General features: G+C 41.5%; 1 protein-coding gene across 5 annotated transcripts; it reads left to right on the top strand.

The window, feature by feature from the left end:
- The first annotated feature begins 4,963 nt into the window (after positions 1-4,963).
- LOC148032359 (uncharacterized) lies at positions 4,964-37,590 on the top strand. Of its 5 annotated transcripts, none has more exons than XM_087682999.1 (5): positions 4,964-5,150; positions 5,285-5,392; positions 5,692-5,859; positions 36,602-36,659; positions 37,256-37,590. In XM_087682999.1, the coding sequence occupies exons 1-5, from the start codon at positions 5,049-5,051 to the stop codon at positions 37,282-37,284; spliced, it is 465 nt and encodes a 154-aa protein (XP_087539125.1). In that variant the 5' UTR covers positions 4,964-5,048; the 3' UTR covers positions 37,285-37,590. The 5 variants fall into 5 exon arrangements, with proteins under 5 accessions (XP_087539125.1, XP_087539126.1, XP_087539127.1 ...); XM_087683000.1 differs by lacking the exon at positions 36,602-36,659 and adding an exon at positions 34,663-34,741 and having other exon boundaries at positions 37,256-37,374; XM_087683001.1 differs by lacking the exons at positions 36,602-36,659; positions 37,256-37,590 and adding an exon at positions 34,542-34,672 and having other exon boundaries at positions 4,965-5,150.
- Positions 37,591-60,948: the final 23,358 nt, after the last annotated feature.

The raw sequence follows: 60,948 nt of genomic DNA, 5'->3' as shown, positions 1-60,948 counted from the left end.
CCTCGAGACAAAAGGTCACGAGTTTCACTTATAATACCTGAGATGTGCATGTCACGTTCATCAGACACAGGACATGAAAGCAGGATGTGTGCATAAGAGGTTCCTGCTTCGTGAGAGTTGCAAAGAGGGCAGGTTTGTCGCCAAGAATGTCGATAGCTATCTACCATCTTTACCCTGTCGACTCATGCTAAGCACAGAAATCTTTCCTCTAAAGCCTTGACATTCTCCGATAGGTTGGTGCGAAAGAGGTAATTCCTTGAGCATTCGAACTTGTTCTCATTATAAGAGGCGAGTCTCACACACACATGTTGCTATTTCCATTTCTTCCAAACATGATACCTTACAGCGAGTAGAGGTGCTTCAGGGACGTACTTCTCCAGTCAATGCACGGTCCTGGAAGCCCAGATCCACTTGTGGACTTTTTTAATATATGACGGGGGTTTCGAGAGCTCTCGAATCCATGTCCTAACCCCTGGGTACTTTTGGAAGGCACGTGCACGTTGCCCGTTGCAAAATGCTGGAATGGGGGGATATTGAATTCCTTATGTAGGGTGGTTGTGTCGACTGCTGTCCACAATGGAATCCATGCTGATTACATCCCATGGGCGGCATAGGTTGAAGCAAGCTTGTTGCCTTAGAGTGTGGTGTCTTTACAAGTTGGCAAGTAGGACATGTTTTGATGTAGTCGATGACTTCTTCTTTCATGTTGGGCCAAAAGAACTGCTTCCTAAGGGCCTCCAGTGTTTTGCTATGTCCTTTGTGTCCTCCTAGTTTTTCATCATGTATTTCATGTAAGATGAGTTTCTTCAGCTCCATGTTGTTGGGGATATACAATCTCTTTCCTACAAATAGGATTCCCTCCTCGAGGGTATACATTCCATGCGGTGTCTTATTAGCTTCCACGTCTTGTATAATATTGTTCATGTCTTGGTCTTGTTTCAAGGCTTCCTTCACTAATTCCATGAAGTTGCTATTGATCACACTGACAGCTTTCAAATCAGCTTTACGGCTCAAGGCATTTGCTATCTTGTTGGTGGATCCTGGCTTGTATTTTATCTCCAAGTCAAATTCGGCTAGGAAGTCTAGCCAACAAGCTTGTTTAGCCGATAGCTTAGGTTGGGATTGGAAGTATTTGAGGGAGATGTTGTCGGTGAAGACTATTATGTGTTTGTCTTGAACATAATGCTTCCATTTTTTGAGGCAGTGGATGACTGCGAGCATTTCCTTCTCATGTGTACTCCACCTAGTTTCAGTATCTATGAACTTCTTGGATTCATAAGCTATGGGGTGGCCTTCTTGCACCAGTATGCCTCCAATGCCATAGTTGGATGTATTTGTGGAGATCTTAAAGAGTTTGGTAAAGTTAGGTACTTTCAAGATAGGGTTTTGACTCATGCATTTCTTCATCTATTCAAAAGCATCTTGTTGCTCACTACCCCATGTAAAGGGGTAATCTTCTTTGGTGAGGTGGGATAGTGGTGCGGTGATTTCTACAAAATATTGTGAAGTTGAGGAACTCCCACACTTCCCTTATGGTCTAAACATGACATTTTTGGATAGCTTCTACTTTCTTGGGGTCCACTTTGATACCAGCTGCTCCTACAATGAAGCCTAGGAATTCTAACTCTCTTACTACAAACTCATATTTTTATGGTTTGGCATATAGCTTATGTTGCCGTAGCTTCTCAAATACTAAGCGCAAGTGCTACTTGTGTTCTTCTAGGGTTTTGCTGTAGACTAGTAGATCATCGATGTAGATAATGACAAAGACATCTATCTCATGTCTAAAGACTCCATCCATGAGGCCACAAAATGTGCTTGGCCCATTGCTTAGTTCGAATCCTAAGACTGACCATTCAAAACTATCATATCGGGTACGGAAAGGTGTTTTGGGGATATCTTCTGCTGCTATGCAGAATTTGGTGGTAGCTTGACCTAAGGTCTATGTGGCTAAAGTACTTGGCTCTGTGTAACCTATCTAAGAGGTCCTCCACTAGGGGCATGGGATATTTGTTTTTGATGGTGATTTTATTAAGGGCCCTATAATCTACACATAGTCTAAGCTCCCTATCCTTCTTCTTAACAAACAAGATTGGGGCACCAAAGGGGGATTTGTTGGGGCAGATGAAACCTTGTTCTTACAATTCATGCAGCTGCTTCTTCAAATCCATGAGTTCTGTGTGGTTCATGCGATAAGGAGCTTTGGCCAATGGGGAAGATCTTGGAATGAGTTCGATTTTGTGTTCCACGTCCCTTTTGGGTGGTAGGCACTTGGGTAGCTCTACTGTCATTACAGTTTTAAACTCCTCAAGTATTTCTGCCACTTTTGTGCTATTGGATTGGGGTTTGGGCTTCTTGGTGACCTCTTGCTCAATGGGTTGAATCATACATAGGTAGGCCATGTCTCCTTGCTTAATTGATTTCTCCACTTGCTTGGCATTACATGTCATGATGTGTGGCCTAATAGGGTTCACTTGACACGGTGTTGCTTGGATTGGCACTCTTGGTTGGTTTGGACTTGACTTCACTGTTTGGCAAGAAACTCCAGGCTTGTTCTCCTTCATTTGCACTTTGATTGGTGTCATGTTTGCTAACTACATTCTTTCACAGGGTACTCTCATGCCTTCTCCTTGCATATCTAGCATCATCTCATTAACTCCCTTTCCAAACATTGCAATGATATATTTATCATAGAATTCCAAGCCTAGGATAACTTCAAAATCATCCATGGGGATTTCTAAGAAGTTGAGCTTTGCTTTCCATTTTCCAACTTCTACTTGTACTGCAAAGACCTGTTTCACTTCTTTGGCCTCTCCTTGTGCAAATGTTATTGTTAATCCTTTTGGGGCCTTAGACAATTTCAATCTATATTTGGCTGCGCACTCCGGTGTGATAAAGTTGCGAGTGGCCCAGATGTCCACCAAATAGCTTGATTCCCTTCGCTCACTTTGCCTTTAATATATAGGTGGTGGATTGTTGCTACCCAGGCCACCATGCATTGGGATCGTGCACTGACCGTCCCCACTCTTGGGTGGTCCATGCTTTCATCACTTCCGCTCGGGATTTCTTGGATATGCGAGGGTTGTGGTTTCTCTGCTCCATATGCACTAATGGTGTTCACTCTCAACCCACTTGATGAGGCTGCGTCTTCCATGGGGCATCTGTTTTGATAGTGTGGTCCTCCACATTTGAAACATCTGATCCTTGTGGTTGGGCCTGGGGGTCTCCATCATGATGTGTTTAATCCCGTGGGACCATATGACGCACTTGGAGTCAGCCTATAGTGGTTGTTCTCCCATTTGCCAACTACTTCTCTTGGTACTAATGTGGATTGTGATGCGGTTGGTATTATGTTGGGGGTTTGGCTCTGTGTCTTCGTGAATGGGGTCCATGAATTGTTGTTGAGGTTGGTATTGAATCTGTTTTGGTTCCCCTAGGCTATCCTCTTGTCTTCCAAGTCCACTAGTCTTTTAGCCATTCTCATGGCCTCGGCTAAGTTGGTTGGCTTGTGCCTCTCTACGTCTCTTCTGGTGAATTCTTGCATCCCAAATAAGGATCCATGTAATTTGGTGTTAGTGTCCATGTTAGGTAGTCGCAGCATGAGCTGCCTATATTTGTTGACGTACTCCTTCATCTTCCCTTGCATTTGCTTGAGGTTTCTCCATTCATCTCTAACTTTGAATTTTTCCATCTTTAAGTTCCTCTTGGAGTTCTTCCCATGAAAAGATGGTGTGCCCGTGGTCATGTTCCAGTAGGTACCAACTAGCAACGTCCTCCTCCAAGTAGATGGCTGCCACCTTTGCCTTCCTATCTTTGATGATCCTGGCATATTTCAAGTATATGTCCACCTTTGCAATCCACTTTTTCAGAACCAACCCGTGTCTCTCTCCTTTGTACTTGGCAGGTTGGGCCATCTTGAATTTGCCATAGTCATCTTTTGAGCTGTCACTATCTTCCTCTTCTCTATGGTTGTGTTTCTTGTTCTTCCTCCTACTTCTATCTTTTACTACATTCTCCTTGTCTTTTCTTATTTCTTGTGCCCTCCTAGAAGTCTCCTCTCTCCCTAATCTATCCATCTCCTCTTGTATTTTTTACATTTTCTTCTCTTCTTGTTGCTGTAACATCCATTCTCTATAGCCTTGCTTCACTTCTAATTTTCTTCTTCTTTCCTATTCCTCTTCCTTAATTTGCATGTTTCTCCAAATTGACTCTAGCATGCCTCACATGCCCTCCAACTGCCTCTCCAATCCACTACCTTCTCCTCTTGGGCTACTTTCCATTCTTGCCCTCTACTATTCTTCCTCTCTTCCATTGTTGGGATGGGTACATTCTCTCTATTGTCCTCCATGTGGTCAGTGGGGGTTGTCGATGCGGGGAAGCCACGTTTCGCCTTTGGGTGGTGGTTGTGCCGTGGGGAAGTCGTGTCACGTTTTTAGATGGTGGATGGTGACGTGGTCGTTGTGTCGGGTATCACGTCGGGGTCAATGTGACGGGGGTCAACATGACGTGGGGTGACATGACGTGGGTCATTTCGGCTCGTTCTCTTTGGGGCATTGGATCCTCTCTCCTGCTTCCATGAGCACTCCTTCACTTCCAGCAAGAGTTGCTTTGATACCAAGTGTGATGCACCTGCACTCATTACTCACTCAACACGGCACAGAAAGGTAGCACGATATGTGAGAGCAAGGTATACTCTTATATTATTCAATCAAAGAAACGGTACAACATAGGCACATCCTAGAACTATATCCTTGTGACACAGTACATAAGAGGGTTCACACTGGGCATAGAGAATCACAGGTAGAGTGGAAACCAAGTAGGACTTAAAGTTATTACTACTCCCGATCTAGGTGTTTCCGGTGATAGCACCATGGTATAGCTAAAAGCCCTTATAGGGCTAGCTTTACTTAACTAGAGGAAACAAATCAGGGCTAGCTCTACTTAACCAGAGGAGGCTTTGTTTGAAGGTGTTAAAAACCTTGAACTATCAAAAGTCGACTCTTCACTGCCAAATGCTTTGCTGCTGACACTCGGCTACGTAGAGCAAAATGGTTCTGCTTTCGTTGGAGATAAAAGCAGAGTTGGAAAACCTGACCAATCTGCGCCCGCACGGCACTTCCGAAGAGGCAGATTTCACTTACTTCTTCAAGGTATTTCATTCCTTCATGTCACGATTTTGCTGTTTGCACTGGAGGCGTGCACAAGAAGATTGCAACAATTTCACGCCATGATTGCTTCTTGCAACACTTTCATGCCATGATTGCCGCTCTTTGTGGCTCTCCAGATCAAATGTGGCAGCTGTGGCGAAATATCCGATAAGTTCTCTGCTGTGAGCATGTCGGAACAGGTTGACATGCCAAACAGCAGAGGAAAAGCTCACCTGGTGCAAAAGGTAAAGGCTTCCCATACTTGCTGCTTGTTTGTCGTAGACAATCATGCATGATTATGCATGCTTATTCCGTGAATTAGGTCTAAACATTGATCGCTTAAACAGCGTACCATGATATGTGCATCAGTCGCTTACTTGTTAATCTATGCACATGATACCATTCATGCATCCTTGTACTTCTTTTTCATGTGCTTAGATGTGATCTTCTACTGCTAAAGGATTCCTGTCTCTTCTTTGTGATCCATTTCTCAATGAGCATATTGGTCTCCCTGAGGCACATGCCTTAATTTCATGCATTTCAGTGCAAGTTTTGTGGCAGGGAAGGATCGATCACAATGGTTGAGGGTAAGGGGAAGCCCTACACTCTTGAAGACAGTGAGGCGGGAAAGTTTGTTCCAGTCATGTGTTTTGACTGTCGAGGAATTGAACCTGCAGAGTTCTCCTTCAGAAATGGCTGGGCTGCTGAAGGAGTAAGTTTGATTCTAACTCTTCAATCCCTCAACAATGATCGTTCTTTCTTGGAGTGCTTTAAAAACTAATTAAATAAAGGGATTATCTTCAATTTTTATGTTGAGGAATGATCTCCAAGTTCTATCCATAAAAGGGTGGAACAAAGAGGCTGTAGGTTTATGTAAAATCCAAAATTGAGAGGATTGCTTGGATTTGTATGTGTGGTGCTTGAAAGAAAAAGAACCTGCACCAAATCTTGGGTCGACTAATTGACAGAAACTGTTGACTGAACTGCATATGGGCGTGGTGGCTGCCTTGTCTGTTGATATTCTTTCAAATTCAGACTGTTTTACTGTCTGAGCTGATTGCTTTGGTACTCAATCAACTGCTTAGGGAGTGTCACAACTTCCCAAGCACTGCTCCTATGGTTGACTGATGACTTCTATAACTTGGGTGGGGGGTGTGATGTGCTTTACTTGATAAGGAAAGTGGAGCTAGGCACAACCTGATGTGAGAACAGCTGCACCCCTGTGAGCATAAATAATTTGTATTCCTGCCTTAACAGGCAGCACATGTGCTCAAATCTCCCTTATTGAGCCAAAGTCATTAGGATTGAGAATGATAGAAGTGATGATTGACGAGTTTGGTTGGATTAGATTCTAGAGGAAAACATTAAGATTTTTGAAACCATTGGTTTTGGGGTCATCTGGGGGAAGTATTTGCCTTCTAAAAGGGCTAAATAGTTCGCCCAGATGACTATTTACTATTTTACTGGTAAATAGTCATCTGGGGGGAGTATTTACTAGTTTCCAATTAATGATATTCACTAGTTTGTCTCCTTTTACTTAAAACTCACCTATTATTTTTTTCCTCCCACAATTTGGAAGGATGATAGTACTTGATCATAGGATGTTCTTGAGTCTTTATTTCCCTTTTTGTATATTTGGTCACATTTTCCCAAAGATCATGCACAACAATAGACGAGGGCTGCAGCCAATTTTTGGCTTTTGCTTTCCAAGCCCTCAATGATGTATTGGCAAGCCTTTGCTAGAGTTTTTTAAAGAAAAGAACAAATCGATGTTTTGTTATACAAGAATTCTACATGGAAGCATTAGTTACAAGCTTCATCATCAATAACTTTTTACTATGTGCTTCCAATAGCTTTTCTTACAAGCCTTTGTTAATAATAAACTTTTAATAGTGTTAATCTTAGTTACTGTATATAGTAAGGCACTACTAGACAATATGTGGGTTGTAGTAATCTTGTAGATGCTGGCTCTATGTTGTGGTTGATAATTGGAGATAGTTGTCTCTTGTTGATGAGGGGCTTCCCATCTTAGTGCCTTGTTTCTCTGATTCTATTGTCAAGATTGTTCCTTTTAGGTGTGTGTGTTACTCGTTACATTTAACTAAGAGTCTTTAATATGTATCATGGAACCCAACTTGGGTTTCATAGAGCTTAAGTTGTTTTGCTTCTTTAAGGTGTTGATAAACTAAATTTAAAAGTCTTGATCAAGAGAAATTATAATGCATTTCAGCCTAATTTAACTCCAAAAAAATAGCTCCAAGAAGAACTATTCATGGTAAAAGCATTTTGATTGTGACAGTAGGACGAATGCTTGAAAGTTGCCTATATAAGAATGTGCTGTGGGCATCCTGCTGTGATCCCCTACATTCATGCCAAGCTCTCCATCATCATCATCATCATTATCATTCTTCCTCTCCAATGGTTGCTCCCCTCATTTAGTAGGCTACTGCCCATCCCCTTGAGCTGCCACCTTGCTCTGGGAGCTGCTGCCTCAACCTCCTCTGTTGCTGCCAACATCTTGGTGGTGCCACTCAACTGTCTAGTACTCTTTAGACAGGTGCGCTTTTGGTGCATGCTGCCACTAGGTCACTCCTCTCGATGCTGCCATTGCTTGCTTCTTCTCTCTTCAATTGGTTGCCTTTTATCTTGCAGCACACTCTAGAGTTGCTGCCATCATGTGTTTTTTGAACTCTGAGTATCTCGATAGTAATCTTCATCCTCTTCATCCTCACCTTGCAAAGTTTGTCACCATGCAGTACATTGCTACACCACGTGATGGAGACTGAATAGAATAGGATGCAAGTCTATCAGCCGCGCCAATGATGGTGGCAGTAGGTGGTCATGGTAGTAGTTGGAGATTAGGAGGGTGCAGCTGTCAAAAGATGACATACCAGTGAGACAATAGGGTTTGCGGGGAGGAATATGGAGTGAACTCGGCAAACATGGAGAAGAGAAGAGAAGAGAGAGGAAACTCTAATGAATGGAATGATGAAGTTTTGAATCATGGAGTGAATGTGATACAAGGGAATAAGGGTGGTGTAGCACAAGGAAGATGATGATAGCAGCCATGAATAATGAATCGCAATGTCCTCTTGGAGGGGTGTGAGGGTAGTGGAGAGGTTGGAGAGAAGAGGTGATGGACTGAATGAATCAGCTGTTAGAAATGAATGAGAGAGTGGCCTATAAATATGCACAGTCAGTCTAGGATGGTGCCTCTTTTTGGGGTTGCAAATCCTAAAAGAAAAACGTAGAAACACAAAAACGCAAACTGCGGATGAAGGGTTTCTCAACACCTCCTTGCAGGCCCAAAAAGGGAAACAAGAGAAGAGTGAGATGGAGATGGAATGCTACATGTTGAAGAATGCTCATGCAACTGGTGCCACTTGGACAGTGTCCCTCATGGGGAAATTGTTCACTTGCCTAAGCGCCCTAGTACGAAGATGATGAAAACATGCAATGCATAGGAGGAATATCGGACTTTGTGTGGTGCCGAGAACCATAAGGATATGCTCGCACTTTATCTCGAGAGTTGGCTCCATGTTGACCAAGTGACCAAGGCAATAAGAAGAGGAGGAAGAAGATGTAGAGGATCCCTAAGATGCAAGATTTCCACCGGAAAGGGAACTTGCAGTAAATAACAGGATTGATTCTTGGGAGAGAAGCCATTAGCTCCGTGCATCCATGCTGGAAGGAATACGAAGGCCTCGCCACCAAGTCGTAGCTGAAACTTCGAGGTTTTGATCTAGGTGGTACTTGAAGATCTTGGGTATCAGTAGAAGAGATGTGTGGTCGAAGACAGCCACCCCAAGAAAATAGAGGATGGGTGAAGAACTTCATGTGGAGTAGGTTCCCTCTCTGAGGTGGGAGGTGGAGGGGTCCCCGCTGAAGTTGAAGAAGTAGATGCCTCCTCTGAGGGCAAAGAAATAAACATCCCCCTCTGAAGTAGATAGGGAATCCAAAAACTCATGGATCACGGACTTCGAAATGTTTGATGACGAAGGAAGTGCCGCCGATTGTACCGAAGAAGGTATTTGGGGTGCCGAAGAGCTCCCAAAGGTAGCCTTTGAACTTGAGTAGTTGAGGGTGGGGAAGGGTGGGGTTCAGAATGAGCAAGAGGTGGGCAACAGTCATTGTCTCTCAGTGGAGTAGATTGGGTAGCCGAAGAAGAGGACGGAGTCGAGCAGCCACTCTCTTTCAAAGGAGTGGATTGACAAGGAGACCGTATCAAACAATCACTGTCTCTCGATGGAGCGGATTGCAGATCCGTGCGTCGTGAAAGCCACTGTACTTGAAAATAACTGGGAGAAGATTGCCGCTGGCATTGCAACGATCTCCAGGAGGTTGTAGCGCTAATCAATCCTCCATGTGCTCGAAAGGACTTAGTGCGTATTAGGTGCATCTTATTGCCTTGAGCATAGTACTCTGATAGCCGATGTAGAATGTTCTGTGTGGCCTAGGAAGGAGAGGTGGCACAAGAAGTCCCAGGTGGGAGACATATACTCCGGGGGTGGGGAGTAAAGGTCGATGTCAGCAATCTTCGGTGGTGTGTCCGGTGATGCCACAGTAGGAGCACCCAATAGTCTGGTCATTTGTAGGTAAAGAAGCCATGGGTACCAGTGTGCTTGTTGAGGAAGGGAGAGGTGGAAGAGGTCAGCTACCACGAACCACGAACCGCAATGTTCGTCTCAAGGGGTGTGAGGGGAGCCATGGGTACCAGTGTGCTTGTTGAGGAAGGGAGAGGTGGAAGAGGTCAGCTACCACGAACCACGAACCGCAATGTCTGCCTCAAGGGGTGTGAGGGTAGTTTGAAGCACGAACCTCAATGTCTACCTCAAGGGGTGGGAGGGCAGTGGGAGGGTTGGAAGTGAGCTGCCAGTGGGAGGAGGATGCGACCAGCAACCAGTAGAAAAATGCAGGTGAGGAGAGAGAGACTAAAAACGCAGAAAAAAACAGCAGCAGCGGTCAACATGCTGAAATCAGCTCCGAACAGTGTGTGATAGGTTGGAAACAGGTGTCAGACTGTTGTAGACAGCAATGGCCAGCTTGGACCGTGATGTCCTCCGCGTTTGGGGTGTGGGTAGCCAGCTGAAATACCTGAAATCTGCAAAAACGAGATTGTTTTCTGAACGGAGAGTGATTAGCAACAATCACTTTGCTGTAAACAGCTGCAAACTGCGGGTGGAAGGCTAGAAACAGATGCCAAATTGTAGATGACAGCAAGGGATAGCTGAGACTGCGATGTCCTTTGCGAAAGGGGTGTGGGCAGCAAGCTGAAAACACCCGAAACCTGCAAAAATGAGATATCGATGTAGTGGAAGAAGAAGAGAAGTGGATGCCGAACCCGTCACGGGTCTTTGCCTTCATTGGAGTGGAGGATCTTTGCTGCTGTTAGAGCAGATCCAGCTCTGATATCATGTCAAAAGATGACGTACCAGCAAGACAGTAGGGTTTGCAGGTAGGAACACAGAGTGAACTTGGCAAACATGGAGAAGAGAAGAGAAGAGAGAAGAAACTCTGATGAATGGAATGATGAAGTTCTGAATCATGGAGTGAAGGTGATACAAGGGAACAAGGGTGCCGTAGCACAAGGATGATGATGATGATGATAGCCACGAACCACAAATCGCAATGTTCTCTTAAAGGGGTGTGAGGGTAGTGGAGAGGCTGGAGAGAAGAGGTGACGGATTGAATGAATCAGCCGTTACGAATGAATGAGAGAGTGGCCTATAAATTGGCACAGTTAGTCTAGGATGGCGTCCCTTTTTGGGGCTGCAAACCCTAAACGCAAAATGCAGAAACACAAAAATGCAAACTACGGGTGATGGGTTTCTCAATGGCAGCCACGTGATGGAGACTAAATAGGACAGGATGCAAGTGACTATGCGTACCATCTATTTACAAATGAGGAACCAACCAAAAGTGTGGGGGTTTGCTTGTGGAACATTGAAGCACTTTGTACATTAAAATTCAAGTTTCAAGTGTTGTTGAAAATGAGCTAATGAAGGTTTAATGAGTAAGGTGTCTCTTTAAACTTAACATTCCCTCTTAGTGCTAGTAGATTAGTCAGTCCATGAGTGAGTCTGGTGTGTTTTCGGTGGGCTGCACATTTCTTTTTCTGTATGGATCAATGGGTGCCAGTTATTTTTTCCTGTTTTATGGTTGACTGGTCATTATGGCTAGCAGAGTGTTATCTTGAGCTAGATGCTGGCTGACGTGATCGTGATTGTTGGCTATTTATAGCCGGGCTCCCTCCTCGCTGATCATCCGTGTATGTTGTGACCACTTTTCAGCTTAGGTAACACTAGTTTGCTGCAAATCAGCCCGCTGCTGGCCCAACTGTGTTTTGATCTGCTGCTCCTGTGTTTTGCTGAGGCAACCTTCTTGCTGGCTGTTCTGCTGCATTTAATGCTCCCATAGTCTGTGTCTTGGCTGGCAGCCTCTGCATTTTCAGTTTCCGCATCCTCTTGCAGGCTGGGCGACATCATTTTTAGGCTAAATACTTGCCCTTGATCTTCTGCTGGCTGATTTTGATTGCTCTGACCTGATTCTCTTTATGTACAGTAGTTGTTTTGTTTTCAGCTGTATTTTGGCTGTCCTCTTTCGCAGTTTCTTTTCTTTGCTTTATCTTCTCATCCTATCCTATCCTCTCCAAATGGCACCTCCCTACTGCTGATCTAATGATAAGCTTCATGGTCATGGTTACCTAATCTAGAGTGCTATTATGAATGCGTGGTTTATGCACAAGTGTTATGGTATGTGGTTTTAGGAGCTGTTGTGTGGCCCCAAACTCTAGCTCCTCTTCGAGATGATTGGGACTATGACAACTATGAGGAATCTATGCTTACATGGGATATAGATGATACTTGTGCGTATTCTGCTATTCTTTGATGCATTTCTAAAGAGGTCCTTTTGGCGGTTACCTCTTGGAGGAAAATTTTAGACTTGTTGCGGAAGTTATAGACGATGTGTGAGGCTCCATCCACCTATTAGCAGTTATGTGTGTCTTGCACAGTCATCTCCTGTTTGTGAGCCTCAGTTTGAATCAGACAGGGACATTAGGAGCTTAGACATTTAGTTTGTCATGTGTTTTGATGGAGGAGCAGCTTTGTTTAAAGCATGCATTTCTTTCCTAAGTGAGTTTCGGGTGTGTTCACATTGCCAGAGATTAGTTTCCACCTTCTTTGCATTTCTTTTTTTTGTGGGGTTGGAGGGCATGTATACACTTAGCAGAGGTGATCAACATTATTATTTTGCAATCTACATTTTCAGTGGCCGTGAACATTATCTTATTGTTGTAAATGATGCAATCGACCAATATTTTTGGGGCGAGTTTGACTCGGTTGGCTAGTTTTGAGCATATCTTGCTATTTATAAGAGGGCAATTTGGTGGCAGCCATTATTCATAGATTATATTTTGCAGGTTTCAACACACTCTAATATTCTCCTCTACCTTTTGGTGTTGCCTTCTATCATTTCCTTGATCTGGTGCCCTCATTGATATCTTGGGCTGCATGTAGAGATTGATCAGTCTATCTTTTAGCCAACATTCTTTTGGAGTTTAGTGCGGATTTTGTTATTTCATTCTCTTCTATTATTGCAATCTTTCTCTTCCATTCTCTCTGTGTGTTTATGTTTCACTTTTGTTGCACACTCTCACACCACTATGCATGTCGTGACCCTTTATGGTCAGCTCCAATAGTTGTGACCCTTTATGGTTAGCTCGAACAAATGAAGCTCACACCTATAGGCGGTTGAAGTTGACCCTTTATGGTCAGCTCCAATAGATGTGACCCTTTATGGTTAGCTCGAATAGATGAACCTCACACCTATAGGCTGTTGAAGATTTCATTTGGGGCTGGGTGACATCCATCTACAACCTCCAAGCTGCTAGACACTTCATAGTAGATAGTAGCTGGTTCTAATACTTTCTTGTGATAGAAAATAGAAATTTCTCTCTACTCTATAAGAAAATTGTCAGCAGTTTTTAGCCATTTACAGCGAATCTCACCCATAGAAGGTGGAGAAGAGAGCATTTGCTGCTATAAACCCTAAGTTACAACAAAAATTAGGGTTTACCGGCCACCTTGAGTCCAATGGTAGAAAATTGAAGGCTTAATACTTGAAATCATCACTAAAGGTGAGGTGGGGCAAGGCAATGGGCTAGTGACAAGAGGTGGTTGGGCTCGGGATAATGTCCCATGTCAACGAGAAGCAGGTAGATATGGTGGTATGTCGCGCATGTGGAGGTGGAAGTCATTGCAAAGCACAAGGGGACAGGACATGGTGACTAGGTCGGTGGGTAGGGTGCCATGTAGGATGGATGATGTGGGTAGGTCTGTTCACCAGATGTGCAACATGTGGTGCACATTAGACAGGTAGTAAGTGCTAAGAAACTAACTTGGTAGACATTAGTTGGGACAAATAAGTGGTTCGAAGTAGATTGTTGGGGCATATGGGGATTGTTGAGCATTAGTGAACTGTTGTGTTGTGGAGTTATGCACAAGGTAGAGCTGTAGACGAGCACGGGTAGGGTGAAGACGTTGGTAGGTGAATTGGGTGGTTGGCCTTTATTGACTCCCAAGACAACACCACAACACAAAAGCCAAGAATCTCTTAACAAAGTATTCGAATCAATACCATAGAAAACAAAACAAGGTCTCTTGTATCACTTTCTTTGCATTGAGAGCTCAATCTAGCCTTTAAGTAGTTCAAATTTTCAGATTTACAAATTTTCTTATTTTTTCTAGCTATAAACCTTTTGAAGGTATTGTTGCTATGGAGCAGTTGAAATTTTCAGATTTATAGATTTCCTTATTTTTAGGAGATGTAAACCTGTGGGAATTGCCATTGTAATATTCCACAATATGTGAGTTTTAAACATGGCCACGTGAGAAAGTCTTTTCATTCCCAAATAAACTTGGAATTTTATTACTTGTGTGCTGTAAATTCTTCGAATTCTCCATTGAATCGAGTTGTATATTGAACCTTTGATAACAGTACATAACCTTCGTAACATACGAATCCCTCAAACACTAAAATTTTTGTTTTTCCTTCTCCCATTAATGAGAAACCTCTGACATGTATCATATACTATCAACAACACAAAGCGAAACAACTTTCCTGTTATCTTCTTGCTAACAATACGTCTAACAAAAGATTGTACTCATTGTGTTTCCTATAGTAGGAGAAAAGAAAAGAGAAGCTGAAAGTAAACTCTCATTGTCATAGTTAGAGAACAAAGAAATTGTAGCAATGGATCTAATTCCTAGGCTTCATTATTATCACATTGCCATCAAGCTTTAAATCCACAAAGGCCTCTTATCCTCTCTTTAGGTTTTTTTTCCCCGCCACACTGTGCTATTAGCTTCTCCAAAGCAGATCCCATGTTTTTCCTTATTACTAAGATCATTCTTCCATGCCAAGTGGCAGACATGCCACTAAACACTTCAAAAATTCCGTTGGTGGTTGCAAATACCATAGCGGGACTGCAAATCTTGTAGCAAGGCCACTCTTCCTACAGTAGAAATGTACTTCAAAAAGTAAGTGGTAAAATCACGTGGCAAATATGCGAGTTACCACTTAAGATTCCCATCTGTTAACATGATTCGCATTGTGGGTAAGCATTGAAAAGTTAACAAATGACATTTACATTACTTGTCCATGTTGTTTGCATGTGGTGTAATGTCCATGGTTAAGCATTTCCACACACCATGATTAGCCTATCCCTTGGTTTGGAATAAAAAGTGTGAACAAACCTTTATTTGAAAATCCAAACCACATTTGACAAAGACATGCTTTGACTTTCCAAATCTTGTCAAACAAGATACCTAGACATAAAACTACCCATAGCTTCTGATTTGTAACTCGGATCATTGAGCTTTTTGAAGGAAAATTATAGCTCCAGTTCCAAACTACAACTTCTGTCAGAAGATATTAGAGTTAAATTCCAAAGATTTCAACCCCAAAAAACCTTTGCACGGTTTGTAGTCCCGCATTTCTGTATGTAATCTACTACATACATTAAACTTCCAGAGTGCATATCTCCCATATGCTCAGTTGGCTACCAAACTTGGTAGGGATCCTCATTAGGTGTGAAAGTACACTTTGAGCATGCTGTCCATCATTCCTAACCTTCTGATTAACACCAAATTTCAAAATACTAAGATTGTCCAAAATGGCTAACTACAACAATCTACTCTGTGGCTTGTATATACACTACTTACATCATTTGTATTTACATGATTCTACAAATATATTTCTTGAGATGAGACCCATTGATCTTGCTTTTATGAAGTGTTCCATCTAGATCTTGTAACAAACAAGTACCATTTTTAAACTTCTTCTTGATCGTAAAGGGTCCTTCCCATCTGGCTTGAAATTTAGATTGAGAAGTAGAATCTAGACTATTGTGTTTCTCATAACAATCTATTCCTTTCATCCTATCCAACTATAGCGTATGCAATTTTAGTCCTCAGTTAACTTCCGACCTTAATTGATCCAACAAACATCTTTTTATAAACTCCATTGTGGGAAACACAACATTTATAGGCATTATAGCTTCCTAACCATAAACTAAATGAACAAGAGTAAAATCTGTACTCGTCTTTTGAATTGTCCTACAAGCATATAAAGCTTGATTTAGATACTTGTTCCAATCCTTGGGATGGTCTTTCACCAGTTTAAAGAGAATCTTTTGCAAAGTCCCATCAAATGATTCTATTAGACCACTGCATTGAGGGTAGTAAGAGGTAGTAAACTTATGTTTCGGATATGACTTCTTTGTCAATTCTTGAACTAGCTTATTCTTGAAACCGGGATCCCTATCTATCACTATTTCCAATGGTATCCTAAACCTGTAGTATACATCCTCCATAAAAAATTAGACTACATTTTTTTTCTTACATTTGTGAGTAGCTTTTGCTTCAAGCCATTTGGTCATGTAATCAATTGCAATAAGGATATAGGACTTTTTTGTTTGAGTACTAGGCAAAAGTCCAATGAAATCCAAACCCCATTTCTCAAATGGCCCATAGGCAACAATAGCCTTAGTAGGTTTCGGAATCAACACCCTTTTAGTGAATGACTAACAAGCACGGCAACTTTTACACCAATGAGCATGAAGCTAGGCCAAGTAAGTCCTGCTAACAAGATTTTTCTTTTGGTTAGCTCAAATCCAAAGTGATTTCCACATCCTTTTTCATGAGAAGAAGATAGACAAGGAGGAATTTTAGAATTGTCCAATAGTCTTCTCAGTACATTATGAGTTGCCCTCATATACAGTTGGTTGTCTATAAGCGTGCACGGCTTGGCCTTTCTAACAATTGCATATCTTTTACACTTATCAGCCAAAGATTTCAGCATTTGAAAGAGCATTTTCAGCCAACTCATGAGCTCTAGTGTTAATTTCCTTGCCAATATGCTAGATTTTGTTGGGATGAGCGTGCAATGGTATGCGAGTTAGAAATGGAGCAGGAGTAGTGTTGAGAGTAAGAGTGAGAGAATCCCAAGATGAGTGTACTAGCAAGTCACGGTACACAAAGAATAAAATATATTTATATGTTAGGGTACAAATAAGGGTGTGTTCACACTTGTATAAGTTTATGCACGGAGATTAAGGAACTTCACACCCAACAACCTTCTACTTAAAGGCCCAAAGTGGTACCTTTAAGCCAGCCAACTCCTAACCGGATGCAATGCTCATGCTGAGTCTTTACAAGACTCTTAGTGAGAACATCTATAGGGTTATCTTGGGTTTTGACCTTAGTCAGTGTGACAAGACCATCATCCAAGACTTGGCAAATGAAGTGGTACCGGACATCTTTGTGTTTGGTATGTGCATGAAACATAGCATTCTTAGCCAGACATACTTCATTTTGGCTATCACAACAAGCACTAAAATACGTAAAGAAAGACCAAAGTCCTTGACCAAACGGCCAAGCCAAATAGCTTCCTTAGAAGCTTTTGTGGCTGAGAATATTCAGCCTCTTTATTACTTAGTGCCATAATTTTTTGCAACCTTGAATACTAAGAAATAGCCCCACCAGCCAAAGTAAAGACATACCCATTGGTAGATTTTCTAGTGTCAAGATCTCCTGCCATGTTCGAATCACAAAATCCTTGCAACTCTAGTGTATCCTTTCCCTAGCATATACACTTCTCTTGTGTAGCTTTTTAGTATCTAAAGATAGATTTCACTACTTCCCAATCGGCTTGCCAAGATTAGATATGAATCTACTAATAACTCCCATTGCATGAGCAATGTTAGGGTGAGTTGCAATCATGGCATACATCAAAGAACCACAAGTTGATGTATAAGGTGTGCCCTTCATAGCACTAGCAGCTGCATCATCCTTTGGGCAGTTAGCTTTGCTAAGCTTTGTATGTGGCGATAAAGGCATACCAAGAGGCTTAGCATCAGCCATATTAAACCTATCAAGTACTTTGTTGATGTACTTGTCCTGTGAGAGAAACAAGAACTGTTGCCCTCTCTCTCTTTTAATGCGCATGCCCAAAATGTGCTCAACTACCCCCAAATCTTTCATTGAGAAGGCCGAACTCAGTTGCGCTTTAAGAGTATTCAAAGTACCCTTATACTTTCTTGCAATTAGCATGTCATCCACATACAAGACCAGTACAATAAGGCTTTCATCATCAGCCTTTTTAGTGTCTAAGCAGTGAATTTATGTCTGTGTTTAAATCCATGGCTGAGCGTGAAAGTATCAAACTTTTTATACCAGTGTCTAGGGGCTTGCTTCAGCCCATATAAGTTGCGTTTCAGCTTACAAACTACCCCTGGCGGGTGTAAGTGTACCGTACCCTAAGTATAAATACATTCTTTCATTCTTTGTGTATACCACATTGATACACACCTATCAGTCGACTCACTCTCACGCTTTCTCACTGTTCAGTACTATTGAGCACCTCGACTAATGTGCTTGCTCTCTCTGCTCTCTGTCTCTCTCTCTCTCTCTCTCTCTCTCTCTCTCTCTACTTCCGCTTCAACTCTACAAACTTGTATCAGAGCAACATGGTGCAAGGCGGCAGTCATTGAGACAGTGCAGTCGTCATTGAGACCGATGGACTAGACGGGCTGTTGAGGAGTAGGCAATAATCGTAGTTGGGCAGTCGACAGCTTTGTGAGAGGCGAACGGCCCAAGCGACATGTAGGCAACCAACGCAGGTGTCAGACGGTAGGTCGACGGGTAGGTCAGACGGGACCTGCTCACAACCCGGACCAGCGATAGGAAACGATTGGAGGTGCAGTACCAACGACAGGAAACGACTGGAGGCATGCGTATCGGGGAGCACGTAGAAGGTTAAAAGTACTCATGACTACCAGCACACATGCGATAGGAGGCATGCGTGTTGGGCGACTAGAGGAGGCGTGCGTGGCAAGCGGGTCAATGGCCCACGGCAAATCTGAAAAAATTTCAGTTTTTTTATTTCTCCCCTTTCGGGCATTTACATGCATAAGCACAAATCGTAAATTTGTGCAAATTCGCTTCTTAAAATTTGGGACTTTTCCCAAATTTGGTGCCGGACACAAGTCTCAGTGATTCTTGATCCATAAATTGCAGACATTGATTATATGGGTCTTGGAAATTTTGGGGATTTTCAGATGCAAGTGAAATTTTCTCTTGGTTGAGCCAATTTCTTGGAAATTTGTGTACTCTTGGACCCCAAAAATTGGGGCTTTTGCAGAATTCATGAAATTTCTGCAACATCTACCCATACTTGATGCTTGGGAAAATATATTGATGCAATTGAAGCAGATTTACTGAGACTGGATAGTGAAATTTACAGCAGATTCACTGCTGAGTGGGAGTTTTTGAGATTTGGATGCTTCAAATGTTGAAAAAGGGCAGCTTCTCTTGGTATATGTATTGTTGAATACTCACTATGCAGTGAAACAGTGGTAAATACAGCATTTGGGTCATTGCATTTAGGTATTATGGTGATGTATTACTGAAGTGGGAGATGTCTTTAATGCAAATGTATCAGTTTTGATTCATGTATATGCTGTAATCAGTACTTGAGACCGAAATTGTAGCTAAACATTTGTTTCTTGGACACCTTGGAAGTATAAGAGTGTATACTTGCTGTTACAATTCAGCAACCTTGCTATTGGCTGAAAGCATTCAACCCCTTATTGCAGTTGTGTATTGCTGAAGATGGCTGGCAGTGCATCTGCATTTGACACAAAGAATCTCTTTGAGATTCGTAAATTCGATGGCAATGGTTTTGATCTTTGGAAAGATCGTATGTAAGGTATACTCTTTCTAAAGGATTGTGATGATGCTTTAGAAGAACATAAGCCTATTGCTTTGTCAAATGAGGATTGGGTTAAAATGAATAAAAAGGCTATTACTTACATTAAAATAGCCGCCACAGATGATATCTTGGTTGATATAAAGGGACTTGATATTGCCTATGTAGTTTGGGAGAAACTCAAGGCTACTTATGAGAATACAACTCCTGTCAATCAGGTACATCTAATGCGGAAGTTGGTCAACTTGAAGCTTGATGAGTCTAAGCCTGCCTCAGAGCATTTAAATGCTCTTACTAGTATTTTGAGTTAGTTTACAGGATGCATGTTTGCCATCTTTTGACCCTAAATTGAGGGCTATCTTCTTGCTCATGACCTTGTTCGATTCATGGGAAGCATTGGTTATGTCATTGAGTAATAACCCCAACTTGACCACCATGAGGATTGCCGTGCAGCCAAACACTTTTCTTCAATTAGTCAGTTTGCTTCTAGAGGAGGAGCAAACACGGAGGAATAGTGGTGTAGATGCTATAGCCTTTGAGTAGGCTTTCATGGCTAGACAGAAGGGCAAAGACAGCCAAGTGAAGAATGCTCCGCACAGTTTTGGGACTTCTAGCAGAGTGAAGAATGCTGCGCACAGTTTTGGGACTTCTGGCACAGTGAAGAATGCTCCGCACTGTTTTGGGACTTCTGGCACATCACAGGCAAACAAAAAACAAGGGGTCACGTAAGCCAAAAAGGGCAAATGTCATTATTGCAAGAAGTTAGCCACTACATCACTGAGTGTAGAAAGCACATTGCCAAAGAGAAGAAAAAGAAGTCAGGAATGTCTGTTTCTGATGCTCCTTCCACTGTTACTGAGTCCGCGTTCTTTGTTGCAAACATGGACCATTGTTTTTACACATGCAGTTATGACACCTCTTGGGCAGATTGAGCATATAGCTCTACTGAGGATGTATGCACTTGGTTTTTTGACAGTAGTGCGTCTAGGCATATTACATCTCGCAGAGATTTATTTGCTTCTGTTAGTGCTGCTTCAGTTGGCAAGTCTGTACAATGTGCCAACAATGCATCATACCTTGTTCGAGGTATTGGAGAGATTGTGCTCATAGCCATTGATGGCTCTATTCTCCGCCTACAGGATGCTTTATTTGTGTTAGGCATAAAGAAGAATTTGCTCTCTATCTTTTCTTTGGCACGTTGTGGATTGCAGGTCACATGTGATGATGACAAATGCATGGTGAGAGACAAAGAACACATGATTTTAGTCTTGACAGGTACTTTATGTCATGGGTTATATGAGTTGGATGCTCTTTCAGTTGATCAGTCAGCGTATTTGACCTCCACTCTTACTCTTGCTATGATACAAGCAGAGTTATGGCATGCGAGGATGGGGCATGCGAACTTTGGCAGCTTGATGCTCTTATAGCATATGCAGATGCTAGATGGATTACCTCTACTGGAGAGACGTGCTGAGCACTTGTGCGAAGGATGTATTTTGGGGAAAATGCATTGTTTTTCATTTCCCCGTGATGTTGCTTTTAGAGTAACAACTAGTTTGCAGTTAGTGCATTTAGATGTATGTGGGCCTATGCAGACAAAGTCATTGGGAGGATGTTACTATTTTGTAACTTTTATTGATGACTTTACTCGATTTTGCTGGGTCTACTCTTTGGTCAAAAAGTTAGAAGTGTATGATGCATTCTTGGCTTTTATTGCACTTGTTGAAAACTAGTCTGGTTGTAAAATTAAGACTCTCCGTTCGGACCGAGGGGGGGAATACATGTCCTCCATGCTGCATCTTTTTTGAAGCAGAAGGGCATTATCCATCAGTACACTAATGTTTATACTCCACAACAGAATGGGGTTGCAAAGATGAAGAATCGGTCACTCATGGAGATGGCTAGATGTATGCTGAAGGCAAAGAGCTTGCCTCGCAGTTTTTGGATGGAAGCCGTCATGTATGCTTGCCATGTTTTGAACAGATGCCCCACCAAAGCATTGAAGAAAATTACACCTTTTGAGGCTTGGAACAGCCGGAAACCTTCTGTTGGACACTTTCGTACCTTTGGGTGCCTTGCATATGCACATATTCCAAAGGTACTCAGAAAAAAGTTGGATAACAAGGCTGTTAAATGCATTTTTGTGGGATATAGTAGTGAGAGCAAAGGCTACACTCTATGATCCTGTTTCTAAAAAGGTGTTTGTTAGTAGGGATGTACTATTTGATGAAAAATCAGAATTGTCCTTGGCTAGTTTAGACACATATCAGGCTGCCCGTGATGTATTTGAAGGGTTGCTGCCCATTACATTGGGTAATTCAACTGGAGTTTTAGCAAGTTAACTCAATGTTCAGCCAGCTACTACTTTGGAAAATGCAGAAAATCAGCCATTGGTTGATCTGAATATTCAGCGAAGTGCTGAAACTAAAATTCAGCAAGAGCTTATGCACAGTCAGGAAGCAAGACAAATGCCTAGATGTTATTTACAGACTATGAAAGATAGTCATTTGGATGCACCCATGGCTGGTCGTACTAGAAGGCAAGCTCATACACATGATACTGCACATACCATGGAGTTTGTTATGGTGGCAAGCACCCTTGGTGATGAGGAGCTTGAATGTTTTGAGGATGCACAACAGACTGTGCATTGGATGGCAGCAATGAAAGCTGAATTGGATTCTATCACTAAGAATCAAACATGGGATTTGGTGTCTTTGCCATTTGGGAAGAAAGCCATTGGAACAAAATGGGTCTACAAGCTGAAACAGAGTGCAGATGGATCCATTGACAAATATAAGGCAAGACTTGTAGCTAAAGGCTATGCAGAGAAAAAAGGCATTGATTATGAGGAGACATTACTCTTACTTCCCGTATGACGACCATCAAATCTATGGTTGCTTTGGCTGCTCATTATGGATGGACTGTGCATCAGTTGGATACTAAAACTGCATTTTTACATGGGAAACTTCATGAGGAAGTATATGTACAGTAGCCCATTGGTTTTGAAGTTGAGGGCTTGGAACACTTGGTTTGCAAGCTGAAAAAAGCTTTGTATGGTTTGAAACAAGCTCCTAGAGCTTGGTATACAAAGATAGATGCTTTCTTGCTTAGCCAAGGGTTCATAAATAGCTCATATGAGTCTACCCTTTACGTATGTAAAAAGGGGGGATCCATGTTGATCATTTGTCTTTATGTTGATGATCTCTTGCTTACAGGGACACATGCTGATCAGATTTCACCATTTAAACAAAATTTGCAGCAAACTTTTGACATGTCAGACTTGGGGTCTTTGCATTATTACTTGGGCATTCAGTTCATACATGATGCTAGAGGTATTGGGTTATCACAGTCAAGATACATTGGTAAACTTCTTGAGAAGTTTGGCTTACAGGATTGCAAGCCAGTCTGTACACCAATGGAACCTAGACTTAAGCTGTCATTACATGATGACAATGATTTGTTTGATATACACACATATGCCCCAGTAGTTGGATATCTTATTTACTTATGCAACACTAGGCCGGACATACGGTTTGCAGTCTCAACCTTGAGCAGATATATGCATTAGCCACGCATGTCACATTGGCAAGCTGTTAAGTGTGTCTTCCGTTACTTGCAGGGTACTAGATCTCTTGGATTGCTTTATGCAAAGGGAAATCACTGCAGTTACATGGTTACAGTGATTCTGATTGGGCTAGTGATTATGATTCACGTCACTGCACTAGTGGCAATTGTTTCTTTCTTGGCTCGTCTTGCATATCTTGGCTTAGTAAGAAACAGTCCACTGTTGCCACATCGTCATGTAAAGCTGAATACAAGGCAGCTTTCACTACCACAGTTGAATGCGTATGGATTAGATGCTCGCTAGTTGATTTGGATGTATCTGTTAGGGAGCCTACTCCTTTGTTCACTGACAGTCAGAGTGCCATTGCAGTGGCACGGAACCCAGTGTTTCATGCATGCACGAAACACATTGAGATACATTATCACTTTGTTAGAGAGAGGTTACATTCAGGTGATATCAGCCTTGTCTATTGTCCTACCACCAGTAATGTGGCAGACATCTTCATCAAAGCTCTTTCTCGTGAAAAATTTAAAGCATTTTGCTATGCTTTAAATTTGACCTCCTTTGGTGGCAGATGATCCTTGTACTCTTGATCACTCTTTACTCCAAGTGGGTTTGTTGGGTATTCCACTCACGCCTCACTTATGCCTACGCTCACATAGGAGTGTTGGTGATCAGTGGGACACAGGGGCACTTTTTACTCTCGGTAGGAGAGGTTTTTCCCTCAGACTTATGGTATTATTTCGTATGTGCTTATGACACACACTTACGGGCACTTACCGTGTTCGCGTGTGAACACCCCCTACAACCCTAAGGTTTAAGAGTTGTACCTTGTACTTTTAGTTTACACTCTTTTAGCTATTGTATTGGGTGTCGTGCTTCACTCTCACACTGTCTACTGGTTTTTTGTGCTGAGCTTCAATCATGTCCTCTTTCACACCATGAGAGCATTAAGGGGTGTTGCATGATTTGCTGGGGGAGGAGAAGCCTCTTGTTGGTAGAAGAGCAAAAGTCCAAGTAGATGGAACCATGAAAGGAATGACATGTATATCCTATCTCCAACTCAAGAAGGATTGATGCAAGCATGTACATTAACCCTACACTGAAATACAAAACCCTACAAAAGAGATCAAAATCTGTAAGCACAGAGGTGAGTTGTGAGATGCGCTAAAAAACAAAACTAAAAATAAAAGAAAGCAAAGCTAAGTGCAATGCAATGAGTATATAAGTATGCAACGGAAGTCTAAAAAAGGGAAAGGCTAAGTGTGTGGCCACCATCGTATACGGTGAGGTGGTGAAGTGGTCCTAGAAGGTGCAGTAGATACCCTAGGAATGGATGTGTAAAGTGCAATATGTGAGTCTCTAGTAGACCAATTAGCTAATCCTTCAAAAGTAGTAAAGGAGATAAGTTGCTAAGATTGTTCGTGTGCCACATATCCAATAGCCGCTGGGACAGATGGAGCAAATGATGTAGGAGCGGGACGCATAGCCCCACTGGAGTGGTGGCTAGCCAGAGTGGAGATAGTCGTAATAGTCTACAGTGGTTTTCTAGGAGGAAGACCTTGGGCCTTGGACGAGAAGTTGGAAGACCTTGGGCCTTGGTATGACGCTTCTCGTTCACATGGCCCAACCTCTGGGAGTGTGTGCATGAAACTAGCCTTCCTCCTCGGATAGGGTAGTAAATCCTTGATTACAACTTAATTACAACAGCAAACAATAAATGCAAATCTGAAAATACAAATTTACCTACTAATCTTAGACAATGCACATCCGATTGGCCCCAAAATTGGCGCCCCTTTCGGTATTTCTTTAGCTTTATTGAAGAAAAAGTTGACTTACAATGGGATTCTCCCAATCCCTTTCGGCATTTTAACTCCCTTTGTTGTCCAAAGTGACTAATAAGTCTTCAATCTATTTTGCCCCTTGATTCGGACACTCAATTGGCCTTCATCCACTTCATAGACGATGGAAATCCCCCAAATTCAATGGCTGGCTAGTCCTCCACCTGAATTCAGTTGAAATTCACCTTCAGCCTTGTTGAATCCAAGTCTTGGAGCTTCCAATTTTTGACTCGCTTCCCAAGGCTGTTGCTAAACCCTAATTTCTGCTGTAAATTAGGGTTTACAGTAGAGAAATTTGCAATTTCTCAGCCTCCAAGGGTCCAAATGTTGAGATAGTTGGAACAAGACTGTGAAATGACTGGGAGATGAGAGGGAAAGCTGTAGGGAGAGAAAATTCAGAGTTTTGCCGTAAAGAATGAAAAAAATCATTCAAGTGTAGCTGTTGCCCTGCCACAACAGCCTTAGAAGGTCCTCTAATGGCTGCAAATTAGACCAGTAGCCTCTGCTCCCTCTCTCTTGCAGACTGAATTTATAGAAATGTCTCTATCCAGCCTCTAAAGACGTTTTTCAGTCTTGCATGGGCATTTTTCACAAGTGGTAGCTTTTCCAAATGGTTTTTCCAGCATTTTCCATAACTAAATATTAATTTTCAACCTTAAAAATATAAAAAATTAATCTAATAATTATTTTTGTACCTTGAAAAATAATCTGATTGGCCAGTAATTAAATTGGCTAGGCAACTTCCATTCCCGAGTGTCTCTGCGCCACCTTTTATCAATATATTGGCATTAGGTACCATTAAATGCCACTTCTCTAGTGTCACGGGTTGACACTTATGGCCAAATGCATCTAGGCCAACAATTGGCACCATATACCACCAAGTACCTGTGTGGCATAACTTATAGCAACTTTTGCCTTTGACATCTCGTGATTTCTTCGGGTCTTGGGGTCGTAAATTTACTTTAACCCCAGTTGCATCTCACATGTGCAACATTTACTTAATCATGTGATTAAAAATTAATCCATATGCTAAGTGAGGTTTCAAAAATACATGTCCTCATGACAGTATGCAGCCTTTGTATCTTGCGAGTTCTTGCCAGTGGTGGTTTACCTTGCCAAGGAAGAGGCAACCAACCCTCGTCTCTTTGAATGGATGTGTGTGGAGGACTTTTTGTGGACTCGATTGTATAGCCTTGTGTAATGCAAGAACTCGCACTCAAACTTATAGAAAGTCGGCAATCTAAGAAGTGAGATAACGTGTTGGAGAAAATGGAAGTATTTGTAGGGCAACTTGTTTAAGAAGAACATGACCTCATCGTTCTTTGACTTTGGGGAGCCAGCAGTGGCAAACTTGGCGAGTAACCACTGATACTCATTTAACTTGACTTTCAGATCATCCCCTTCCTTGATGGAAAACTCATAAAGCTCAAAATCAAGATTGATATGTCGAGTGTGATCTTGAGCTGCATAGTGGTCAATCAAATGACTCCAGCGCTTAATCAAATGACTCGAACGCTTAGATGTGAGGGGAAAATGCTATAATTAAGAGTGCAACTCAAGAAGCAACCCTTGCATTAACTAAATATTGGTTATGGCATTATGGGCGCTCTATTGACGGATGTGATTATGGTGAGCTAATCGAGGGTCTGGTATCAACGACGAGGTTCCAAAGTCCTTGAGATTCAGACACTTGTTGCATGAAGTTAGATCAAGTGGTGAAATTTGACCCATTAAAATGAGTCTTATTTGTGAAGGCAGTCTTGGTTATCGCAATAGAAGCGGTAGTGCTAGGAGATAGAGAAGGTGTGTAATGGGGGTAGGGTGGATAAGGAGGATAAGATGGGGAAGTGGAGTACACTTGGAAAGCAATCCTAGAGTGTCCACCTTGCATACAAGAAGTGTGTGCAATGGCCCCAAAGATAGGCATGGGCATCCTAGGTATGGGCATGGTAACCACTTGAGGAGCCCAGGGTGGAGGAATAGGGACATGCGGAGCAGAGGATGGAAATCCTTGTGTAGGAATTACCCAAGTGATGTGTGACGATAGTTCATAAGCAGAGGATGGAAATCCCTATGTAGGAATGACCCAAGCGATATGTGCCGATAGTCCGTAAGCAGAGGATGGATAGCCATGTGTTTGAAAGGTTGTGTGGGGGGGTTGTAAGTGTTCGGGGGGAGTGAGGGGGATGTCCATTACAGCTGTGCCAGAGTAGAAGGATGTGGTAATGGGGGGGTATGTGGAAGGTACAATATTAAAGGGTAGCATTCCCCCTAATGATGCATCAAGAGGTGGAGTGAATGGAGGGTAGGTAGATGGTGGAATGGGGAAAGAGAAAGTGCTAGCAGCAGAGTTGGAAGATCCAACCCCTAGTGTGCTTTGAGCAGAAGTGGAGTGTAATCCGAGGTTGTGGAATGAAGATGTGAGTAGATCAAAATGTGGAGAAGATAGTGGTGGGATGGGAGGGAGTTGAGAAGTGTGATTTGCATGCTCAAATGAAACAGATGGCAGAGATATACCTAATGAAGGGTGTCTTCTTCAAGAGTCTCCTCTATTAAAGTTAACATATTGAAAATCATATGTATCCTACATAACAAATGAAGAAACATGAGAGGGTTTTGGCTTATACGACTCAAAAGGGTTATATGAATGTGACATAAGGCCCGATTGTGAAGGATGTCGTGGTCCTTCTAAGGTCAGAGAGATGGTTAGTCTCACCAATCAGTCTAGACGAAATAATACTTGTTGGAGGGATATAAACTTGATTGTGCGTGATACAGAAATACTCCTCAAACTCTTCATCTGTAAGATGACTTAAACGTGAAGAAGAAGATAGTAAAGGTGAAGGTGTGTATACTTCCTCTTCGAGATCATAATGCCTTCTCAGTGCCTCCAATGATGAAGAAGCCTGATAGGGCGTCATAGGATCCTTAGAAGAAGGCGCATGAGACATTATGAGTTAGAATCCAGTTGTGCATGAGTCTCGCACAAAGACTAGCCTTCACAATCACCACATGATATTCTTTAGAAGAGCATTGGCTTTGATACCATGTGAAGATATGCTAGGGTTTGCACTGAGGAAACACAACATGTACGACCAAGACTGAAACACGAAGACTCAAATAGAGATAAGCAAAACTCAAACCCTAAATACAACACACAAAACACAAAACTCAAACATAGAGATGAACAAAAGAAACTCTGAAGTGAATGAATACTGTAAATGAATGTAAGAGTGTATAGAATGCCCAAGGGCAGAGCAATGCAGTGTCGGAGAGTGACGTCCATCGAAGACGGATCCTAAGTGTTGTGACCACCAGTCGGAGTGCGAAGTCAGGGAAATAGTAAACATTGATCACTAGAGTGTGTTAGGGAATTGAGGCGTCTAGAGAGGATAATGCTTGATGATGAGGGCAACAGTAGAAGGCTGCAAATGTAGCAATAGAAGGGCGGCTTGGACTAGGAAGAGCACAACTAGCTGTTGCTTGCACATAGGAGGGCTAAATGCAGGCTTCAAAAGGTTGCATGATGCTGAGAAATGGAAGCTGGAAAATTCTTCTATAGGCATGCAATCTCAGTTGACCCAAGTACGTTGAAGCTCCATAGTGATGATTAGAGGAAGGTCATGGTGATGGAAGAGAAGAACATTAATTGACATTATTTTGGAGATTTATTAATTGAATTGACTTCTTTTTGCTTTCCTGGACTTCTTTCTACTCCAATTACCAATCGAATGGGCCAAAGAAGGCGCCCTCCATCTCTCTCTCTCTCTCTTCCTCCCCCCCCCCCCCCATCTTTCCCTCTCGCCTATGCTTCAACTTCTCTCGTCTTGCCACTCTTGCGCCAAGGCTTGCTTGAAGGATAATTGGGTGAAAGAATGGCTGCTTTTTACCTTCTTGATCGTCTAGGAACAAGCACGCCATTGCCAAAAAGCAGCACCACAGCTTGGCTATACCTTGCATCTCTCTCTCTCTCTCTCTCTCTCTCTCTTTCTCTATCTACATCTCAGCCCCTCTCCTGCAGATTGACTCCGGCAAGATCGCGCCCTCTCTCGTCACCCCTTCATCCTGTTGCAACCGTCTCCTTCTTTTTTTAATTTATTTCATTTCATTTTAGTCTCTTTGATAGACTGAAGATTTGTGTAAAAAGAAGGCACTAAAGGGCTCTACATGGACATATGCCTAGCATTTGGCTACCTTCTTTGTAATATTTATGCTCCTAAACATAAAAACATTATGTAAAAGTGGCATGACTCACCACTATAGAGTCATGACCTATGCAATTTGAAAAGAAAAGAAAAAACTAGATGTTCCTTCTAATAGAAAAGTCATTGAACCTTAGCAAAATGGCAATGTAAAAATATAATTTTGATAATAATAAAAGGAAGATTGAGAAGTCGTGGGAAAAAGTGGTTGAGAGAAGTTATAACTTCCTCTCTCTTCGTTTATCTCTTCCTCTCCACGGCTTTCTCTCTCTCTCTCTCTTTGGGCACAACTTTCTTATCTCTTTTCCTTTGTGCATTCTTGTTTGTTCTAATGGAAGAGGGAGAGCTTGAAGATGGTGAGGATGCAAAGCCTTTGTGTGCTTGATGGATGGATATGGGTATTTGTTTGGGATGGAAGAGCAAGAATTTCTACAGATTTTGTTAAGGTCGGGCATTGTAGATGCCACTCTACAGCTTGGTTTCTGAGCATATTTTGGTGCCTCCTTGAGCCTATCCACTGTTCCATAATCAATCAAGGCTAGACCTTAAAATCCCCATTCACTTAGCAACTTACATGCCAATCATGTAGTGTATGTAAAATATGGTCAAACGGTAAGATAGAGATATTTTACAATTAATCTTCTTACTCATGAGCAAGATGCAATTTTCTTAGTTCGGCTTGATAAATAGGACTTGCATTGAGAGCTCTTTTGGCCAGACTTCTTATGTCCTCTCAAGATCATTCTTTAGACACTTGTATCAACTCCCTAAATGCACTAGTGACCGTCCCTAAAAGAGCTCTAATCTCTCTTCCCATCTCAAACTTACCTTGTAACTTATAATCTCTACGAAAATTAGCAATAACCCCTTGTTTTCCACGACAAATCCTGGAGCACTATGCTCAATTTTGCTGGATTGTTGGACCGTCTTCCAAAGACAATAATTGCGATCGCATTTGTATAGAATTAATATAAAAATTTGGTAATAATGTGTTAATTCTATACAATTTTGTGATTTCTTTTTTTGCAAATTTGGGCATGTTTCTAAGTGTTGTCAGCTTCGCAGGCATAATATGAAAGTCTAAGTATGGCCTCTAGCCTCCAAAATTAATCTTCAAGTTTTTAATAATTTTCAAATACTTTACCTTTGAGCTGTTAGTCATTTTAACCGTAAATATTGACTTCCGTGTTATTTTAAGAGGTATTTACAACATTCTCTCTTCAATGATTACACCCAATTATGCACCACCATCTACATAAACTTGATTAACTTTCTTTCCATATACCCATGTATCCATAATAGGTATAATGTCTTTCACATTTGATAGGTATACAATTTCCACATGCTTAGCTTTGGTCCTTCCTTTTTTGATATTAACAAGCACATGTTATTGTCTTCTTAAGGATGAACTCATTTGTAGCAATTGTCCATATGTAACATTAGCCTCTTTACTTTTAAGATCTTTAAGTAGCATGGTAGCTAGAAACGAAACGTCGGAAATGTGTTTTATAAGTTTCTTTCAGGGGGGAAGGGGGGGTAAAATAAGAAACAATAGTGTTTTATATAGTAATTTTTTATAGTTTTAACTAGGGAAAGAGGTTTTAATCTCTATGGAATTCTCTCTTAACAAAAAAAGGCCAATTGATCTCAAATGATAATACATGAGAGTCAATTGAGAATAATACGTTACATCTCTATGATCCATTATTGACTTATGTCAAAGCTAAGCCATACTATGGTTCAAACTTGTAACATTATGATTCATACATATCACATAAATAAAATTGAAATAAACATGTAAATAGGCCATGTTTAATATGGATTGAGTCAAGTTGCAAAATCATAATTCTCATTCCAAAACAAACTGATAAAATGTCAAAATCCAAAATGAATCATAATATATCATAAATATCTCATAAATGAGACTAAAGGCATATAATAATCAACTCTTAAGACAAGAATAGATACTAGATTGATAGAGTCCAATAGCTAAACAAAATCTTAAAAAAGTAGACCTTTCAGTCTCTCATTCAAAATCTTAAGCCCTTACGAGTCATCATCATCATCATCATCATCATCGTGTTTAACATTTCCTAACAATGTTTATAAAAAAGGCCATGTTTCTTGGCTTCCCCCTTGGAAATGGTTTCATACCCAATTGCAGCTATGCTTGAGTTTGTGTACAGGTTGATTTCCAAACTTAACACTTTCCAACTGATATGATCAGCGAGAGATCCTCAACAGGGCCACCAATTTATAGTAGGTGAATTGGGTGGTCTACCTCTACGAACTCCCATGACAACATCATAGAACAAAAGCTAAGAATCTCTCTTAATAAAGTCTTCGAATCAACACTGCATAAAACAAAACAAGGTATCACTTTCTTTTCATTGAGAGCTCAATCTAGCCTTGTAGTACTTCAAAATTTCAAATGTACAGATATCCTTATGTTAGTAGCTATAAACCCATTGCAGACATAGTTGCTACGGAGTAACGAGCATTGCCGTCGAGACTGTAGGACTGCGGATAGCAAATGGCCTCTTTTAATTCCAGATCTGTATTCTAGCGTGAATATACATAAACATGCCCTTCCTTGACAAAGCACTATAAAACTTCAGGATCGGTTGCAAAAAATGTCGTTGCAGAATTTCAGATTAAACATTGCCATGTGAGAAATTTTTTCCATTTCCAAAGAAACCTGTAATTTTATTACTTCCATTGTTGAAAATTCTTCGAATTCTCCGATGAATCGAGTTGTATATTGAGCCTTTGATAATAATACATAACTTTTGCAACATACCAATTCCTCAGCCATTGAGATTTTCGTTTTTCCTTCTGTCATTGATGAGAAACATCGGATAATTGGCATATACCATTAGTAACACAAAGAAAAACAACTTTCTTGTTGTCTCTCTTGCTGACAACAAAACCTCAAATAAAAGTGTGCAGTCACTGTGTTTTCTACAACAAGAGAAAATAAAAGAGAAGCTGAAAGAAACCCTTGCTGTCATAGTCAGAGAATAGAGAAATTGTAGTAGTGGATTGAATTTCAAGACTTCATCTTTACCACATCGTGATCAAGCTCTGAATCCAGAAATGGCCTTTCTATGTTTTTTCCATGCTGTGTTATTATCTTCTTTAAAACATTTCCTATATTTTTCCTTATTACTAAGGTCTTCTCCATTGCCAAGTGGCAAACATGTCACTACACACTTTTAAAAAAATCTGCTTACGGTTGCAAATACCGTAGTGGAATTGTAAATCTTGTAGTAGGATTGCTTTTCTTATAGCAAGAATGCACTTTAAAAACTTAGTAGTAAAACCACGTGGCAAACACGCGAGCTACCACTTAAGATTCGGATCCGTTAACATGACTCCCGTTGTAGGTAAGCATTGATAATTCAAACAAATGGCATTGACACTACTTGTCCAGTTTGTTTGCATGAGGTGACATATCTACGGTTAAGCATTTTCACACACCAACATAGCTAGTTACATAGGAGTAAAAAGCTTTTAGGCAACATGCAGAGCAGCAGTCACCTTGTGGGCACAAGTGTTAAAGGGAATGGTGGCAAAGATTTCTTTGATGCCACGATTAGATATGAAGGAGCTCGCAAATGCAACAAGCTAGCTATGGTGAATGGATCTCCATGGAGAGAGAGAGAGAGAGAGAGAGAGAGAGAGAGAGAGAGAGAGAGAGAGAGTTATGAAGTATAGGTTAGGGCCTTGTTTTGTAGGCCTCAAGGGATCGAACCCTAGCCCTAAACTTACATGCACTAAGGTATATTCACACACAAAGGTAGAATAACTAACACTAGGACCCTTGGCCTTTGAGCGACAATCGTCATCTATGTGGCGAAGTTTTTGGCATAATGTATAATACTTCTATTTAGGCAAGTATGCTAGAAGCGTCTTTATGATGTTTTGACTTTATCACTCGCTTTTTCTTTCAATGAAGGAGATTGATCATCGGTGGAGGATTGTGGTATGTGTTTAGGATCAATTAGGGAGGGTGGAATTGGCTCAAGTGTGTATGTGATTTCTTTGTTTCTTTCAATGAAAGAGGTGACTCATCATTATAAGAGAGGTCCTTGCTTTTGAGTAATTGGGAAGGGTGATACAGTGTCTTGGAGGGGGATGTTCCACACAACTGGAATGGAGGATAGAGTATGACTTGTCAACATGTGGGAGGTGCATAGTGTACATGTGGCATTCTTGGCAACAAAGCATTAGGGTGTAAAGTGGTACATCTTTGAGTAGCTAATGACGGCCTAAAGCCTAAATCATGATAAAAAGCAATATGTGGTAAATTAATGCTAGGAGTTATTTACTTAATGTAGATGAATCCTAGTTGTAGTTTTGGGCTTGAGAGGGGTTGTTGAGTTAAAAAATACATTATAAAATGATTAGCTCTTTAATACAGCTTAAAAAATCAATTATTATTATTTTTTCATACCTTGATTTGGGAGAATGTGCACCTCTATAAATAGATAGGTTGCCCATCGCTCAACCCAGTTCTATTTTACAGATTGCTTGTGTTTGTCTTTGCTGTCCACATTCAGCTACGGAGGATATCTTAGTTTGAGTTGTTGTCTACTGTTATTTACCAGCTGGGACTTGCATCTAGATTATCTCCTTTCTTTGTGTTGTTATTGTCGAGTGTTGACATTGGTGTGTGAAAATGCCTAACCATGGACATGTCACCGCATGTGGATAAACTGGGCAAGTAATACGAATACTATTATCCATAATAGGAGATATACTAATGGATAGGAGTCTCAAGTGGTAACTTGTGTATTTGTCACATGTATTGCTATTTAATTTTTGAAGTGTATTCTTGCCATAGAAAGTGTAGTCTTGTTATAGAGCTTTTAGTCCCAGTGTGGTATTTGGAACGTGGAATGGAGTTTTTGTTTGCCACTTGGCAGGGGAGAGGGACCTTAGTAATGAGGAAAAATGTAGGAGACGTTTTTGGGAGTGTAATAACATAGTAGGAGGGAAATAATAATACGTGGATAGAAAAAGACTTGCAGATAGACGATAGAGGCTTTTGTGGATTCATAGCTTGATGGTGATGTGCTAAAGATGGAGTCATGGAACATAATTTGCTGCTACAATTTGTATGTTCTTTGACCATGACAGGTAGGGTTTGCTTTTAGCTTCTCTTTTCTTTTCTCTTGCAATAGAAAACATGGTGAGTGCAGACTTTGGTTTGAGGTATTGTTGTCAATAAGAGAGATAGGGAAAAAGTTGTTTTTCTTTGTGTTGTTAATGGTGTATGTCATATGCTAGAGGTTTCGCATTAGTGAGAGAAGGGAAACAAAAATTTTAGTGTTTAAGAGATTAGCATGTTGCAAATATTATGTACTGTTATCAAAGGCTGAATATATGACTTGAGTCAATGGAGAGTTCAAAGAATTTATAGGGGTGGAAGTAATAAAATTTTAAGTTGTCTTGGGAATGGAAAGACTTTCTCGCGTGGCCATGTTTAATACTTGCATAATCTGAAATTTTGTAGCTCTTGAAGTTTTGCGGATCTAAAGCTTTTTAGAGCTTCATTAGGGAAGAATATATTGAAATATATGCATTTTTATGCTGGAATACAAATTTGGAATTAAAAGAGGCAAGTCGTTACCCAGAATTGTGCAATCTCTGAAGCAATGCTCGCAACTCTGCAGTGGTAGCCCCCGCAGTGAGTTTACATCTCCTAAAAATAAGGTAATGTGCAAATATGAAAATTTGAATTGCTAAAAGGATGGATTGAGCTCTCAATGGAAGGAAAGTGATACAAGGGACCTTATTTTGTTTTCTATGGTGTTGATTGGAATACTTTGTCAAGAGAGATTCTTAGCTTTTGTCCTATGGTATTGTCTTGGGAGTCGATAGAGGCCAACCACCCAATTCACCTACTAACATCATCATTCAGATCTGCATTTTCTATCCAGCCCTTTTGTACAATGTGCCACTTCATCATGGCAGTTTGCATTTCGCTGCAACAACTATTACATGCCTATTCTAGACTACCTTGGTGCTCATTGTTCGTGCTGTCCAACTTCATCTCGCATTGATCCAGATAACCCCAGATCTGTGTTTGCTGCTGCAATTGTACTTTTGGAGGTTTTTTGCTGCATTTAGGGGTCTGTCAAAGTACAACACTCCAGCTGATACTCTCTACCGCAACCTTAGGGACATGGGAGTTTGGGGAAGTTAGTATTCACTTTGCATTGTGTGTTTGCTAGACTAGATTGAGCATCATATATATTCAACATTCATTGTCTTTGAGTTACCCTAATTCTATTGAGTTCTTTTATCAGTTTGTGCTTTATTGTATGATTGTGTTTGTTATATGTGGGCGAGTACTTCCTTTACGTGTCTCCCCTCTCCTCTCCATGAAGTTCCATCCACCTATATGTGGGCAGCTCTTTGGAGATGACGTTGACAACAACAGGATGACCACCACAGCTCCAGAAGATGGCGTCGGCCAGCTGGAACCAAATGCTGATGGTGGCAGCTGCAAGATGAAGGTGGAAGCAATAGGTGATCATGGTAGTAGCTGGTGATGAGGAGGATGCAGCCAGGTGGTGGAGACTAAATAGGACAGGATATAGATGAGGAACCAAGCAAAAGTGTGGGGGTTTGCTTGTGGGACATTGAAGCACTTTGTGCATTAAAGTTTTGAGTTTTGGTTCCCCAGATTACCCATTAAGCATGGCATGCAACACCGACATCCAAGTTGATGAACAGGTGCATACATGATTGTTCAATTGTTCCTGCACATTAGTGGACTGTTTGCATTATATAACAGTTGTTTTAGTTATCTTTTTGATAGATGTTTAAGCACAAAAGCCAGTTAATGCTCTTTTTCAATTTTGGGGAAAAAAGAGCAAAAACAAAAGCTGTCTTGAAAGAGATGCTTACAAGGTGTGGAACCTAAGCCACACACCTTATTTGGGTTTTTTTGTTGGGGGGTGGGGTGGGAGAGGGCTTTTTTTTTGGGGGGGGGCGGGGGGGGGGGGGAAGTGTATTGGAGTTGGCCAGGAAGTGGCTGATTACCTTGCTATGCCCTGTTGGAGTCAAGCAAGCTTGGCCCTGGGGTTATTCAAGCAATTCGTTTAATAGGCATAATATGAGGGTATGAATGTTGGACAGTTCACATGCATAGGGAGTTGAGATGGGAGACTTGATCATTTAAAGGATGGTATGGAAGATGTGAGGGTGATGATGAAGTTCTACCAGTTTAAAGTGAACCAGAGGGCTTCTTCTCTGATCACCTCCAATTTGGCGAAAGCGTGGACTCTACATATTAAAGCTTAATGGGCTGGCTGAAGAGAAGAGGTAAATGGAATGGTACTTGTGCCATGGTGTGTCACCTCTTGGACTTGAGGGGGTAATCAGTTTCAACTCCTGTTTTAATATCAGATTAAAGCCTTTCTTTCAGTTTTAATGTCACAGTTCATTTAACCTGAGTGACACAAAGACATTTGATGATGTGATATTCATGGATATTCTCTACTCATTGAGTGTATCTATCAACTACTGTCTGGGAAACAATTGAATTTCGGAAATTTTACTCCTCAGTATGTGTATCGTATGAGGAGCAAACCATGGAACCACAAAGAGATGAAAACCATTGAAGGTATCATATTTGTGGTTGTATTGACCATCTTTTTCGTCTCTTTGTGGTTCTTAGCATTTGAAGTTGGAGGGGAAACCCTGAATATCCATGGTCTAGTTTCCAGAAGCTCAAATGATTCAATTATAAGTAAACATGCATTCTCAATCACCTTGCTTTGCTATTCATATGTTCAAATCTTGAAAAAAATGCAAAATGTGAAATCCCCCCAAAGAAACTAGAAGCTCAAATGATTTAGTTCTAAATAAACATGCATTCTCTATTCCCTTGCTTTGGTACTTGTACATACAAATCTCTAAAAATTTGCAAAATGTGAAATCCCCCGAAAAATACATATTTTTCATTAGGTGCCCCATAGTTGGCTCTCTTACCCTCATCAAATGTGCATCTAGGTTCTCTTCCTCATGCTTTTAGAAGCTTAGGATTAGATTCCGGCATCATTCCATTTGGGTGTGTACTCTTTTTCTGTTTCTTTCTTCCATTCGTTCCCGTCCCTGTTTCCAAAACCTATCCCATGTTACTAGGTCATTGCAAGTCTTTGTTAACTATTTATTCAATTGAAGGCATATAGGGAGTATAAAGCATCTTTTATTGTGCAGGTGACTGGATCAAAGTTTCTAGAAATTGATCTTTCAGATGAAGAATATGCTGATTATGATGAAAAGGCTTCTTGTCCTGTTGGTATTGTGAGCTTAGAGCACAGGTTTATGGTCACAAAATAATGGAATTGGATATTGTAGTATCTTTTGGGTCATGTTACATAATTGCAAGGTCACATGGATAGTTGGCAAGATTAGTCATCTCTGGCCAGCACAGTTTTTAAAAAAATGTTGAGTTTGTATCCAAGGCTTTTAAAATGGCAAAATCACTGAAGGAGGATTGCAGAGATGCATCTTGTAACTTGGCCATTAACAAGCTTATTAAATTTCAAGAATGGAGCTGTTGCATAATTGGGTATACTGTTCCTTTTCACTTGGTGATGGTCAATGGTGCAGTAGATTGAACGAGAATCTTATACATATGTATACAACTTGTTATAGTGCTTTTGCATGAAAAGGTAGTGGTTCATGTTGGTTGTCGTGTGTATCTGGAAAGATCTGTGTATTTGTTGATTGTAATGTTAGTGGTTATATGTCTAGATCATGCTTTCGGTGGTACAATTGCTTTAATGCTCACTTCAACCATTGTCAAGGAACAATCATCCATCTAGAGGTTTTTTCCTACAAGGATGAAACAAAGGTACTTGTAGTAAAATTTTGTGTGATGTAACCAGTTCGCGATTATGATCGCCTCACAATGTGAGGCGTATTAAAAGAGAGCGCTTTGCTTATGACACTCATCATGTATTCAAAATGCTCAAACAATGAGACATCCTTTAGGCCATGGTTGATATAGTAGGTGTTTACTAAATAATCAAGTTTGTTGCAAATGATCAATTTAACAACATGAATCCCCACCCCTCTTTTCTTATTAATTTTTTAGGTGTTGTTCACATTACGGAAGTGGTTTGTAAGAGTCCATTCTCATCCATGTGGCATTGATTGGGGTCCACATATTTCTTTGATCATTTCGCATGCTATCACTCTAATCTGCAACTTGCAAACCCTTTTTCCAAGTCAAGATTTTGTTGCTTGCAAATACATGCTTCTTACTTAAAATTTCATCCTCATCTTTTATTACAGTAGATGGCATTATGTTGGTGACAGTCGAATTGCTTTGGATCAGAATCTTGAGGATTTTAGCAAAGATCCTATAGTGAAACTTAATATTTGGCTTAATGAGGACATTATTACAATACTAAAGGTTAGATGATCATATACACTACATCAAATGAGTGTGGATTTACAAAATGAAGATATCCACTATAACATGTAGACCCAATACCAACGTTTAACACGATGGAATTATTCCATCTCAATGGCATATGGCTCCTCCTTTGTCCTAGCCACAGTAGACACCACCATTTCTTGCATAGGAGCTTTGTTTGGGACTGCTTGTCTTCTTCACCTTGTTGATGAACAATAACAGACCGTGTTCTTCCCTTTGGAGGTATGCTTGCTTGTTGTGCATCGTTCGTACTTCATTTTCATTGCTTTTCTCAGCATCATCACAAGGTTGTTTATTGAATTGTGTTGGATGGCTTCATCTTCATTGATCTCCTAGTGGCATTGATAGGATTAGAGACTTGTCTTTCTTGTGTCTGCTTCCTGCTTCATGATATTTCTCTCAAGCAAACCACTTTATTACTTCGTTGCAGTTCTCTTTAAACATATCACTTTTGTGCTTCATTGTAGCTCTTCTCTTTAAACATGTCATTTCCAGCTTCATTGTAGTTCCGCTTGCGTCTTGGTTTCAAGCCTTCTGAAATGTGTTCAAACCTTTTTCAGTGCTAGGCAAGAGGATCAAAGACTTTATAGACAATAAGAGACAACAATCTTGACAGTATGTTCGGACCTTGTTTGCTAAAGTTGATCACTCAGGAAATTCTTTAAGATAAATGCCTTCAACTTGCTTGCCATCAAAGGTTCAGATTTTCAATGTCAAATAGACAGTTTAAATACAAATGTCCATCCAATGGTCTTGATAATCACTTGTTTGTACTCCTACTCATGATTTCTCTCTGTATATGGACTTTCTGAATTTTATTGACATGCTGATAGATTAGGGTGTCAAGTTCCTTGGAATTTCTCATTGCTACATATTCTAGCTATTGCAGACTTAAGCCCTTGGACAGTGCAGCACTTACTGTGTGTGCGTCTTCTTAGTTTGTTGAAGTTTGCAAGACATTCACATAACGGTAGAAGGTTTATGAATAATTTGATCAAAAAAGTAAAGTCATTGATAGGTGATGCATGATTGTCAGCTAAATCATGACTGGATGAACTATCAGCTCAAATTGGGGCTACCTAACTGGGGCCCCAGTGAAGACAAGCTTGCAGTGAGAGCTTCTATGGAGATATGCAAACCTTTATTAGCCATTAATTTGCATTGAGAATATGGGGAGACTTTGAGGTTATTCAAGGAATCCAATGAAGGGAATGGGTTTCTCACCCTAATTGTATTTCAGTTATTGTGAAAATTCTAGAGAGTGAAATCAATGTAACACTACCCCTATAAAGGGCATGTATACAAATGCCAGCTGATGTAGGATCAGCTATACATTCATGTAGAATGCAGCAAAGTGTTAGCAGACATGTTGGTCCTTGTCTTTTTCTGTGTGCATCTCCTAGTTTTGAGCCTCCGCCAAGAGTCTCACGAGGATATTCGGAGCTCTAGCAGTCTCCTCGGTCTGTTTGTGTGTGATAGAGGTGTTTATCTCTGGCATATTAGGTGGAGATCAGAGTTTCTCAGACCTTCCTCTGCTCTTATGGCTCCTCCCATGACATTTTCAACTTCTCTAGCAGCCCATGTGGCTCTTCCATAGTGGGTGCCACATTCCCTGCATTGCTTCATACTGGGTGGCAATTTTCTAGCCTGGATGGACAACTTTTGAGCTGGGCAGACATCTGCAGATCTGTGTGGCCATTTTTGGCATGTGCATGGTGGGTTGGCTGCAGGTCAGCCCATCTTTCACAGCAGGTCAGCCAGTTTTCCTCCCCTCCACTTATTTAAGGTGGATGCCTACTGTGCCTCCATTATCATGTCATCAGCCTTTCCTTCTGGTGGTCGTGGTCAGTCTGCTATTCACAATCTTCAGCTACCATATTCTCTCTCCTCTCTCCTGAGTCAGATATCTCTTATACCTTTGTAGTCTAGCGCCTCATTGATGTGGTAGTGACTAGGAGTGTAGGGGTTAGTGTATCCAGCCTTCATTCTGCTGCGAGTTTTATTTCCTTCATCATCATCTACATTCTTACTTTCTGTTTGTGTTTCCTTGCTTCTGTACTGCAGAGTTGTATGATATTTTTGCCAAAGTGTTGCATGGAGAGATTCCTAGCCTACTGGATTTCCCTCCCCCTTTAGCCTGCCTCTCAGCCTAATTGTGCTTGTTCATGTGGCGGCTCCATCGAGGACTCCTCACTCAACTGGTGGTTCGTGAGCAGCAGTCTTCCTCAAATACAGCCTCTTTGCATGTTTCAATGGATCAATTTATCAAATATGTCCAACTGCTATGATTGGCAGGACTGTTTGGATTGTGAGAACAATCCGGGCTACAAGGATCGCGCGGAAGGCTGCAAAGACACTGAGGATTGTCATGAAGACTCTTGAGATCTAGTGGATTGTCATGGAGACAATCATGATTGTAGTGATCAATGTGGACATACTTGTGACACAGATTGAGATGTGGACCAGGGTCGGCCTCCCTCCCCCGTTCCCCCATCTATTCACATTTTCCTTCCCCCTCCTCTTCTAAGACCTTTGTTCTTCATCTGACTCTCATGCCTGTCCTTCCATATGTTTCCCTTGACCAGAAGTTGGATGGGACAAATTATATCATTTGGTCATATAAAGATTAAGGCCATTCTCAATACCTTTGACCTATGGGATTTTATTAGTCTCTCATCTGTGAGTGTCCCCTTACAAGTGCTTTTGCAAATTTGATAGACCTTTGGGACACAATTGTAACAATTGTCCCTTGTACTAGATTAAGACATTTACTCATTGGAATGATCCTTGAGATCAAGCTACTATAACCATTTATCAGAGATTCCATCCACTCGAATGACATGGCTATGACATCTTGCCATATTTGTTCCCCAACTATGACACTTGTACACCAGTCTTCTCACGTCATGCGTGTAGGACACCATCACTTAGGAGAAGTTAGTGTGAAGATATGCTAGGGTTTGCACTGAGGAAACACAGTATGTACAACCAAGATTGATACACAAAGACTCAGACAAAGACAAGTAAAACTCAAACCCTAAATGCAAAACGCAAAAACTCAAAACTCAAACATAGGGACAAACATAGAGAAGAAACTTTAAAGTGAATAAATGTTATAAATGAATGTAAAAGTGTAGAGAATGCCCAAGGGCAAAGCAATGCAGTGTTGGAGAGTGATGATCATTGGAGATGGATCCCAAGTCTGTGGCCACCAGTCGGACTGTGGAAGAAGAAGAAATTGCAACACAATGATGCTAGAAGGGCATGGATTACCAAAGGCAAGCAAGAGAAGTTGTGGAGATGGAAGCCGGCACCTCAATGAGTGTAAACGCAAGTTGTAGATGTTGCCTAGATGAGGAGCAAGTACCTGTCGCCTGCAGGAAGAGACCCCAAATGTAAGCAAGTGAAGTGTGTAGGAATTGTTGCCGGGCTGATTTGGGACCAAATGCCAGTTGAGAAGGTGATGAAGATGCTGGCAATGGTTGGAGGATGCCAAATGCAGCTTAGAAGGGTGTCCCTCAGTGGGCGGCCGTTGTGAAAGAAGTTGGTAGGCACTAGAGCAGCAGAGCAGATGGAGTGGTAGCTGTCGCGAAGGGTAGATAGCTACGTGGAGGTAGACTAATGGCTAAAACCTACACACAAGGGTGAGAAGCCAACAAAAATGGATGTCTATTTATAGATATTGTGTCCCAAAAAATTAGGGTTTTGGGGGACCACTAAAACTCTCTCAAACCATGCACCAAATTTGAGTTTTTCATTCATTAAGTGTGTTTTAGGGCTGTTTAAAAATGCTAATTAGTTGTCAAGTGTGTTTTAGCTCAATAGTTAGTGTTGATGATTTTGTAGCATGGTGTTCATCACAAGGAGACAGTTTCAATAGAAGCATATTTAGTCAATCACGCTTCAGTGGCTAATCCATTTGGAAAATGTCAAAAAAAGAAGGGGAAGAAAATCCAATCAGAGTCATGATTTGATTTTCCTAAGTGCCTCATTATGGCAAGATCTCTGATCTCGAGGAGTGTTGGAAGTACACTCATCTTTATCCTAGTGTAGTGCAAAGGAGCCTAAGATAAGGGGGCCAAAAAGCTAGTGGCCCCCAAAAGAGTGTCATTTAGGCCCCTTTTAAAAACCATTAGCAAATGTTATAAAATAAACTTATACATGTTATTTAGAAAAAGCCACGGCACACAAAAGAAAGAGGAGAGGATCGAGAAAAGTTGCATGTCCTCTTTTCTCTGTGATATGTGTGCTTCTTATTGTGTTCTTTTGGTCCTCTAACACTGCCTTTCTTCCTTTCGTTTGTCTTCTTCCTTGTCGTGCTCACACCATATCACTTCAACAAAAGGTCTCTCTCGGGAAAATCTATTACGAAATTAAAAAATATACAACATTAAATATTGTCACCAAAAGTAATTCTTCCTATTTTGAAATAAAAAGTCTATTAATGAAATCTTAGTGGGTATCAATCTACCCATCTCCAACCCTTGCCCATAAAATTCCTAGCTTTGTAATCCCATGCATGTTGCTAAGTAACCCGATAATTTTTCCTTGTGTTCATCATTACTACTACGTACTCTACAATACTTAAGGCCTTGTGTTCTTCATCTTTTATTGCTTTGTACCTTGTTGTACTTGGAGCTCTTGCTGTGTACCCTAAACAATTTCTTCATGTCTTGAAAGCTGCACTGTAGTTCCGTGCTATCTTCATTTCTACTGCTAAGTAACCTACTAGATCTTCCTTGTGTTCATCTTTGTTGCTATGTACTTTGTAATACTCAAAGGTCTTGTTTTATTCATCTTTTGTTGTTATGTAACTTGTTGTAGTTGGAGCTCTTGCTATGTACCCTACACAATACCTTCATGTCCATACACATACACATACGCATACGCATACGCATACATACATACATACATACATACATACATACATACATACATATATGCATGCATGCATGTATCCATGCATGTGTGTGTGTGTAATGCATAGAGAGAGAGAGAAACTTCAATGCAAGTAGTCACTACAAATATGCAACCACCAAATCTTAGAGTTCAACATAAGCATATTTGAGGATAACCAATGCCAAGCATCAATATATCAATGTAGCATCTCCAAAGCATATGTAGGCATTCGATACATAAGCTTGCACATCGAATACTTGCTATCCACATGGTACTACAACAAAGAACCTTTCAAGAATTGAGCCAAATAAGCTCTAAATAGTCCATAAGCCTTTCCCAAGCATCAATACATCATCTTGGCATTGCACACTTGCCCCATAAGCATCAGTCGAACATAAATTAGGCAAGTACTTGCTATCCAAACAATGAATAGTAGACTTGTCTTGAATTGTAAAGAAATGGCTTATCCAAAGCTCTTTAACCAATGCCAAAGAGGAAGCCAAATGAAGCCAAAAAGACCCCCAAAGACTAGACAAAGCAGTAACCAAAGTGATAAAACCAAATGGCAAGAGAATGAGCAACATGGTAGCCCCCTCAAAATGTGTGGAAAACTATGGGGGACTACTCTCAAGGCTTTGCATGCTATACCCTCTTGAGTCACTTGGAAAGCTCAAATATTTCTAGGGAAGGGTTTGATCAAGGTTGGAAGGGTTAGAGTTGATCCAGGGAGAGATGGGTTGATGCATACCTCATTTAGTGGTGGCTACCATGGAAGCTCACTACTTGAGCTAAAGTGAATGTTGGTGAAGCTCCTCAAATGCCTACTCTGATACCAGTTGAAAGGTCGAGCATGAGTGGAAGCGAGAGCTATGGAGGTTCAAGTAAGAGAGAGTAAGACGGTATGTGAAAACTCCAATAGTCACAGTGTGTGATTTGCCTTTCTTTATTTTATTGTCATAGAAAGAATAAAGAATAAAGTGAAAGTGATGAGTGGCTGCTACTTACAATGTATAAGTATATCAATAGTCAGTACAATGTTGTCAACTTTATAGCCTAATTAGAATGGTGGAATGTGCTTAAATGGATATAACAATGAAGTGACTAATGACTTTTGAAATAAAAGCACATGTGAGAAACATAGCTAAAAGGCTATAATTATAATTTTCATATACAATTCCATATGTAAGGTTTAACTGTGTATATGGATTTTAGATCAACATGAGATGTTGTTTGACACAAATAGCAACAATATGCAAGAACACAGAATAAAGAAGCAAGTTTTTAAAAATAATTTGGATAATTGAATTATTGAGAAAAATAAATAATTATAGCATCTTTCGATGCAATGAGGCATTAAGCCAAGGTGCTTGGCTTCCTCAAAAGGTGCCTAAAAATCTAGTGAATAAACCTTAGGGAATTTAATACAACTAAATAGTCATAGAGAAATTGATTTAGGCTCTCATCATGGAGTTTATGAGGGCCTCTCTTGAAACAAACATTATTCCTCTTTTGCCAAACAAACTTAAGGGCAATCCCTAGCTTATAAGCAAGCTAATAAGTTTCTAGATGGAGTCATCAAGACTAGATTAATCTCCAAAAAGGGCAACAATAATTCCAAAGTCTTTCTCCAGATTGGTGTAGTGTGAAGGTAGTCCCAAAAAATACACTTTTCATTCTCCTCAACTACTTGCAAAAGGGGCAGGTGCCCCTCAACAGGAGCTTTTTCAAAAGCAAGTGCCATTTGAAAGAATTGAGTCTGAAGGAAGGGGTGGCCTTCCAAATGTATTTGAGCTTGTTTTCCAAGTGGGCAGCCTACCTACCAAGAAGATTTTCTTCCATCTCGTCTGCACCCCCATGGCAAATAAAGGGGTTGGGCCCTTGAAATCCCTTCTACTCTTATAGACCCATAATGGTTTGGCACAGAGGGCTTCCAAATATTGAAGAATGGATGTTGGCCAATCCTCCCTTAGGTCAATAAGGATTATTTCACTCTAGTGTCTCTTATTGTTAGAGAGATTGAATCTTTGTTGGATCCAATTAAATCATGAAACTTATGCTGGTTAGCATCCCAAAGATCAGGCCAGACCTTCATGCCTCGTAGATGGAGCTTTCTAGCCAATTTGCTATCACTGTCAATCGGGGCATTAAGAGGATTAAAAGGCATGAGGGTTGACCCAAATACTCTCAAATAGAGAGGGATCTCTGGACTTGGATCTTGCAGACTTAGTCCATCTTTCCTCAACCAGCTGTTCTTTCGAAGACTTGACAAGTGCTTGGGCTGAGGGGGATTATGGAATCTTAACCTATAAGTGGGGGGATCCTATCATGTCCTGTCAATCAATGTCAGACCACGAGGGACCTCTTACTAAGAAGGGCTTGAGCAATCCACATTCTAATTAGCACCGTCCCAAGGTTGAAATCCATCTACCTTCTTCATGAGTTGCAAGGCGAGCCTTTGGGATTTCTCATAAAGAGGTTCCAGACCGTCTTTGCGGTCTACAATGAGAGTGGCCCACCCAATGTGCATATGCTCTGGTCTCTGTCTCTGAATGGCCATAAGAAGTCTCTAAACAATTTCTCAAATTTCAACCAAGCTGCTTTGCTGAAGCTGAGCAGTGCACCCATGTAAACTGTTGTTGCTGTAAGAATATTCTTAGCAACAATAAGCCGACCAGCAACGGTGAGATAGCAAGATTTCCATTTGTTGATTTTTGCTTCAAATTTGGAGACGAACCATTGAAAACATCGATTCATTGATAGTGCTGTACCAATAGGGCATCCTCGATAGCAGATGATTTCTCCGGGCTTCACAATTCAATAGCCATACTCAGACATCCAGTCCTATGGATCATTCCAAGAGAGAAAGAGTAGCTCAGTCTTGGACAGGTGCCTTGGAGAGAGTCTTATATGCCTCGGCAATCACCACTCCTTGGGGGACGCTTAAGAATGACTGCAGGGTTTGCATTTTGTGGGACAAGTGCAATGAACCTCCTCAGATGCTCCACTTGCAAGATCCCAGAGGATTTGAAATGCTACTCGGATTTCGTTTCTCTCCATTTCCATATGCATGCTTTTTCTGCAAGGGTAGTGGGCACTCTGCATAGGCTTGTCCTAGTAAACATGCAGTTGATGTCCAACAATAATGCTTCTGACAGTAAGGAGGGGGAAAAGAAACAGAATGAGGACCACTCTACGCTGCCTCAAGCTGAAGTTTCCAGCAGCAAGACACTACCTAAGCAAACACTACAGAATCCCACCAAGCCACAGGATTCTGTAGTGTTTGCTTAGGAAGTGTCTTGCTTTTTACTCGAAGAAATGCCAAGAATCCCTGTTTGACTACTCCAAAGCCCTTGGTAAGAAGCTTGCTGCCCGAAGGAGGAGAGATGAACTAGCTGCTGCCAAGTGCAATCTATGAATACTACAAGCCCTCAGCCTAATTCCTCATGACCATTACTTACAAAGGCTGATAAATAGCATTGACTTTTATCTAAAGCTTCTAGTTTGTAAGTCCAGTGGTAGCAATTAAAAGTATTGTGAGCAAGCCACAAAGGGTTACGAGCATTGTCAATAGGCAAAATGATCAAGTAAGAGGAAAAGGATGAAGGTGTCCAGCCATTAATCCCAAAACCTACTAGAGGCTTCTCTATCTTCTTTTTACTTCAACCATAGCTTGGAAGAGGCTTCTCCTCTCCATTCTCTTGCTTCTATTATTATTTTTCCTCCTCTTTTCTTGTAGGTAGCTTGAATCCATAGCCATTCCTTGAGAGTGCAAGAGGGAGAGAGTGCATGCACGAGAGAGAGTTAGTGAAGAGCATGAGAGTGAATAAATGAGAGAGTTTGATAGAAGATTCCCTTCTCTTCTTCTTACCTTTATATTTCTTCTTCCCCCTCCTCTTTTCTTGTGATAGGGACAATGAACGAAGCAAAGAATGGGATGCTCTAGCGAGCAAGTGACCTATACTTAAATCATAAGACCATCAAAACTCCTCTCAACAAATCAAACTACAACAAGAGGTAAGGTGTAGTGAGTCTACTACAATCAACTTTGAGCCTTCCATTTCCTTTTTTATACGCATACTTTGACTAGGAAGAGCACAACTACTATGGAGTTAGAGTATAAGCAGGATATCTAAGAAGTAGCTAGAGCTATTGGCTTCTGAGAATGAGCTTTTGATCTAATACAACTACTTCTTAAGTTAAGGTCTTGTAGAGGCCAAACTTTATGACTCCATTGCTAGGATGACCAAGACAAATTGTTCTCTCTTATTCTCTCTATTGTGTAAGAATAGAAGGTCACAATTACTTTAAGGAGGTTGAGTGATCTATTGCTCTCCTTTTTTAGAAAACATAACAATTCCAAAATACATATACAATTAGATTAAAGAAGGCCAAATAAGAAGGGAATCAATTTAAAGGGATCACTTTCTTTTGGCTAAGACCAAAACCATAAATATTTTCACCATTGATTCTTCTAGACTCGTGATATTACATGATCGGAGAAGAAGAGAAAAAAAGTGAATATTAGAAAATATTGGAGTAGATGAGATTTGGATTGAGTTTTCCTTTTATTAAAGGAAAGTAGAAATATAAAAATATAAGCTACGGTCTAGTAAAGAACATTGTTATGCACTCTATTCATTTGCAAAGATTGCAAGATATTCATGATTCATTCCCATAAAAATAATTGTTGGAAGCATTTTAATCATTTCATGGAATGTTTATTAGGCTACAATGAGCATGGGTATTCTATAATGTATATCTTTGGTTTATTGAGCATTGGCAATGCATAGTAAACAAATTTGTTGTTTGGAAATGTGTAGAGAGTTGTGCAAATCGATTTGCATTACATAAGCATAGTCTCATGGTTGAGAAGGCCTTGAGTCGCTTCAATTGTTGTCTTACTTGCAAGATTAACTCCAAAGCCAACTTGACTTGACTTGAGGCCACCTCCCCTTGATGGCCAAAACCCCTTTGTTCTAGCTCAACACAACTTGAGGTATTGACTAAGTGGGATATATTGAGCATGTTTGACTTTCATGTTTTGCCTTTATAAGAGAAGAGTTGACTTTAAAACAAATAGGAAACATTTGGAGACAATAATTTATTTCCTTTCATTTTTTGATTTTTCTACAATTATTTCTTTTTATTTGTAACTTTTTTCTCCATTTGGACCCCTACACTGTCATCGCCACCTCTTTGCTCAACTCTTGGATACCCCTTGCTATCTATGTCTCATCATCATCTCCATACCTTAAGGCTAAGGATTTGGCTTGAAGCAAGGAAGTTGTGGTTGATCTTTTGTGATAGCTTGATTAAGAATGGCCATCATATATCATCCATCTTCTTGTCAAGATAATCATCTATTTCTTTTCATTTGTTCGGCTCTTGGATAGGCCTTGCTATCTACGCCTCATCATTGTCTCCATCCATTAAGGCTAAGGATTTGGCTTGAAGCAAGCAAGTTGTCATTGATATTGTGTGATATCTTGATTTGGCAAGTTATCATTAATCTTGTGTGATATTTTGATTTCGGAATGGAAACCATATATCATCAAGGGCACTCTGTCCATGTTGTTGCATCTTTAAAGTTCATGGATAGCTAATTTGTGCATATCTCAATAGCTACCAGCTTTTTCAAGGACACGGTGTACTCTATAGCAAAGCATTCATGTTCAAAAAGGTATAGGTATTTTCATCTCTTGCTACATCATTTTCTTTTGGTGCGATCTTGCTTTGGGATGCGTTTATCTATAAGGTTCCATCCCCAATTATTTGAGCTGTCAAGAGCTATAAGGTGTCAAAGTCCATAGTGAAACGTGATAGTAACCATGAAGTGAAAGAGAAGAAAGAGACAAAAGCAATGCATTGAATTGAAGGAGCAAAACTTATAGAAATCTAAATGATATAGGGTTGGTCTCATGTAGACCCTACATGCATCTCGAAGCACTAATGAGGGTGCTAGATGGAGACAAAAGTTAAAGATGATGATGAGGAGGAGGAGGAGGAGGGCTAGCACACAAAGTAAATGAATAATTGAATGCATGTGGAGTGAGACAAAACATGCATAAAAATGCACAAATGCCAAAACTAGCTGACCTACATTTAATGCAAGTTGAAAAGGCATAAATACAGTAAATTCTACCTATCTACCTAATAAAATCCTCCCTATCCATGGAAATAAATGATTGCCCAAAAATGAGGAAAACAAGTTGCCACATGACATATGCAAGGAAAGATCTTCACCTAAAAGGTTCGGTGTACACGAGTTGATAGAGAAATACATTGTCAAATCTCCTAATATCCTTGTATGACTCATAGAAAGGCTCGTAGGCAAGAGATGACTATATATGGCTTGCATGGTTGCTAACACTTGCTCTTACATCTTGGATGTGGCAAAAGGCTAAAGGAGATGGAATGGATCTAAGAGTGATAAGGGGAGGGCCATTACTTATTAAATCCATTGATTAAGAATTTTGGCCAAGGAGTAAGTCCCCTCTCTTTAGTAAAGCCTGATCCAATGGGAGTGGCGAGGCCCTGAATGGATCACTTTAGTGATGTCCAAATGGGAATGAGAAAGCCAAGCCATTGACATAAGTGGGAGATAATAACAAGGGCCTATCAAAGGCATTGTAACTTGCATAAGAAAACCGTTGGGGTAAAGGCGCCTCCGCCGTGCCGCCCCGTGTATTACTACACTGACAGTACCCGCCACTGCACACTGCAGGTGGCGGGTGCCCGTCACGTCACTTTATTCTTTACATTCATTTTAGTGACTAGTAAATAAAGGAAGGCCCGGTCACACATTGTGACTATTGGAGTTCCCATTTCTTGTCTCTCTCTTTCTTGCTCTTGCTCTCCCGCTATAGCTCGCGTGCAAGCTTCGATCCTTCTCACCTTTCAACTGGTATCAGAGCTTGGCTTCCTCTTGCTCGAGCTCAACTTGGTGCTTCTCTACCTTCGCATCGACTCCCTTCACGCATTGGATCTCCATCCCGGCAGCTATATCTGATCTCCCCGAGCTCCCGTCACTCCCCGGCTTCCCGAGCACCTTCCCGGCCTATTGAGGCACCTTCAAGGCATTGGTACTGAGGTATTTGATCATTCTTTTCAGGGTTTTATTTCAGTCTACAGGTTGCAAACAGCAAGGGCAGCCATGGCTTCAAACCTTTGAAGCTTATTTCCCTCATATTGTGCCTTATACTTATCAAGGCTCAAAGAGCCTTGTCATAGGCCTTTGATAGGCCCTTCTTGAGCCCCCCATTACCCCCTTTCAGCCCATGTGGAGCAGCAGCAAGTTCAGCACCAACATGGGAAATTGCACCATTTTTTTCCAGGCTGTTAGCACTCGTCTACTTCAGCTCCACACTTGGCCATTGCTTCTTGCTCTCTACCTTGATCAAGAGGGCTATTAGACTTCATGTTTGATGTCATTCAAGCTTTGGGCATTGGTCTTGATCATTCGGGGCTAATTTCTTCAGATTTGGGACTGTAATAAACTGTCATAACAAGCTGAAAACAGGGCAGCACCATTGGCATTAGCATTTGTTGCTTACACTCCATTTCGGTTGTGTTATTTGATGCCCGTATGTGGTCTACTTGATGCCCGAATGCCTTGGAAATGTATGCACATGATTATGCCATGATTTTGGCCTGAAATATTGGCTGATTTGGGATTGTCATTTACTGTTATACAGTGCTGGAAACAGGGCAGCCACACTTGGCATTGGCATTTGATGCTTATACTCTACTCCGGTTACCTTGTTTGATGCCCGTATGCGGCCTACATGATGCCTAATGTCTTGGGAATGTATGCATTCGATTTGCCCATGATTTGGCATTGTTGTTGGTTGTTCTGCGAGATTAAACGGGTATTTTTTTTTAAACGCACAAACTTGGCGTCCTCTCCTTATTAGCAATCATTTGTTTTTTCCCTTCGTGATCACTCTCCTTTTTTCCCAGAAAAGCGGCCTCCTCCCACAATAGCCCCCTCCCCTCTTTCACCGTTTTCAACAATTTGCCGCCCACCTCCAGTAATTCCTATGATAAGTGCATTCCATGAAACTATGTCTTGAACTGAACACCTGCCGTGATTCTGTAAACAAGCCACAGCTGTGTTGTACAAAGTTACAAGTGTGTTGCCAACATGAAGCTCTTTATCCAGTCCCCTTTTGTATATCTCTACATGGAGTTCTCGACCTGTATCTAAAGCTCCTAAGGTGGCACAAGCTCTCAAACAAAGAGCAAAGTAATGGCACCCACAGACACACCTTCCACTACCATTTGTTTAAAACAATCTACAGATTATATCAGGGCTTCACTCAATTCATGCAGCAAAGATATATATTCAGAGTAATACTACACGTTGTCTAGCAACCAAGCATTTATACACCACAAGAAATGCTAGAATATTAGTTGATTGTCCTGCGGAAATGTGCATTGAGATTTCACGAATGACAAATATGGAATCACTTAATGTTATGAAGAATGCACCTTATGTTGAGCAACTTCAACAATTAAGAGATCAGTGGCTAGCATTTGGTTCTCCACCAAAACCCCAACAAGGGCTTTCTAAGACAAGCTCTCAAAGAGTACCATGGCAGGGAATCATATATAAGCTTACCTTCTTTTTTTGTGAGAGCTCCAATTTGGATGTTTTGAGCACTTCCGACTCACAGGGATATTGACTTTGGCTTGCTACTGGATGTATTGACTTGACAGAGATCTTGCCATTGGGATTATGTCTTGCTCAGTGGTTGCTACATCAGTTGCTTCATGTATGTCATGCTCTTGGGAAGTGTACTTTGTCTTGGGTTGCTTGAGCCCTTAACTCGATTGTACGCCTTTTGTGCCAATGGGAGCACCTTGCATGCTTACTTGACCGTGAGCAGGGATTACATGCTATTGGAGCAGTTACATGTATTGGAGCAGCCTATGTCATTGAGCAGTTACAGATGTATTGAGACTTTGGGATTATACTCCGACAATTGGATGTTGCATTGAGTATATCTCTTGGTTCACAGGATGCTTATGAGCTGAGTCTCAGTTTTGGATCCGCTTTCTTTTGAGCAGACACCTATTTGTGTCAGGTTTTGGCAGTTGCAAGTACATTTTGCCTAGATTGTCTGGGGGTGTGCCTCTTACTGGCAGATGCTATTTGACATCTCTCGGTGTTATGCTCATGTATTTTCACTGTCATTTGGCTTTGCTTTGTCCTCTTTATGCCGGCTTTGGACCTAGCATTATTTAGTTGACATTAGATCCAGTTTTGGGACAGTTTGCTCTCTTTATTGCAGTTCTGAAATTTATTACAGCAAGCATTTATTGGTGGACTGAGCAGTATTTTTTATGCTGAAATATCTTGATTTGGTGTACCGCACCTAGTACTAAGTGGATAGCATCTTTTGGCACACTTTTCTCGCCATTTGGAGCTCATTTCAGTGGATTTTAGGTATTTTCTGCAGTAAACAGCCAGCAGTCTTACATTGTCTGTGCATTTTCAGCCTGCATTATGGCGTCCTCTTCGATTGATAATGCCATATTTAACATCACAAAGTTGGATGGTACCAACTACTCTTATTGAAAGAGTCAAATTTGGCAGGTCTTGGTGCAAAAATCTCAGATTAAGCCACTTCGGTTGAGCGGGGAGCAGCCTGAAACTATGGACAATGACGACTGGCTTGAACTTGATGAGCTATGCAAGTCCACGATTGTATTGTCTCTCACTGAACAGGTATATTATAATGTATTTGAGGAAGCACAGAGTGCATGGGATCTATGGAATAAGATTAAGAATCTTTATGATAAGAAAAGTCCGGCGAGTCAGATGTATTGGTTGAAGCAGCTTATGGATCTGCGCATGAAGGATAATGTGACTATGTCTACTCACTTGAGCCAGTTCCATGCTATACTGAAGAACCTGACTTCGCAGGATATCACCTTTGGAGAGGAAGTAACTCCTCTTTTCTTGCTTGGGACTCTGAATGAGTCATGGGATGTATTCTGCACTACCCTATGTGCCTCTAGTGCTACTCTGAAACTGAATGATGTTGAGAGTGCTCTTCTGCAGGAAGAGGTTAATCGCAAAAACTTGGATGCATCTCGTGTTTCACATGCTTTGACAGTTAGAGGCAGGAATGACAAGAATGATCGTGGTCATGGCCGTGGCCGTGACTCGCAGAAAGGTCAGTCTAAATCTCGTGGAAAGTCGCGTAGTAAGTCGCGTGGGCGCAACACTAATGTCACTTGTTATCATTGTGGGAAAAAGGGCCATATCAAACCACAATGTCATGAGTTGCGCAATGAGAAGTGCAAGGATAAGGGGAAAGAGAGAGTGCAAGAGAAGTCCTCTGATCGCAGCATAGTACATGCGAAGTCCAGCGTCAAGATTGAAGAAATTAATGTCACGCAGACCGAGGATTCCAATAGGAGTGATGAGTTTATACTTGCAACTAGTTCTTCTGATGCCTCACATTTGACTGAGACACCTAGTATGTATGCACAGTGCTAGTTATTGGATTCAGGTGCGTCCTTCCATGTGACGCCTTACCGTGAGTGGTTTCACTCTTACCGTACTGTATCTGGATCAGTGAGACTTGGAGATGACAGGTCTCTTGATATTGTGGGCTGTGGAGATATTCACTGAAGTTTTCCACTAGCAGTTCCTTTTTGCTAAGGGATGTACATCATGTACTTGCGCTTACGCACAGTCTTATGTCTACAGGACAGTTGGATGATGCAGGGTTTCATGTCTGTTTTGGGGATTCTGCCTGGAAGATTACCAGAGGCAGACTTGTGCTTGCTAGAGGCGCCAAGGCTGGCAGCCTCTATCCTCTTGTTGTATCTGGGTCTTTTGTAGACCATGTTTTGGCAGTGGGCTCTATCCCACATGTATCACTTTGGCATGCCCGTTTGGGGCATATGTCTTTGAAAGGAATGAAAATGTTATCTGGTTTGCAGTATCTTCCGCCTTCGGACTATGCACGTTTTGACTCGTGTGATCATTGTCTTTATGGTAAGCAGAATAGGTCTACGCATAAGAAATCGGGTAGGCCATGCATGAGTGAGCCCTTGGCTTTGGTGCATTCAGATGTTTCTGGGCCCATGCCGTGTATGTCTATGGGTGGCACGAAGTACTTTGTTACCTTTATTGATGATTTTTCTAGGAAAGTGTGGGCTTATCCCATAAAGCAAAAGTCCGATGTCTTGGCAGTCTTTCAGCGTTGACTTGCTCTTGTTGAGAACCAGACTGGGTATAGGCTGAAATGCCTTAGGACTGGCAATGGGGAAGAATATGTCTCACGTGCTTTTGAGCAGTTTTGTGATGACAGGGGTATTAAGCATCAGTTGACCGCCCCTTACACCCCGCCCAGAATGGTTTGGCTGAGCGCATGAACAGGACTATTCAGGAGCGTGTCCGCTCTATGCTTAGCCATGCAGGCCTACCACAGAGCTTTTGGGCTGAGGCAGTTAGTACGACAGTGCATGTCATAAACCGATCGCCTTCTAGTGGATTGGATTTCCATGTTGCAGAGGAAGTTTGGGCTGGTAAGCCACCCTCTTATGCGCATCTCCGTGTCTTTGGATGTGAGGCATTCTGCCATGTGCCCAAGGACAAGAGGAGTAAGTTGGATCCAAAGAGCATTAAATGCATCTTTCTTGGTTATGGTGATTCAGGAGAGATGGGCTATCGCCTATGGGATCTGCAGGCGCGAAAAATAGTACGCAGCCATGATGTAGTCTTCCATGAAGACAAGATGCACAGGCAGCCTGAGAAGGTGGTTGAGATCCACAGAGTGGTATTTCAGGAGGAGCCTAGAGCTCCTGCACAGCCAGTTGGACAGCCTACAGCTGCAACAGATGCTCATGGTCAGGGTGTTGGACAGGCAGCTGGGCAGGTAGCAGAGCCTGCAGTGAGATGGTCTGCTAGAGACAGACGTCCACCTGATAGATTTCAACCCTCTATGCATTATATTCCGGTTACAGATGCAGGAGAGCCTTTCACTTATAATGAGGCTATGCGCAAGGGTGACAGTCACTCCTGGGAGAGGGCTATGCAGTCTGAGATTGACTCCTTGCATAAAAATGAGACTTGGGATTTGGTTGCCTTGCCTAAGGGTAAGAAGACTTTTCCATGCAAGTGGGTGTACAAGCTGAAAAGTACCCCTGGACACCCCAAGCCGGCATACAAGGCTAGATTGGTAGCAAAGGGTTTTAAGCAGAAGCATGGTGTAGACTTTGATAAGGTCTTTTTTCCTGTGGTTAAGATGACCACCCTGTGCTTGGTCTTGGCTTTGGTTGCTCAGCTTGACTTAGATCTATATCAGATGGATGTCAAGATGGCTTTCTTACATGGGGACTTGCATGATGAGATCTATATGGAGCAGCCTAAGGGCTTTGCTGAACCTGGCAGGGAGCACCTAGTGTGCAAGTTGAAGAAAACTCTTTATGGCTTAAAGCATGCACCTAGGGAATGGTATCATAAGTTTGATGCCTTTATGCAATCACAGGGCTACAGTAGGAGTGCTATGGATTCGTGTCTTTACACGAAGAAAGCCCGTGATGGTTCATTGCTTATTTTGGTACTCTATGTGGATGATATGCTGATAGTAGCAGGGAAAGCTCATGATGAGCTAGATGCTCTTAAATCTTAGCTAAAGAAGAGCTTTGAGATGAAGGATTTGGGACAGGCCTCTCACATACTTGGTATGCGCATTAGACGTGACAGGCATCAGGGACTCCTCTACTTGTCACAGAGGGAGTATATTCATAAAGTCCTTGAGCGCTTCCACATGCAGGATGTAAAGCCTATTGGCTGTCCATTGCCTTCTTATGTGAAGGTATCACAGGCCGATTATCCACAGACAGATGAGCAGAGGGCCGAGATGGCCCAGATCCCTTATGCTTCAGCCGTGGGCAGTTTGATGTATGCCATGATAGCCACTCATCCAGATATTGCCTTTGTAGTTGGTGTTGTGGCATGCTATATGGCTACACCTGGCAGGAAACATTGGGATGCCATGAAGGGTATCATGAGGTACAAGGGCACAACAGATATGTGTATTTGCTATGGCAGCCAAGATACAGGGGTCGTGGGGTACATTGACTCCGATTATGCAGGACATGCAGATAGTAGGAAGTCCACTTCTGGCTATGTATTCACCTATGCTGGAGGTGCTATCTCTTGGATGTCCCGGGTTCAGAAGTGTATAGCTTTGTCTACCACTGAGGCCGAGTATGTTGCAGCCACTGAGGCTTGCAAGGAGGCCATATGGCTAGGCCGTCTAGTTGCTGACCTTGGGATTGATGCTATACCTACACTGCATTCGGATTCTATGAGTGCCATTCAGTTGGCTAAGAATCCGGTCTTCCATGCGAAGACGAAACACATTGAAGTGAGGTATCACTTCATACGTGGTGTCATGGAGGACAAGTCTGTTGACCTTGTCAAGATCTCCACTGATGAGAATCCTGTAGATCTGCTCACAAAAAGCCTCACTATTGAGCGCTTTGCCTTCCTCAGGAGATTGATGGGCATTGGATGAGATGTTGCCTGTCCTTTTCTCTCTCACTCGGGCAGATTTGCCTTTAAGTGGGAGGTTGTTGGGGTAAAGGCGCCTCCGCCGTGCTGCCCCGTGTATTACTACACTGACAGTACCTGCCACTGCACACTGCAGGTGGTGGGCGCCCGTCACGTCACTTTATTCTTTACATTCATTTTAGTGACTAGTAAATAAAGGAAGGCCCGATCACACATTGTGACTGTTGGAGTTCCCATTTCTTGTCTCTCTCTTTCTTACTCTTGCTCTCCTGCCATAGCTCGCGTGCAAGCTTCGATCCTTCTCACCTTTCAAAAAATGCAATAGGGATCAAGGTCATGGGATGGGCAATCAAGCGATAGGAATGGTGTCTGATGATGAAATAAAAAGAGGTTGTCGCATGAAAAAGGGCCCATAAAATATTGCAATCCTTGAAGAAGCTCCTTATGAGCTTGGGAATCCCCTCTAAAACAAGAAGGGCTAGAGAACCCATGGTCACATCTTTAGGATCATTCCCCTTTGAAAGGGATAAAGATATAGGGGAACCACTAGAGGAGATGGCCAATAATGGGTTTGAACTTGTGGGATGGGGGTACACAATGGAAATAAGTGCAGTAATGGAAAGATGCCTCGAAAGGTCCTTCACACTAGAAGGAGAATGGATTCCATATACCCCCTCCCATGCCAACCTTTTTGCAAAACTTGATCTGGATGAAAAGGCATCAACAAAGACACCTTGCTTGTGGCAAGGAAAATTGGAGTAACAAGTTTGGTAAGGCCATGAATAGAGAGGAGATGGAATCCCAACTTTGAAACATGTAGGAATCAAGATATGAATCTCAAAGATAGAACTATCAAAAAATAGAGACAAAATGCCAACACTACAAGCACTAACAAGATGTCAACATTAGCTTACTATACCCTCCTAAGTGTGGAGATCTTGGGGCACCAATCTCCTTAAGGAGTCATTTTACTCGAAGCACCACTATTGATGAGCCAAGGCCTCTTTGAAGACAAGACCAAAGAAAACTCCTCCAACTCATGAATGTGAATAAACATAAGCTTTGTTATAATAGCGAATGAAAAGGTAGATATAGATGGAGGCTCTGTTGGTGCTCCTTCGTTTAGTTGTAGATCAAGGTGAGGATACTTCTTCCAAGACTTTTCCTCAAGATGTAAGGTCTTCCCATAGTATGAACACTTGGAATATCCTTTACACTTCCCTTATATGTTAGTATTAAAGTAAGAATATAACTCCATTTCTTGGTAATAGTAAGAATATAACTCCATTTCTTGGTAATAGTAAGAATATAACTCCATTTCTTGGTAATGGCATCTTTGCAATTGCAAGCTCATGGCAGTTCATGATTTCCCTTAGCTCGTTAAGGACTAAGGCATGCTGCTGATAATGCTTATGATAAGCTATGGTCTGCAAGGGGGTCATCCTCTGCTCAGAATCAGATCCCTATTGCAAGCGTGGGCCAGGGGCCAATGATCATCTTCACATTCTGTCCAAAGGATGCTCCTTGATATGCAATGTGTGGGTCTCTAGATGATACTACCCTCGTGGTTTGCTTTGTTCTAGCCATAACTAGGAAAGAGTACAAACACACTATTAGAGCTCTCAATGAGGAAAGGACAAGAAACTAGAGAAATGGAATAAAAGAGACCAAACCCGCACAACGCGAGGGAGAAGGATCCCAAAATTAGGAGTCCCCCCCTCTTGTTGTGCCAAGCCAGAGAAAACTGCACAACATGAGGGCCGGGAGTTGCAACATTAGGATGCCCCCACCCTCATGTTGTGCAGCTCCCAACCACCGGGGGAATTGCACAATGTGAGGGCTTGTCACAACATAGGAGGCCTCCCCCTCGCATTGTACAACTCTTGACAAGGTGGGGAAGGATTGCACAATGCAAGGGCAAGGGGTCGCAAGGTTGGGAGGGTTCCCCCCTCACATTGTGCGACTTGCACTGAGGTGGAGACGACATAGTGCAAAGGGGGTAGTTCAATATTTTTCGACACCTCCCCTTGTGTTGTGCAGGACTTGGGCCAACACAACATGAGGAAAGGGTGCTCTTTCAACTTGTTACAACCATATCGCATTATGCGGGCTTCGTGCAGATGGGGAGAGACTTGTTACCGTAGATGAGTGCCGAGAAGAGCTATGGAGGTTCAAGAGGCCTGCAACACGCAAAGTGAAAAATCAATCGACTATCAAATTTTGTGTTATATATTATGCTTATATGTGTTGACGTCACTCGATGTCACATCAACAAGAACGTGCACTAACACATGTATATATTTGGTGGTCTAGAAACCCTTGTAGACCTATGTAAAACTAGCTCAATAGGAGCCGCTAGCTATCCCACGTGCCTGTCCTATAAGACATGAGGCTAATCACCATCCTATGCCACTTCCTCATCAACATTTGATGGTTGTCCAAGCCATGTATCGTATGGAATAGGCCGTACAATCTGTCATGTGCTTATTGTCCATCCACTTGAAATAGTACTCTATAGATCTCAATTTTTTTAATGGGTTGCTTATGCATTATATCCTCATTAAAAATAATAATATGGTTTTATACTACCTTCTTTGATTTAGGATCCCACAAGTAATAGTCTATTTCACTTAACTCTATCAAGCTTACTTAGCTTAACCCTAGATATATGCATAAATGCCTCATTGCCCAAAACACACAAGTGATCATAAGTAGATCTCTTGCTAGACCATATATCCTTTGGTAATTTGCCATCCTATTCCTTACTAGGAGACCTATTGATCAAATGCACTATTATCTCAATAGCTTTAGCACCACACCAGTCAATCTAGATGCCATCTTTGTTATCTTGAAAGGAGGTTCATAGGTTAGGAATTCTTACAGGCCACTAAGGAAGTATATCCTATGCCCCAAGGGATGAAAAGCAGGATTGGATGCATGTGTAGCCACCATCGACGTGCTAGATGACGAAGAGGATTATAAATGAATTGCAAAGACAACTGGTGAGTTTCATAAAGCTAGAACATCTCAGATGTCGAAGGGTAAGACCTCGCCATTCAGTACCACTTTTCATGATGGCAAAAAGCCCTAGCATGCAACCAACACTTGTCCCTTTCCACATTCTATATAACAAACTCAAACTCCAAGGGACCCTTGAATACTTGACAAGAGGGCTAGCGAGTAACCCAATTGCCAATCTCAAACCCCTCAAGGATCTCATGGACGGAGCCGAAGTGGTAGTGGACCAAAGTGCACAACTTGAACCTGATGTACAATTGGGCACCAATCATGGACGAGCAAAGGGTTGAGGCTAGAAGCCTAGGAGATGATGAGTAGTCAGAAGATAACAATTTGGACGATGAGTATGAAGCCTACTACTCTGCAAATAAGGAAAGTGAGGAAGAAGTTGACACAATAGACTATGACACGGGTGGCCAAGTGATTGAATAGATACAAGTAAACTCCAAGCCACAGAAAGCCAATGTCTTTAGGATTGAAAGAGGAGTCCTTATAACAAAATGTGATTGTACTTGGTTAGACCACCTAGGGTTGATTGACCATGAGTGAACCGGATAAGTTCAACCAAGTGCCACACCACTCCTTAGAATAGAATCAGCCTTGGAGTTGCAACCACCAAGGGAAACTCCTTCTAGCGAAGGTTGTGAGTTTAACTTCAAGTCATAAGTGAGCTCTAAGAGCAACCCAAAAATACCCCGACCACCTAAATCCAAATGCACCAAGGGGGACCTCCCAGCCCACCTAAGGCATAGGAGGCTGTTGAAGGAGGACAAGGGGAAGCCGCCAAGGGTATTGGAAGCCAAAGAACAATGGAAGCCCCACGACTTACCTAAATGCTTCATGAAGTTCAAGAAGGGTGATAGGGTATTGATCTTGTTAGAAGCTAAGAGGCAAGGACAAGAAAATTAACCTATAGAAGGGCCTGCTAAGGTCAAGAAAGCCAACTTGGTAAGGGAAGGGGAAAAGCCTCAACCCATGTTCATAGCTGACGATATGACTAAGCAAGAGGAG

This window comes from Lygodium microphyllum, chromosome 8 (genome assembly GCF_053477565.2).
Source record: "Lygodium microphyllum isolate KBCC chromosome 8, Lygodium_microphyllum_v1.1.10, whole genome shotgun sequence".
Taxonomy (NCBI): domain Eukaryota; kingdom Viridiplantae; phylum Streptophyta; class Polypodiopsida; order Schizaeales; family Lygodiaceae; genus Lygodium; species Lygodium microphyllum.
The sequence above is the reverse complement of the archived record's forward strand: the minus strand, read 5'-3'. Positions and strand labels throughout refer to the sequence as shown.

What these genes read in the sequence shown, in the direction of transcription:
- LOC148032359 (XM_087682997.1), top strand. Translation starts at nt 5,049, where the DNA reads ATGGTTCTGCTTTCGTTGGAGATAAAAGCAGAGTTGGAAAACCTGACC. An exon ending in ATTTCACTTACTTCTTCAAG is followed by an intron (nt 5,151 to 5,284) that starts GTATTTCATTCC and finishes GTGGCTCTCCAG; the next exon opens with ATCAAATGTGGCAGCTGTGG. An exon ending in ATGGCTGGGCTGCTGAAGGA is followed by an intron (nt 5,860 to 37,255) that starts GTAAGTTTGATT and finishes TTTATTGTGCAG; the next exon opens with GTGACTGGATCAAAGTTTCT.